This window comes from Mesoplodon densirostris, chromosome 2, assembly GCF_025265405.1.
Source record: "Mesoplodon densirostris isolate mMesDen1 chromosome 2, mMesDen1 primary haplotype, whole genome shotgun sequence".
Classification (NCBI taxonomy): domain Eukaryota; kingdom Metazoa; phylum Chordata; class Mammalia; order Artiodactyla; family Ziphiidae; genus Mesoplodon; species Mesoplodon densirostris.
Window position 1 is genome coordinate 182,704,610 of NC_082662.1, and position 72,089 is coordinate 182,776,698.

Consider the following 72,089-nt stretch of genomic DNA (forward strand, 5'->3'; position numbering starts at 1 on the left):
TAATTAATTAGTGATGCTGAACATCTTTTCATGTGCCTCTTGGCCATCTGTATGTCTTCCTTGGAGAAATGTCTATTTAGGGCTTCTGCCCAGTTTTGGATTGGGTTGTTTGTTTCTTTGATATTAAGCATCATGAGCTGTTTGTATATTTTAGAGATTAATCCTTTGTCTGTTGTTTTATTTGCAAATATTTTCTCCCATTCTGAGGGTTGTCTTTTCATCTTGTTTACGGTTGCCTTTGCTGTGCAAAAGCTTTTAAGTTTCATTAGGTCCCATTTGTTTATTTTTGTTTTTATTCTCATTACTCTAGGAGGTGGGTCGAAAAAGATCTTGTTGCAATTTATATCAAAGAGTGTTCTACCATATGACCCAGCAATCCCACAGCTGGGCATATACTCGGAGAAAACCATAATTCTAAAAGATACATGCACCCCAGTGTTCATTGCAGCACTATTTACAATAGCCAGGACATGGAAGCAACCTAAATGTCTGTCAACAGAGGAGTGGATAAAGAAGGTGTGGTACATATATACAATGGAATATTAATCAGCCATAAAAAGAAACGAAACTGGTTCATTTGTAGAGACGTGGATGGACCCAGAGACTGTCATACAGAGTGAAGTAAGTCAGAAAGAGATGAACAAATATCGTATATTAATGCATATATGTGGAATCTAGAAAAATGGTATAGATGAACTTATTTGCAAAGCAGAAATAAGAGACACAGACGTAGAGAACAAATGTACAGATACCAAGGGGGAAGGGGTGGTGGGATGGACTGGGAGATTGGGATTGACATATGTACACCACTATATATAAAAGAGATAACTAATGAGAACCTACTGTTAGCACAGGGAACTCTACTGAATGCTCTGTGGGGACCTAAATGGGAAGGAAATCCAAAAAATAGGGGATATATGTATACATATAGTTGATTCAATTTGCTGTACTGTAGAAAGTAAAACAACACTGTAAAGCAACTATACTCCAATAAAAATTTAAAAAATAAATAAAATAAATAAATAAAAAGAATTGAGTTTTCTCATCTATCAATTCCCAGTAAAAAGTAAAACTGACTCAGAATTAATGATTGCACTATGAATGTATATCATCATTTCAGGAATTGCAGTTAAATTTACTGGTGGGGAATAGTCACCAATTAGCTCCAGAGGGAGTGTAGGCCAAATGACAGAGATTCAGTAAAACTCTGGTTAAGAACTTCATTGTGCTGAAGTTTAGGGCAGGAAAGATATGCAGTGTGAAAATAAGTGAGAAGATTATTTTCTGTCATCTATTTTCATTTAAGACTCCTGTATTAAACATGGTAGTCCATGACACTGGAAAGCCCAGTGAGCAATATACATCCAGGAGTGCAGTTTTCAAGAATAACAGGAGAGAAAAATGGTCTAACTTCCTTGCATGCTTTTGTTTTTCCTTTGTTTTAATCAAGAGAAGCTGACCAATGAGAATTCTTTAGGCAAATTTAAAGTTCTTAGGCCAATACTAATAAGAGATTAGGGCACAATGGATTCTAATATGACTCTTTTATGATCGCCAGTTCCTGAAATCTCTGGTTTGCAAAGATTTACGTGATGGGGTCTGACTAATCTGCATGAAAAATTCAGAGTATTTTGAGTGGAAAGAAAATTCTTTACAAAAACCTGTGTCCTGGGACTAAATATTGGCTCCACTCAGGCACAGTGTCAAAGGTGGGCAATAAATCTCTTAAAAATAAAATTGCCAAAAGAAAAGTAATAATGTAAACAGACGATTATAGGTTAAGAAAAGGCGTTAAGGATCTGAGAAGAATGACAAATTTGGACAGAGAAAGTAGTTGTTACAGGAAACTTATTCTAACCTTGTCACATAACAAAATCCCTGTGCTTAGAGGAGCAATGGTTGAACATGGAAGAGTACCAAAGCAGGGAATATTCTGGTCTGAACTTGGTGCTGAGAGCTGGGATTATTCTCCCTCAAATAACTAGAGCCACCTGTGCAGGGGACATGCAATTGTGAGGAACAACTGCAGAGCAGCCTAGCAGGCTGTAGATCATGACATCCCAACAGTGAAGAGCAGAACTAATAAACTGGAGAATAGAAAACAGTAGAGAAAATCAGTTATACCAAGCACAGATCAAAAATGTTCCAAACCTCTTGCTAGACTGATCAGAAAAAAAAAAGAGAAAATATTTTTAAAAATTCAGATATGAAAGATAGGCCATCATTACCTTACAAAAGTGAAAGAAAAAAGATTAAAATGAACAGTATTAACAACTGTATTTCAACAAATTCAGTAACCTTGTGAAACGGACCAATTCTATAAAGACAGAAACTTCCAAAATTGACCCCAAAGCAAATAGAAAATCTGAAGGGAACTACAAGAAATTGAATCCAAAGCAAAAAATTTTCTATGAAGAATAGCCTAGGTCCTAATGACTTCGCTTGTGAATTCTGCCAATCATTTAAAGACAAATTAACTCTTTACAAACTCTACCAAACAAACAGAAGAAGGGGGGACACTTCCCAACACATTAGATCAGGCCAGCATTACCCTAATATCAAACCAGAGGCATCACAAGAAATAAAAGTACAAACTAATACATCTTATGAATATACATGTAAAAATCCTCAAAAAAATTCCAGCAAGCCAAATTCAGGAACATCAAAATAAAAAAGGATTACACACAATAACCAGGTCGGATTTATCCAAGGTATGCACATTAGATTAATACCTAAAAGTAATTAATGTGATATATCAGTGGTAAAATAAAATGTAGAAACGTGTGATTATCTTAACAAAAACACAGAAAAGGCATCTGACAAACTCTACTGCCCTCTCCTAATAAAATCATTCAACAAAATAGAACTAAGCTTTCTTAACCTGATGAAAAGGCATCTACAAAAACTCATAGCTAACATCATAGTTAATGGTGAAATACTGAAAGCTTCCCACCTAAAATCAGGAATGAGACAAAGATACAGCTCTCACCACTTCTATTCAATATGTACTAAATGTCTAGCCAGGGTACACAAGTAAAAGGAAAGAAGAAAAAATATTTCAGTGTGGTAAAAAGTAAAATTGTATTTATTTGCAGATGACACAATATTGTATGTATAAAAGTCTAGAGAATCCCCCCAAATCCATGAGAAATAAAAAATCAAGTGGAGCAAAGTTGCAGGATACAAGTTCAATATTAAAGGATATGTATTTCTACATGCTAAGAATGAACAATCTAAAAGGGTGTAAATAAGAAAATAATTTTATTTATAAAAGCATAAAAAATAAGATAATTAGAAATAATTTAAATAATTATAAGGTGCTTTTGCTTTTGGCCGCACCACACGGCATGTGGGATCTTAGTTCCCCAACCAGGGATCGAACCCAGGATCCCTGCATTGGAAAGGCAGAGTCTCAACCACTGGACCTCCAGGGAAGTCCCAAGACTTTTATGTTTAACACTACAAATCATTATTCAAAGAAACTTTTACCTTGTTCCTTCATTTGCAACATATTTCTCTGACAGGCACTATAGAGAACAGTATGGAAGTTCCTTAAAAAACAAAAAATAGAGCTACCATATGATCAAGTAATCCTACTCCTGGGAGTATATCAGAGAAAACCATAATTCAAAAAGATACATGCACCCCAATGTTCATTGCAACATTATTTACAATACCCAGGACATGGAAGCAAGCTAAATGTCCATTGGAGGAGGAATGGATAAAGATGTGGTACATATACACGATGGAATACTACTCAGCCATAAAAAAGAATGAAATACTGCCATTTGCAGCAACATGGGTGGACCTAGAGATTGTCATACTGAGTGAAGTAAGTCAGACAGAGAAAGACAAATATCATATGATATCGCTTATATGCGGAATCTAAAAAATTGGTACAAATGAACCTATTTACAAAACAGAAATAGAGTCACAGATGTTGAAAACAAACTTATGGTTACCAAGGGGCAGAGCACAGGAGGGATAAATGGGAAGATTGGGATTGACATCTACACACTACTATATATAAAATAGATAACTAATAAGAACCTACTGTATAGCACACGGAACTCCACTCAATACTCTATAATGACCTATATGGGAATAGAATCTAAAAAAGAGTAGATATATGTATATGTATAACTGATTCACTTTGCTGTATGGCAGAAAATAACACAACATTGTAAATCAACTATACTACAATAAAAATTAATTTAAAATAAAGAAACTTTTAAAAATCTAAAAAACGGAAAGACATCCTGTGTTCACGGATCCTATACCCTTCACGAAAGTTAACTCAAAATCATTCACAGACCTAAATGTAAAATGTGAAACTATAAAATTTATAAAGATAACATAGGAGAAAACCTAAATAATCTTAGTTTTTGATAAGAACTTTTTAGATACAGCACCAAAGGCATGATCCATGAAAGAAAGAATTAGTAAGCTGGCTCTCATTAAAATTAAAAGCTATTCTGTGAAACACACTGACAAGAAAATGAGACGATAAACCACAGACTGGGAGAAAATATTTACAAAAGACATCTAATAACGACTGTTATACAATATATACAAAGAACTCCAAAAATTCAACAGTAAGAAAAAGGAAACAAGCCAATTATAATGTGGGCACAAGATCTGAATAGACACCTTACCAAAGAAGATACAAATATGGCAAATAAGCATATAGAAAGATGTTCCAATCATATGTCATGAGATAAATTAAAACAATGAGATACTACCACACACCTATTAGAATGGCCAAAATCCAGAACACTGGCAACACCAAATGCTGGCAAGAATGCGGATCAGCAGAAACTCTTAATCATTGCTGACGGGAATGTAAAATGGTACAGCCACTTTGGAAGACAGTTTGGAGGTTTCTTTGAAAAATGAACATAGTCTCACCACACCAACCAGAGATCACACACCTTGGTATTTACCCACAGGGCTTGAAAACTTATGTCCACACAAAAACCTGCATGTGGTATTTACAGCGGCTTTATTTGTTACTGAGAAAACTTGGAAGAAATAATGTGACTTCAGTAGGTGAATTCATGTGAAAAGTGGTACATCCAGACAATAGAATATTATTCAGAGCTAAAAGAGAAATGAGCTCTCGAGCCACGAAAAAATCATGCAGGAAACTTAAATGTATTTTAGTAAGTGAAAGAAGGCACTCTCAAAAGGCTATATCTTATATGATTCCCAATACATGACATTCTGAAAAAAGACAAAACTATGGTGATAGTAAAAAAAAATCAGTGGTTGCCAGGGAGTAGGGGGTGGAAGGGATCAATAGGCAGAGAAGAGAGGAAAGGACAGTGAAAATACTCTGTAGGATACTATAACGATGGATAAACGTCATTACACATTTGTCCAGACCTACAGAATGTACAGCACCTAGAGTGAACTGTGAAGTAAACTATGGACTTTCTATGATGTGTGATGTATCAATGATGTATCAATGTAGGTTCACCAACTGTAACAGATGTACCACTGTGGTGGGAGACGGTGCTGATGAGTGAGTTTTTACATGAGTAGGGTCAGGAAGTAGATGCGGAATCTCTGTACGTTTTGCTCAGTTTTGCTGTGAATCTAAAATTGCTCTAAAAGATAAAACCTATTTTCAAAATTACACTATAAACAGAGTAAAAAAGGTAGCCCATAGAATGAGAGACAATATTTGTAAATCATGTATCTGGTAAAGGGTTAATATCCAAAATATATAGAGAACTCCTAAAACTCAACACCAAGTAAGCAAACAACCCAATTCAAAAATAGGCAAAGGACTTGATAGTTCTCCAAAGACAATATATAAACAGCCAATAAGCACAAGAAAAGGTGCTCAACATCAATAATCATTAGGGAAATACAAATCAAAACTAACATCTCACGTCCAATACACTGGTTACTAAAAGAAAAATACAAATAAACACGCAAAAAACCAAAACAGAAAATAATGTGTTATTGAGGATGTGGAGAAATTGGACCTCTCACGCACAGCTGGTAGGAAAGTCAAATAATACAGCCATTGTGGGAAACAGAATGGTGATTTATCAAAATTAAAAATATAATTACCATAAGATTCAGTAATTCCACTTCTAGTATATACTCAAAAGAATTGAAAGCAGGTTCTCCAAGAAATATTTGTACACTAATGTCCACAACAGTATTAATGGTGGTTGCCAGGGGCTGCGGGAAACTGGAGAAGGGGGGTTATTTTTTAATGGGTATAGAGTTGCAGTTTTACAAAATGAAAAGAACTATGGCAATGGATGGTGGTGATAAGAGAACATTACAAATGTATTTAATACCAGTAAATGGTACACTTAAACGTGGTTTAGATGGTAAATTTTATGTTATGCATAGTTTACCACAATAAAAAAAATTGGAAAAAATAGTTGACAATATTCCATTAATAAAAACTAGAAAAATATAAATATTTAAAAATTATACTTCATAATATTTAAGATAATTTTAAGATAAAATTTTAGTAAAATAGAAATAGAAGGGAATATCTTAAACTAAAAGACTTGGTACAAAAAACTTAGAAAAAACATTAAACTTACTAAATATTGAAAGTGCTCCCATTGAGATACGGATGAGAAGACACGAATGTCTTTTATCCCCACTTCTGTTCAAGTCAAAGTATAAGGCAGTGTAAAGCCAAAACATGATAAAAACGTAGACATTCATTTTCACTGAAATAACTATGTTGTAAGAAATGTCAAAGGACTCTGTGAAAATCTATTAGAATTAATAAATCGAGCAGGATACATGGATAAAGATCAATGTGCAATAAGTGATTGCAGTACTATATTCCAGCAACAAACAATTAGAATATGAATGACATTATTTACCTTTTAACTATGAAAAAAGGTAAAACCTAGGAATAAACATTAAAATATGTGCAAGATCTCTATGTAGAGTTACAAGATACTATTATGAGAAACTAAAAATAAAGAAAAATAAAAAGAGCCATTCCGTGTTCAATGTTTGGAAGACTGAACATTTTAAAATTGGCAAATATCCTTAAATTGATACAGACTCCTATAGATTCAAAGCAATCCCAGTCATATCTCATCAGGTCTTTTGTGGTTGTGTGTGTGTGTGTGTGTGTTGCAAAGTGGCAAACAAAGAAAACTGAAGATACAACTGAAGATGAGAACAATGTTAGAGATTTATATTAGCCATTTCCAAGACTTATATTGTTACCGTAGTTAGAATGGTATAATATTGGTAGGATAGCTAAATAGACTTATGGAAAATAATTTAGTATAGAAACAGATCCACCTATATGTATTGTCACCCAGTTTGTGAAAAAAGAACCACTTTAACACAGGGGAAAATAATAATCTTTCCAGTAAAAGTTATTGGACAGTATGGCTATTCATGTGCAAAGATGAAAAAATGCATCTCATTATCTAGATTCCCACCTTACACCATATACGAAAATCAACTCCAGGAATTGGAGACTAGATGTGAAAGGTAAATTAACAAATCTTCTAGAAGATAATGTAGGAAAATACCTTCATGAGCTCTGCACAGGCAAGGATTTCTTAAACAGGACACACCAAATACTAACCCTAAACTATAAATTGATAAATTTTCCTTCATTAAAATCACCAGAAGATTTATTAAGAGGAGAACAGGGAAAGCCAGAGAATGGGAGATGATAGTTCCATTGCATAAAACGACAAAGACTTGTATCCAGAATATATAGTGAAAGAGTGAAAACCTGTCTGTGACTAAAAGAGTGGAAACTAACTTGGACTGAAAAAGAGAAAAAGCAGCTCTGTCATTAATCACACTGGGAGGACAGACACAGATAAAGCCAGTTGCAAAATTAACTGGAAGTGTTTTTCTCAAGGTCATGCAGCAACTGTGAAATCCCATAGTAATTTCTTCTTTTAATGACTACTGCTTTTCTATAGAGCCACTTTGCCAGTCCCATCTATTACTGGTGATACCTAATTCCTAAACTGCCCTGGCCCTGAGACACGACTCCTGCTTCCCTTAGACTCTCCTAAGACTCATTTGGTGAGAAGCCAAAACTTAGACAAGATGTTTCCCTAATCTCTCTTGTGAAGTGGCATTGTATGGTTCTCGTGGAGTTCCCCGCCTTGCTTTATCAGGTCAGTAAATCTGACTGTGTCAGGCTTCAGGCTTTTTTTTTTCCTGGTGGTCTTAGAATTTTCAGGCTTTAGAAAATAATAGTCTCTAAGAATCATAATCATGAGGAGGAGGGGTAGGAGAAAGATGAAGGAAAGAAGAAAGAGAAAGAGAAGTAGTAAGGTGCAGGCAACAAACAAAATTTTTAAATGGCCAGAAAGCAAATGGACTTAGGAAAATATAAATTAATTCCACAATAAGATACTGCTATATGCTCCCCAGAACGGCTGTTTTAAAAGCTGAAAGTAACAAGAGTTAAAGAATATGTGGAACAACTAGATCTTCCACACTCTGTTGATGGGAATGTGAATTGTCACAACTGTTTTGGAAAATTGATTAGCAGTGTCTATCAAAGCGGAACATAGGTCACCCTATGACCAAACAATTCTAGTCCATGGTATACACCTAAAAGAACTCTATATGTAGGTATAAAACACATACATGTACAATATTTTTCTGACAACATTATTCATAAAAGCCTCAAACTGGAACAACCAAAATATCCTTCAACAGAATTGATAATTACACTTTAGAATATTCATGTAATGGGAAACTATAGAGCAAAAGTTAAATGAACTCCTGCGACTTGCAACGCTATTGATGGATCTCCCCAATATTTTACTGGGTAACAGAGAACAGAGAAAAGGATATCCAATGTATATTTTCATTTATATAAAGATTGATGACAGATAAAGCATATTTATGGTGATAAGAGTTTGATTCAATGATTGTGAGTGGAAATCATGACATGTAGGTTTCTGACAACAGTCTATAACTTGATCTAGGGTGTTATAATAGTGCTGCGTTTATTTACATAGTGACAACTCTTAAGCTATATATTTAATATTTGTGCATTTTAAAAGTTTTCTTATATTTATAACTGAATAAAACAAAACTCGAGAAAGATTTAAAAATTGTTAAATGGCAACCATATATTTGGATAAATAAACAAAATGTTTTAAAGTTTCATAAATTTTGGCAATTTTATTGTTTTCTTCTTATTCAAAAGTTTCACTCTAATATTCATTGTATTATGGCAGCTATTTAACATTAGTAATTATAATGCAGAAAAAATAGAGGTCAGCATGAAATTTTCAACTTTCATCCACAAAGCAAGTGAATAGTTGTTATTTTTTAAAGCTCTTATATTCAACTACCAGACAGTGTAAAGAAGATTAAATTTATGGTAAATTTTCTATAATCCACTGCATCTGGAAATTACCACCAGAATTTTAAAAACCAAACTCCAATCCTTATCACTATAGCCATTAAATGTTTGTGAATCTGAAATTCAAATTTAAAAAGAATGTGTGTATATATTTAGTTTTACTTAAGTGACAGTAATTAATAGAATGAGAAAAAGTGAGTTCTAGTTTATAAAATGAAGCTATTGAAAATACTGCAATGTTTTATCAAACTTTTTGGTGGTAATATGAAAAGGAATTTAATTATATATTTTACAATACTGAAAAATAATCTAGATGTCTTTCTCTTTTTATTATTAAAAAAAAGCTTCTATTCCAGCCAACATTTTCTGAGGTAACATATTCAATATCAAACTTTTTCTTTAAGGACTTTTATGTTGATCACTTTTTTCAAATAAACCATTAATCATAGAAGTGTATATTCTTATTATTCCAGTTTAATTTTTAAATTTTATTTATTTTTGTATATAGCAGGTTCTTATTAGTTATCTATTTTATACATATTAGTGTATATATGTCAATCAGTCTCCCAATTCATCCCACCACCCACCACCCCTCCACTTTTCCCCCTTGGTGTCCATACGCTTGTTCTCTACATCTGTGTCTCTTATTATTCCAATTTTACAGACGAAAAACAAGCTTGTAAAATAATGACAACATTTTACCAGATCCTACTCTTATAATGTTGGAGTCTGGATTTCTACCTGAGCAGTGTAATTTCAGAATCTGTACATTTAATTTCCATATGTTGCTGCCTTTTTTTCCTGAAATTTGTAATATTCCAAATTTACAGTAATTAAATCAGAGGAAAAATAATAACTGCTATTTAAAAAATTCCATCTAAGAAATACCATCTACTACAATATCCTTTTCTACATAATAAGAAGTAATGATTTATTGTTCCCATGACATTTAGCTCATTATCAAATAAAACTGAACAATACTAAGCATTGCTTTAGGCAGGTGATGTTCTTTTTCTCTATGCTGATAATAATATTAAACATGATATTTTCAGCATCATTGCTCAAGATTCTTTTTGAAGAATCCACTTATAAATTTGAGTATAATCCAATTGTGAGGAAAACTTTTACATATTGTATAAAATATTTTTATATTATAAAAGCATGTTATGTTGGAGAAAAGTAATGGTTATCAATTAAGTAAAATTTCTATATGTTCACTTTATACTGAACATTTCTACTTTTCATACATATAGTCCAAACTATATATGCATGTAGTTTAAAAGAAAAACTTTTTTAGATTTAGAAAATTATAGTTAGTGCTTATGTCATCACTAACTTTTGTGTGACCTTGGACAATTCACTTATACTTTTTGAGCCTCAGTTTCTTCATTTGTTTATTTAAGATAATCTTTGAGTATACATTATTTATACATATTCTAATAATCATCATATTATATTTAAACACTAATAAGTAACATAATTTAGAGCATATAATTAAAATTTTACGTGTATTAATATGTGTGTATTACTATATTTAATCATCGTAAGTAGCTGAGTGGATCAGTCTTACAAGATCATAAATAGCCTTTCTAATGAAAAGTAAATCTTGAATTGCTCAAGATCGAGAAATGCTTATCATCCTAGAAAAGGAACTGGCATTCTCTAAAGCTCAATGGAAATCAGCTATAGTTCAATGCTTAAAGTGATTATTTCTGGTCAAAGTGTCAGGATTGGACAGGTTCAAGGCTTAGAGCTCATCATTTCTCTTAACTTTTGTATCTAAGAATTCCAGCGTGGCCAATTCTGCCTAAAAATTTCTGAGTGAATAAAGCTGCATTTGCAAGGCTTGTACCCCGAACCCATGGTTATGCCTGGGAAGGGGCTGCTTAGTCAGCTACCATAATAGGATAAGCTGGCACCCAGGGGTAAGAGCTAGTGCTTCCCTAATCATACAGCTCATGTTCCAACAATCCAAGAGTTAATGCTCTACCTAGTTCCAGAACAGGAGAACAAAGAATGAGATTTTTGGGTTTTATTAACAATTTGGAAAGAGTAACTGAGAGACACCATGGAAAGAGGGGAGTTATGAATCTATTTCTTGATATAATTTCGAGACAAAAGAACAGCAACATGGGGTCCCCTCCCTCATCATAACTGAAGGATTTGCCCCATCATTCTGATGTCTTAATTATAAAAAATAGAATGAATAATAGGACAGGGCACAGATCAACCACAAGAGAATAAGAAGAACCCCAACATTTTACTTCTTGAAGTGGTTAGAATAATGGAAACGTTATCAGTGCAACACTTGGCCTCTGAATACTTCCCTGAAATCACAGAGTAAACTGATGATTCAGATAAGATATTAATAATTCCTGGAATACTCTGGAATACTCTTCACAGTTCAGGAACCAACATCAGGCTGTTCTGCACATGATATGATGGGAATCCAAAGTTTTGTCTATTTCTAGGAATGTATTTTCCTAATAACCTCATTTTGTTTACTTACTCCACTGAATATTACAAACTCTTACTAAGTAGTCCCAAAGAAAGCTTGTTTGATATATATAAATCACATAGTTCATATTCATCAGTGTACATAATATTAGAGTGGGAAGAAAAAATAATTTAGGGTTATATTACTCTAGCTTTCTGCCTCATTAGAGTCTTTACCCTGACATAAAAATCACCAGTTTCTTAGTTACAAAATAAAAATAAGCTTTACCAAGTAAGGTGAAAAGTAGACACAATATATATAATTTAGCCACCTACATCATTTGGTAAACATTTGGTAAGTGGATTCTATCAGTGATTATTACTGCATACATGGTAGTATTGGATGAATATATATGAAATGAATGAATGAAATTATGAATACCTCAAGTAATACTATTTCAAATAAAAATATCACATGAAAGAGATGAGGAAATTTGAAGTTTCTGACTCAATCACACTGTTTTATCATGAAAACATTCCTTCTCAAATATTTCAGTATATTTCAGTTAACAGATTAAAAGTGATTATAGCATCTAATTTTAAATCTAATTTTAAATATGAGTTTTAAAGTACAATTAATGTCATAGAATATATAATGTGATTGATTTGGAGCAATATCTCAACTCAATAATTTTTACACTACATCAGGGGTTTAAAAGAAACAATCTCACCTTAAATATTTGATTTGTAATTAAAAATAATTATTTTCACACACACACCCCTCCCCACTTCCCATAACATGAAGTTCATACCTGGTAACTACACTTTCTCATTATCATAGTTGTTTACACACTTATTATACATATATTAATCCTCAATGGCAGAAAACATTTATTGCTCTATTACTGCTGACTAGCAAAATATCTCAAATACAGTCAAATTTTAATAAATCTTTCTTTCTTTTTTTTTTTTTTGCATTTTAGGAAACACTGGTAAGGAGTTAATACTCCCATCTGGTTAGAGTTTTATAGTTAACAACACTAACTTATGTCCTTCTGTGCTTTTGTTTCCAGGATAGTGAAAAGTTGGCAAAGGCTAGCATCGTTATTGGTGAAAAAAATGATTACAAACATCTTGAAATCATATAATTATTTAATTATTACAGTAATACTTAATGGAATAAGTAGGTTGATATATGGTTTTTATTATTTTATTTTTTGAACTATATAACTGACATTTCGAACAATTTGTAATCTATATTCTCAATATATTTTAAAAATTAAATAGTGGGCTTCCCTGGTGGCGCAGTGGTTGAAAGTCCGCCTGCCGATGCAGGGGATGCGGGTTCATGCCCGGGTCCGGGAAGATCCCACATGTTGCGGAGCGGCTGGGCCCGTGAGCCATGGCCACTGAGCCTGCGCGTCCGGAGCCTGTGCTCCGCAACGGGAGAGGCCACAACAGTGAGAGGCCCGCGTACCGCAAAAAAACAAAACAAAACAAAAAACATAAGATTAAAACAGGTCTTCCTAGTTCAGATGCATGTGTGCTTTTGGGTTAAAAGCACATATCACATCCAAATTCTTTGCTATACACATTAAGGAACACATCACTAGAGAGGAATGGAGGTTCTCCTTAAATTCTTTTTTTTTTTTTTTTTTTGCATTACACGGGCCTCTCACTGTGGTGGCCTCTCCCGTTGCGGAGCACAGGCTCCGGACGCGCAGGCTCAGTGGCCATAGCTCACGGGGCCAGCTGCTCCGCGGCATGTGGGATCTTCCCGGACCGGGGCACGAACCCGCGTCCCCTGCATCGGCAGGCGGACTCTCAACCACTGAGCCACCAGGGAAGCCCCCTCTCCTTAACTTCTTTAATCACCAATAGAATTACCTATTTTAATTAAAAAAAAATTTTTTTTGGATGTGCCGCATGGGATCTTAGTTCCCCAAGAAGGGATCAAACCCGTGCCCCCTGCACTGGAGTCTTAAAAACTGGACCCCCAGGGAAGTCCAGAATTACCTTTTTTTAAATTAAACTTTTTATTCTGTTATAATTATAAATTCACTTGTAAGAAATAATAGTGAGATCCCATGTGTCCTTTAACATCTTACAGAACTAGAGGACAGTATCAATATCACAACAAGGTTATTGACATTGAAGATACAGAACATTTCCATCATAACAAGGATCCTTCCCACTGCTCTGTTAGACCCACAGCCACTTCCTTTCCATCCCATTATCACATTATCCTCTGGCAACCACTAATCTGTTCGCTGCATGTGTAATTTTGTCATTTCGAGGTTATATAAATTGAATCATGCAATATGTAATCTTTTAGGATTGACCTTTTTCACTGAGCATAATTCTCTGGAGATTCATCTATGTTGCTGTATGTGTCAGTAACCTGTTCCTTTTTATTGCTGAGTAGTATTTCATCCTAGTGATGGACTATGGTCTGCTTAATCATTAACCCACTGAAGAGCATCTCAATATTCCCAGGTTTTGGCTTACAAATTAAGTTGCTTTAAACATCTGTGTGCAGGTTTTTGTGTGAACACAATTCTTAATTTCTCTGGGACAAATGTTCATGAGTGTAATTGCTAATTTTATAAAGAAGAAAATACTTGGGCTTCCCTGGTGGCGCAGTGGTTGAGAGTCCGCCTGCCGATGCAGGGGACATGGGTTCGTGCCCCGGTCCGGGAGGATCCCACATGCTGCGGAGCGGCTGGGCCCGTGGGCCATGGCCGCTGGGCCTGGGTGTCCGGAGCCTGTGCTCCGCAACGGGAGAGGCCACAAGAGTGAGAGGCCCGCGTACCGCAAAAAAAAAAAAAAAAAAAAAAAAGAAGAAAATACTTTAAAATTCTACTAGGTAGTCTTTTACATTATTATTCTGAGGAAAAGGAAGCCAACTTCTTTTCTTGTCACTGGTATTATCCTTCCTTTTACCTATACTTCACATATTTCAAGTATGTGTCACTCATGTTCGAACAGAATAAAACATGATTTGTTATGCAAAAGAGAATTTAATTCATTATTATATCTGAATTTAAGTGAGAGAATTTTCTTTTTGATTAAATAATACTGTACTTGACACCAGAAACTTGTTTCAATGACATATAATTTCTTAATATAGCTAGCAACTGATAGCTTTTAACTCTAAGGACTATTAGTTAACTGTCATTTTGACACAACTTTAATATTTTATAATCTACTTTTATCCTAGTTAAAAATTTATACCTAATCCACAGTTTCAAGTTAAAATGTTAGCACTTTTTATCTTTAAAGCAGTAAAACTTTACATATATGGCCTTCTTTGCTTTTATATAGACAATTTATTTGGAAAAGTTGGTACATCTTTCAAAATAAATAAACATATCTCAAAGTCAGACATTATGGTTGAGAAAGACCTAGGGATGTTATGAACATTTTGTGGTAACAATGAAGTGAGGGAATAGGATGAGGAGAAAACAGGAATAAGGTGGAAGTTCCTTTCAAACTAATTGTGGAACCATGACAACTGACATTGCTTCAGCTGATTCTGTATATATGTTACATGGGCATTTCCAAGTGAGCTTGTCATATGACATGGAACAGGCAAAGCAAAAGAAAACAGATATAAATATGCTCTATATAATGTAGGAGACACGCCCAGTACACTGTGACACTGTGGAAGAGGCACTTATTACTGGCTGGGAAGTCTAAGATAGGTCAGAGTTGCCAAAGACATCTCATTGCAATTGCAAACAACTTAGCTGAGTGTTAAAGAATAAGGATGGGAAAACCTAGTGTTCTGATTAAAAGTTGTCCAGAAAGAGGGAACAAAGAGAACAAATTGAGAAAAGGAAATGGATGTGTGCATTGAAAACTTTAGGAGTTTGGTAATATCAAAGCAAAAATGTGACACAGAGGTGAGAGCTAATGGTGGAGAGAGTGTTTAGGGCTTGATAAATCCTGCAAATGGGCTCATGCCATGTCCTAAGAGAATTTTAAGAAAAATGACAAATGCAGATTTACTTTGTACATAAATCATTGAGTCAAAGGGTGGAAGTCAGATATGAGGTAAATACAACTAAAGATCAGGAATTCCATTGTGTATTGATCATAATAATCAAATTAGAAACCTACAAAAATAATATAAGACAAGGTATAAAATATGAGAGAGTGATATTTAGGGTTAAAAAGTGGTAGATAGAAGAAATGTTTAAAAGATGGAATCAGCCAGACTTGATGCTGAGAAGAAGGAAGAAAAATTTTAGGTCTCTCTTTTTTTTTTTGCGGTACGCGTGCCTCTCACTGCTGTGGCCTCTCCCGTTGCGGAGCACAGGCTCCGGACGCGCAGGCTCAGCGGCCATGGCTCACGGGCCCAGCCGCTCTGAGGCATGTGGGATCTTCCTGGACCAGGGCACGAACCCATGTCCCCTGCATCGGCAGGCAGACTCTCAACCACTGCGCCACCAGGGAAGCCCAGAGTACCCTCTCTTAACTATTTTGTTTGAGTAAATAAGGTACTAGGGAAACTATTTCACTCAGGTTGACTTTTTGTTGAAGTAACATTTTCCATTCTGCTAAAGTTCAACGGACATTGACTTCACTGAACGGCTGTTGGGAAATTGCCCTCAGAGCTTTATTTGGAGCTGCTACCATCTTTGTAAGGAAATGTTGTGACAGTCACACTCAGAGTGTTGATTCTGCTCCTAAGTGACACTGTTGGAGCATAACACACATTTAGTTACCTACCTGACATGCTGTCTATTTAACAGAGAAAAAATGATCTGACTGTGATTGATGGAATAGCTGCCCCTTTTCAGTGATGGGAAAATAAGCTGAGTCAAACCAGACATGGCTACACTGGGCATGTCTGTCTGCAGTGCTGTTCCTTCATTTCTCTTCATTTAGATAAGAAGGCTTTTCCTTTGAGTGCATATTCCCACAATCTCCAATCTACCAGCCGCTGTGCTTATTGCTTTATTATTTTCACTTTGAAATTACCTTAGAGGTAGCATTCTGCTCTGGTCCACATTAGAGCAAAGCTTTTCATACATTTTTAGCTATGTGCTCTCTATGTCAAGGACAATGGTGTTGAAAATTAGTGTCCTTGGTCAAAAGTATTTGGTAAATTATTTACTTTTTGGCCATAAGTTTCCTCTGCTCTCTGACACTCTGACTTGGTTTTTTCTGTGTCACTGGAGAAAGTTCCTTTAGATACTGGCTTTATAATTGTCCTGACATACAGTAAAATTGAAATCAAGATCCAAAGACTAATTTGTTCCACTCTGTGGCCCTCTTTTGCCTCCAATTTTTTTTTTTTTCCATTTAGGGTTGATAGGTCATTATGTCCTTCAGTGGCAGAGACTAAAATGAAAAAAAATATTGTAAAAACGAAAGCCAGTCAGTGTAGTTTACACTCATTTCTCACAAGGACAACGTTCAGGGGATAAGTGTCACTATGGCAATGCAGACAACTGATTTGTGGGTATTAGAAAAATATAATCCAAACAGCCACACTGGGTATAAATACCAGATATTAAAAGAGGCATTTATTGGTAAAAAAAGAAAATTTATACTGAAAAGTCATATATATCATAGCTCTGTTTCTTTTTGGCATCAGTTCATTGAAATTCAAGTGCAACAATCAGAAGACTTGGGATTTATATGAGACTTCAGGAAAGTGTACACTGTATTCAAGCACACACACATAAAACTAGACTGTGAGAAGTCTGGAAAGTAAAATGCAAGTTATAACAACATGCATAGAATTTAGAAACAATTTTGGAAATGATATATAGTCATACCAAAGAAAAAAGCAAGAAATAAAGAAAGATAAACTAAGACAGTGTAATACTCTGTTTCTCACATGGAACCCACAGGTTAGCTACACCAAAGGAGCATCCATTAAAGAATATTTGCAAAAACATCCATATTTGCAAAAATCAGAAGCAAAATCAACGTGAATGTCTTTTTGTGAATCTTACTAAATTAGAATCTTTAAACATATTTCTAAATTGTGAGTTAACTGGATTATTTATTTATAAATGACAGACAACTAGAATAAAATTCCTTATGTTTTCTTGCGTAGCTGATGCAGAAAACCTGGCCAGAAGTAGTAGTCTCTGTAAACCAGAAAAGAAGGTTACTAAGTGGAGAAAGTGGAGTATGCTCCTGATTTGTGAAAATGTCCCAAACAATATTGCCAGAGAGGTAAATTTATTTTTTCTTTCCAAATGGAAAATGGAAACTTTTTCTTTTTTTGTGTATCCTAGAATAAATAAACATGCAGTTTGTCAGATGACAATAAGCACTATATTGAAAAATATGATAATGGGGAAAACACTATTATAGTGTATTAATGATTTTGTATAAGTATGATACTATTTTACAAAGTGATTGATAATGTCCTTTTTAATAATTTGGTATTTAAATAGAAAGTGGAGTGAAGAACCATGTTTATAGGGAATGTCATACTAGGTAGAGGAAACAGAAAGTTTAAAGAACTAGACATGGGAGAATTTTTGTCAGGATTGAAAATCACTGAAGAAGCATGGCAAAAGAATTCCAGAATCTAATTAGGACTCAAGAACACGTTTGCTTTCTAACTGCATATGGTGTTGTTTGGAAGACACAGGATATTAGCTGGATACACTAAGTGAAAGTTTTAACTTTTTGCCATATTCTAACACAAAGAAGGAATTTCTCATATATGGGTCAAGGGTCTAAAGGGAAAACAAAGGACACATAATTAAATAATGGTTCTGGAAGTATGAGTTTCTACATAAATAAAACTCTTCTATGTGCAGCCTCAATTTTGCATCATTTCTCTTTTCTTTCTTGTAGGTATTTGTTTTAGAGGATGGGCTGCCACACTGTTTGGAAGGACTTGACTCACCTGAGAAATATGAAAAGCCCTGGAATAAACTGGGACAACCATAGTGTGTGCAGCTTAAATAAATTCTGAATTAAGACTTTTGTTAAAAAAAAGTCTTTAACTTGGCCATTTCTACTATACTTTCTGTTATAAGTTGGATTGGTAAAATGCAATGTACTGAATTCATAATATGGGCAGAGAGATAGAGGCCTTATCTGAACTTGGACATTGAGCAAGTGACACCCAACACTCCCTAGATTAATATTTTAAGTCTTTCTTTTCTTACTGTAAAATAATTTTTATTTTCAAATTTGTCACTTAATCATTGTCATTCACTCAATCAAATTTCCAAGCAACATTTTTGAATACTCATTATATGCCAGTTCAGAGTGGGGATGAGAGTGGAGGGTTGAAGACAAAATAATCTCGTAGTTTTATAAAAGGGTTAACTCCGAGATGATGATATTTATCTATTTATTCTACAGAGGTGGAGGATTAAACTTTCAGCTGCAAAATGTAAAAACTTTGAAAGCAATCACTCACACCCTTACAACAAAAAAGATGGACAAATTTAAAAGATCAGCGACTTTCCTTGTGCCAATTAGAAGACAGAGGCAGCTGGGAAAACTGCCAATCAAATCTGGAGACTTAGGTGCATACGGAAAATCACAACCAAGATATTATTAACCAGAGCAAGAGCCATAAATTTGTAGGAAGACCAAAACACTAATGTAGACAAACTTCTAGAGGCTGAGTGTGTACTAGCAAGAGAATAAGAAACTCCTAAGTGGCACAGTCTTAGGCAAAGGCAACACACTAATAGACATGATCTCTTGGACCTCCACCGTGTTCCCATGGGGAAGATTTGGAGATGATCCCCTCATATCTCTGATAGGAGCAGGGGAGTTGTAATCATTTTGAAACATGCTACGTGACTTCTTCACAGCAAAAGCTTGCTCTCCTAGAAAAGTCTTTGGCGAGCCTTATTCCAGCTGGAGGAAGGACCTCCCTCCCAGTAAAACACTTCTAGCCTTCCTGTATCATCTAAGAAGGGGAGAATAATGAACAAGGACTAGGGCTTCAAGGAAGTACATCAAAATGTGGAAGCTATGAGAGGGTGAAAGGGTTGGCAGAAAAAAAAGTCCATACCATGGGAGAAACACTCGAAGATCACAGTACCAAGGCATGGGGCCCCTAAAAGATGGAGTTTTAATCTGAAGATTACAGAATGTTCTCATTCCTCCACCTCTAACCATCACATGAACAGGGCTCCAATATAATAACAGTGGATCAATGCTGAAAGACCTGCCATATACTACCCTCCCTGAGGAGGAGAACTTAGGAAAACTCAAAATCAACAGGGGAAACAAAAACAATGATAGTAGAAGAATTTGAAGCCTCTGATACTTATGGTTGTAAGAAACATTAAACACAGACCAACTCATAAGCAAACAGTATAAATCTTCACACAAAAGGCCTATTTATTTCAATTCCTGTTAATAGATATATGTGCAGTTTCAATAACAACTTACAAGGCATGCCAAAAGGCAAGAAAAAAGAGTGTATAGACACATTTTGGAAATATCATATAGGAAATTTAAAATTACTCTGATTAATATAAGAGCTCTAGTGGAAAAAGTAGACAGCATACAAGAATAGATGGGTAATGTAAGCAGAGAGATGGAAACCTTAAGAAGAACTCAAAAGGAAATACTTGAAATTAAAAAACTAAGAGAAATAAAAATACACTTGAAGGCCCACCAGTAGACTCAGCACAAATGTGGAAAGATCAGTGTGCTTGAAGATAGACACTTTTCAAAATAAAACGTGTTCTGCAAACAATAACAAAAACAGAACATCCAAGAATCATGGGCCAATTCTAAAATGTGTAATTAAGGTACATTTAATTGGAATGGCAGAAAGAAAAAAGAGGACAAAGCAGAACTAATATTTGAAGTAAAAATAGCTAAAAACTTTCCAAAATAACAACAGACACAGGAAGCTCAGAGAACAACAAGCATAATAAATAGCAAAAACAAACAAATAAGCAAATTAAGCAAATCCCAAACACTTAAGCTAAGCATATGTATTAGTTTGATAAGGCCACCACAACAAAGTACTAAACCTGTATGGCTTAAATAACAGAGATTTATTTTCTCACAGTTCTGGAGGCTCAAGGTGTCGCAGGGTTGATTCCTTCTGAGAGGCATGAGGTGAGGAGGTGGTGCAGATAGACCTACAGAAGGCTGTCTCCTCATTGTGTCTTCACATCACCTTCCCCTTATGTCTGTGATCAAATCCCCCCTTCTTATTAGGATATCCTTCTTATTGAATTTGGGTCCACCCTAATGACCTCAGTTGAGCCCAATTAGCTGTATAAAAATTCTTTCTCCAAATAAGGTCTCCAAATAAGGTCATACCAGGGGTTAGGACTTCAACATGTGAATTGTGTGTGTGTGTGGGATGCAACATGTGAATTGTATGTGTGTGTGTAGATTCAACTTAACCCATTGGAATATACCATATTCAAACTGCAGAAAATCAAAGGCAAAGAGAAAATTCTGGAATGAGCCACATGGGGATGGGGGAATAGCTTACTAAAGGAGAACAAGAATTACAGTTGAAGTCTTGTAAGAGACTATGCAGATATGAAGAGAATGGAATAAAATCTTTAATAGTTTGAAAAAATATAAAACCGACCTAGAATTCTCTCTTCAGCAACATTATTCTTCAAAAGTGAAGTGGGAATAAAAACTTTCTTAGACAAACAAAAAGTGAGTGCAATCACCAGCAGCAGACTTGCCACACAAGAAATGTTTTTAAAGTTCTTTAGCCAAAAGAAAATAAGATGAATCATAAAGTAGAAACTACATACAGAAAGACGGAGTTTAAGAGAAGGAAAATTTAGAAGGAACAAGAAATACTTTTCTTGTTCTTACTTCATTTAATGATTACTGTTTGTTAAAACAATAATAGCAACAATATACTGGTGATTCCAGCAAATGGATACATGAAATTAATGACAGCAAGTTTATAAGGGACAGGAAGGAATAATTTGGGAACACTTTGTCATAAGATATTTGCATTACATGTGATGTACTATAGTATTATTTAAAGGTGGACTTAAATAACTTAAAACCTATTTATTATAAACTCTAGGTCAAACAATAAAATGTTTTTAAAAAGGAGTATGATTTCTAAGCTAGGAGAAGAGAAAAACAAGAATTATATAAAATAATTAAAAGCCACAGAAGTAAAAAAAGAAAAATAATAGAGAGAAAATAAGAAACAAAGAAAAAACAATTAATAGTAAAAAGTTACAAACATTGCAATTATTAATCCAACTATATCAACTATCACTTTAAGTGTGAATAGTCTAGCCATTAAAAGGTTGCCATTGTGGATTTTTTTAAAAGGTTCAATTATATGTTGCCTAAAATAAACCAGTGTTAAATATAAACATTCAGAGAGGTTAAAGTAAAGAGATGGAGAAAGATATACCATGCTAACATTAATGAAAATAATGCTAGAAGGGGCATATTCATTTCAAAAATCAAGAGGGATATTCATAATGATAAAAGGTTCAATTATCCAATAAGAGGTAACAATTGTAAAAGTATATACATATAACAATAGAACATAAAAATACACAAGGCAAAAACTACCAGACTTGAAAGAGACATATCCACTATTAACAGTTAAGAGACATCAATGTTTCTTTGTCAGTAATTGATAGATCAAACAGGCAGAAATTTATAAAGATATTCTTTCTACATAAATGCAAGTTTGGAAAACAAAACATCCTTCAAAGAAGTATAATTCAAGCATCCTAAACCAAGATGTTTTTCTCATTAAAATCCAAACAAATATATAATTATACAGCAATATTTACTACAGACCTGCACTATGCATCTTCTTTCATCTATTTTAAATCACTCTTATAACACTGACTTATATACTTAGGTACTAAAAGTATTAGAAAGAAAGAACAAAATAAGATGCCATTAATCAATATTGTTGGGAAGTTCTAACAAATTAAAAAGTAAAGAAAATAATCTGTATTATATTGGAGGAAAAAAGCATTTTTATGAAATGAATTTATATGTATTAAACCAAGAGACTTTATTATGGAAAAAATTTCTAGACGTTAAAAGGAAATATGATAGTTAGAAAAATAGACAAAAATACTTTTCCTGCATGCTATAACAAGCATCTGAAAATAGAAGTGAAGAAATATAGCACATTGACATTGATAATGGATGTACCACCTATCCAAGAATAAATTTAACAAGGAATTTGCAGAGATCATATAATAATGATAAATTTTTTAGACTTAATATATTTACATATAGGAAGATATACTATGTTTTGGTTATTTTTCAAAAGGAAAGCTTATTACCATAAAATAACTATTTTTCCAAAATTAATTTTTAAGTTTAATTAATTATAATTAGAAGCTAATTTTCTTGATTTAGAAAAAAGTTCACTTTAAACCAAAAATGAGAATCAATGAGACTAGAAAAAAAGTATTTTCCTTTACATAATAAAATATTCTATGAAATCATTTTCTTTGTCATTGAAATATGCACATTAACCAGTAAAACATAATAAAAGAACAAAAATTAATGATGTTATACATTAAAATTTTGTATATAGTAAAATAGTTACTTAAATTTAGTGCAATCATCTATATAAATGATGCATGCAAAAGCTAATAGCAATCTTCAGGAATTAAAAACTGGATTCCTACTTCATACCATATGCAAATAGTTAAAAATATTTTTAGAATAAAAATAAGAATATACAGGTTTGGAGTTGATTATTTTCATGATGACATTATTCCCAAAAGCTAAAGGGAATAAAAGCATATAGTTAATATGTAAAAATTTAAAACTTTTCAAACAAGTATATGTGTAATGTAAATGAAAAAGGTCTGGGATAGGGAAATACTTGTCTCATTTATGAAAATCATAGGATTAATGAAAAAAGAATCTAAACTTTCTAAAACTTTAATAAAATAGATTATAGGAAAAAATAAGCCAAAGAATATTAGACTGTGTAGAGAAAAAAAAAATGTCCTGTGGAAACATGGTTTTAACATGAAAAAGAAATCAACAGTCTCAAAATCTAGTGAAAGGCAAATTAAAGTATCAATGGTAAATTAATGTAAACTAATAAAATTAAAAAATATAAAAAGAAATAATATGCATTGCTAGAAATATTGTGGAGAAAAGGAGATTCTCATAAACTGTTGATAGACATATGAATTGTCAAGGCCTCTTTAGAAAGCAGTCTGGTAATATTTAACTAAACACACCTACATTTTTTATTCTATCTAACAATTTCATTCCTCAAAATCTATTCCACTAAGTCAAAGCAACTACTTAAATGTAACTGTATAAAGATAATAATTGAACCGATATATATAGTGGCAAAACGGTGGATACTAAATGAATGTCCATCCATAGGCGAATGATTGAATAAATTGTGGTTATTGTGTACTATTTCATACAGCCATTGGATGAGTAATGGCTTTGAGATGTACTGTCACTGTTTTGAAAAAAGTAAGATTCAGAGAAGTATATATTAAGAAACAAGGCAGACTATATATATCAAACTAGAATTTATTTTTAAACATACAGTTTTATGAAAATTTAATATGTCCAGATTTTGTAAACTTATATATCTTTTTTTTTTTTTTTTTTTTCTTCTTTTTGCGGTATGCGGGCCTCTCACTGTTGTGGCCCCCCCCGTTGCGGAACACAGGCTCCAGACGCGCAGGCCCAGCGGCCATGGCTCACGGGCCCAGCCGCTCCGCGGCATATGGGATCCTCCCAGACCGGGGCACGAACCCGTATCCCCTGCATTGGCAGGCGGACTCCCAACCACTGCGCCACCAGGGAGGCCCTAAACTTATATATCTTAACTGAGTATTGATATCAAATTTTTACTTTCAATCTAATATGCACATTTCAATGATTTTAACTGTGTTTAACTTACAAAATTTATCTGTTTCATTTGTTAGACCATTTTTGCATCTATGTGTTATTCAATGGCTGAATCAGAAATGGTTTAGTAATTAAAATTATTTTCCCCAAAGAGTTTAATTAATAAATGGTGGTATATTATGAATGAGCATTGAAAGTGAAAGCTGAGAAAATATTAAACTCAGGTATCGGTACTCTATGTCAAAGAGCTTATTTTTCTTACACGGTTTCAAAAGTCTTTCATCCTCATGCTTCACTGACAGTTAAAATGGTGTCATGGTGGGAGGGGAAATATAAGTGACAGGTCTAATAAGTTAGCAATATCCTTCTTACTACACTCCCCATCATTTTTGGCTTGAAATTTCACTTCTTATTAAAATTTGTATTCTTCAAAGTTGAATGGGAATAGCAGATTTTCTCTGAGTTTTACCTGCTTTATAGATGAACTAGGCTCAAAATCCTACAGCTGAAAAATGTCACTGGCCTTTCTCTTGGAGTAAGCATAGAGCTTTTCAATATTTCCAGGAGGCTGGGTCAAATCTCTAATGGTTAAATAAATTGCCTTTCAAATGCCACAGTCACAATAGTCAGGACTACCGTATGAATGGCAGCCTTTGCCACAGATAGTAAGCTATTTGTACCTATCCTCTTCTTAAAATATGAACTACACAAATTAGAAGATAAATTTTAAAAATAATAATAATTGACACTAGAGGCAGTGGTGGCAGTGATGTTTCAATATCTAGGCCTCTAGATCAATGGTTCTAGATTATAGTGTTTTTCAAACTGGGTCATGGGAATCTATTCAGTGGGCCTCAACCAGCATTAGAAAATGAAAAATAAAAAATGATAGAAAAGAACTGTATGTAATAGAATAAAATTTAAATTACAGTATTCACATGTAGCAGTAGCTCTTTTAAAACACCGTTTTCTTAGTTTATACATGCACACATATCTATACTCTGTGTAAATACTCTGTGTATGCTCTGTGTCCTAATGTAAAACTATGTTCCCACCATGAATTGTATGAGTTGTACAAGGCAAAAATATTTGTCATTGCTTTATATATTGTTATATTTATAGCCTTTGCCCATTAGGCTTAAAATAAATCAGAAAGGGCATTCTGCATCTGACAAGATATATTAAAACAATATACACAGCTTCCAATTTCTTCATCAAGTTTGTATTTTCTGAGAACTACTTTTGTTTAATATAGTAAGTGAAACAGAGATAATTTTACAAATAATACCCATAGTTAAAAAGCACTTGCATGAACAACATGAAGTATTACAAATAAAGTTTTTATTTACATAATGTTCCATGAAAGTAATTTTATGTCTGAATTAGAAAATGTAAAACGGCCTAGGGAACTATTTCTCTTCTTGCTTGCTGCATAAGAAACTCTTCAGATATTTAAAATTACAATATTGAATCCCACTACATAAAAAGTTAATATATACATTTTCTTATGTGTGTATATGTATGTATACACAATTTATTAAGAGTAAGCATTATTATGGTTAAGTTGTAAACATCTTGTGATATACATCTTCTTAACAGTTAATTATGCTATCTGGAAAGGCAGCTGATTCCTTCACAAAACTCATACCTCTTTCTTTCAAAATAAGCCAAAGTCCAAACTGTCCCTGGGATGAAGTTTGCTAAGGGAAGTGTTAAACCCATGGGAGTGAAATTGAGAGAACTGCATGCAATTCTAGAATTGAAACAAGTCATTCTAGTGTAAATATGAGTAAGAGCTGAGTTTGATTTTAAAAGTGGAAAAAAAAAACTATTTGGAATCGTAACAAAATCAAGGTTAAAGATATATAATTTGCAAACTAGATACCTAATTTAAAATTTTATACTTTTTATTAATATGTAATGCTATGTTTCCAGACTTTCAAAAAAAGAATAATTTTAGGAAGAAGTTTGGCTACTGTTATCAATATTGGATATCAATTTTAATATTATTCAGAAATTTGCAATGTTGCCCATTCATTCTGAATTAAATCAGACTGAGGAAAAAAAATGTCAAACTAAAATCATTAGTCTTCTATTCACAGATCCAATAATAATTTATACTATTGCATGTGGAATTTAAAGTCTGGCCTCTAGTCAATTTTACTAGAAATTCTCTATTTTGAGAAAATGCATATTATAATAATTATCACATAAATATTTTAGAAAACAAGGTTTATCAGAAGTAATTAACTTCAAATATGTATTTGATGAATTTTAATTCCTTCAAGTTTTCATCCCATGAAGCAGATTAGTAGAGATAAAAGCAGGCTATTGGATTTGATACATTACCATGTAAGGTTGTATGACCTTGGTCAAGTTATTTATCTTAACCAAGCCTGAGAATCTTTCTGTGTAAAACGGTGGTCACAATATTATTACCCTACAAGATTAGAGGATTAGATAAGATATTACAAGAGAAATATTTGGTACAATGTAAGAGACTAATAAGCATTATACACTATTACTATTCCTGCCATGAGTGTTTTTTGTAGTTTTTTATTTATTTACTGTTTTCAATGCGTGCTTCTGCTTTGATCAAATGTACTTCAATTATTCATAACTTTACTTGATTTCAGACTGAGGAAAAGAAAAAGGGCTCAAGGCATCTCAAAATAATTTGGTATCTTTATCCCCTCTATTAATTTTACATATATGTTGTTTCATATATTATTTCATTAATATATATATTAATATACTTACATTAATATATTGGAATGCCCCCTTCTATATGGATAGTGATGTGCCATGGGGGAAAGTTAAGGCCAGCGATGTTTCTACAATATGACTACCTTCCTTAAGCATGGCTTACAGGAAGAAACTTGACTAAATTTGGTCCAATCAGTATTGTTCTCAGGATTTAGAATTGGGACAAAGAATCAATCTACAGTTGGGTTGCTTGACCAGTAATACACAAGGTTTTAGGAACTTGATATAAGGAGTATAGATATGTGAGGTGTGGAATATGTATAAGTGTCTATACATGTAAGAAACATCTGTGTTGACTAAAGAAGCAGAAGAATCTTTTCTAAATTGAGAAAAAGAAATGGAAGAGATGAACAGGGAGTTAGAAAGATAAACCATTAAGATGGCCATTTAAACTAAGACCCCAGTGCCTTTTTGAACCATTCTTTTACTTTTTACTTTTACTTTTTATTTTTATTTTTTATTTTATGAACCATTCCTGTAACCTTGAAATAAATTCTCACTGTAGCTTGGTCAAGTTGGATTCTGTTTATTTTTTTCAAACCAAAGGGAAGGCGCAAGAGGAAACAGTCCTCTTTGTACCCCAAAATATGACTCAACACACTTTTCATATAAATGGAGAAATAAACAATTAGACTTTGCAGGCCATAGATTCTCCATCACAACTACACAGCTTTGCCATTGGGGCTCAAGCATAGCCATAGGTGATACTGAAAGAAATAAGAATGGCTGTGTTCCAATAAAACTTAATTTATGGATATTGACATATGAATTAAAACTTTTACATGTCATAAAATGTTATTCTTTCAATGTGTTCTAATCATTAAAAATGTAAACAAACAAACAAAAAAACATTGTGATATGTGGACCATACAAAAACAGGTGGCAGGCTGAGTAGCAGATCTAGTAAGCAGGGGAATCACTCTGAAACTTATACCAAACAAAGCTTAAAAGCTTCCCAATCACTTTCTTCTGCAAAGCACTTCCCGAATTCTTTCTTTGCTTTAGGTATCACACTAATGGTTACCTTCTCTACTATATTCTTCTCCTCTACATTCCTCCTCTACTATAAATAAATATTCCTGGTTGTGGCAAGATAATTTATGTTTTTTAATTTCTTTGAATAACCCTTCTTATTAAAAGAATTTTAGTTTATAAATGAGACCATAAATTTTCTTTCCTTCTATAATTTAAAATTGTATTATTTGTATTTCATGAAAGTTATTACAAATGGTGGGCATAATAAAAACATAAAATCAATAATTGGCCACATTAAAAGTATTTGAAAACAAAAGGTAACTCTTAAAACCAGCAAAGCTGCTCATTGGTAAATAGCAATTAAATGTACAAAGTTGGAAAATAAAAATTTAATGTGGATTTCTTTCATTATCAATCCAATCAATAATTATCCTAGAATGAGAATATAAATGCTATTAGAGTATTAATATAAGGGATAAAAATTATAGCACACATATCAATATATTTATTATTATTTCTACTTAGAAGGAGATAAACATTTTCAGTATAGTTCTGTGGTATCACAAACATAAAATTGTTGAATATATTTGATAAAATAGCTTATCAAAAATATTATGGCAGGCAGTAATGGTGTCAAGGTAAACTTGTTAGGAAGTACAGCAGCATTTGAAGTCAATGTACTTTAAATTCAGTTTAAATTTAACATCCAGCAGGACATTTAGGAGGTGTAGAAAGAGATTTGGCCAATTATGCATGCCAAGTACATAAATGTCAACAGCAATTTAGAACAAGAGTGGATTGTGAGAATACTTCCAGTTCAATATTTTACTCTGAAGGCAAATAATCAGTATGAGATTTTTGCAATAGGGATCTAACAGAAAATACACTGAGGAGAAGAACAAATAAACCTACTTAACAGAGATGTTTTAGAATAATGAGATTCCACTGGTTATTTGATTCACAGACAATACCCACAGGGCTTTTTATGAATTTTAAGTTTTCCTAGAAGGTCACAAATTTGAGACTTTTTTTCCATGTCCTAGTAATGTAGGCTCCTTTTAGGTGTTCTGTCACTCTCATAACACTTTATGGTTTTTATTTTGAAACTTAAGCAGAACCTTTATTGGGTGGTGCCTCTATAATTGACCACTATTTCCTGGGTATGGAATTTCCAATTCAGTTCCACACACACAAGTTAGAAGGTAAGATTTCTGATGGAAGGTACCATCATTAATGTATTTTCAAAACCTACCAGAAGGCTTGACAAACACATAATTAGTATCCAGTTAAAATCTATTGAATGAATACTGCTGTACCTAACATTATATATTTGTGTTGCAAACATATTTGAAAATCCAGTTCAAAGAGTTATGGTAAATAAAGTCTGAGAATTGCTCCTCTGTGAAACTGTCATTATACCAGAATGCGTAATGTAGGTAGCTAAAAATGTTTTACAAATAAGACTTACTTTCCCACTCACCACTCTATCTATCATAGGCAGGCTGGCAGGCAGGCAGGCAGGCAGGCAGGTAGGTAGGTTGATAGGTAGATAGATGGATGGATCTATCATTTATCCTATCTGTCATCTATCAGTCTATCATCATCTGTTGCTTAAATCCCATTATGTTATATTAGAATTGAGGGAAATTTAATGTCACCCACCTAGTATCCGTGTAGCCCTGCCGTCCAATTTTACTTCAATGGTGATAGAAGAAGAAAGATTCACAAGAACTAATTCCACAGGTGATATGATAGAGTTACACTGCAATAGTCATTTTGGGATTCTTAATTATCACAGATTATTTGGTTCCATTCCCTTCAGTGGGTGTTTACAAGTGATAATAAAGTATATTTCAATAACCACATCTTAGGGTAGTATGCATTTAACTAAAATGATATAGAAATTATGTTCTTCCTAAAAATTATGAATCATTTTATTTATAGTTATTCTTGTAACTCTATAAGACTATATTTAGTATATATCAGGCAAATTAAATGTATTTTTGTTTCTTTGCAAGACTCTATATTTAGGCTTTTTTGGGAGAAAATTTCAAAACAAATACAGTGGCGATCAACACAAGGAAGTCAGACATTGGGCAACAGGTAGAGTGGTCGTTGTTGCTTAGTGAAGAGCAATGCCCAGACATCGTTTTCTGGGTTTTTTATTTTGTTTCTGTTTTTTACTGAGGACTCTGATGTTTCCCTTGGAAGCCTTAACATATTTTATAAACCAAGAAATGCTTCGTTCTGATTGGAACTGTATTAGTTTACTATTACTGCTGTAACAAATGTCTACAAACTTAGTGGTTTAAAACAATTCAAAGTTATTATTTTATAGTTATAGTGTTAAAGTGTCTCACTGCGCTGAAAACAAGTTGTTAGTGTGGCTATACGCACTCTGGAGGGTTGAAGGGAGCATAGTTTCCCTAGCCTTTTCCAGCTTCCAGAGGCTGCCCATGTTCCTTTGCTCAATCTGATTTCTTCTTCCATCATCATATCTATTCTATGATTCTGACCCTACTGTCTTCCCCCTTTTGCTTGTAAGTACACTTGTGATTACATGGGGACCACCTGGATAATCCAGTGTATACTCTCCCCACATCAAAAATCATTAATTTAATCACATTTTTCAATGTAAGGCTATATACATACAAGTCTCAAGAATTTAGAACATGAACATCTTAGAAGAGCCATTATTCTGACTACTACAGGGACCTAATAAGGAAATTCTCAAATAGAATTTAGTCTTATCTCATTGAGGTATAGACTAATTTGCTAAGGTTTACTATTCAGAGAGAACTCAGGAAAACAGTTCTACAATTAGACATATTTTTCAATCTGTCTATTAAGATATAGCTCCATGAAGGTAGGGAGTATATTTTAGTAATGTCTTTTATACTAAAAATAAATAATAAGATTATGCTTGACTCATAGAATGAGTTGGAATGTGTTCCATCTTCTTTTATTTCCTGAGAGTGCATGTAAAACCTTGAGAAATGTTTGATAGAATTTGCCAGTGAAACCATATGTTCCTGAAGCCTTTTTAATGGGAAAGTTTTTCTTTTTTATTACGAATTAAACTTTGTACTACACATGACTATTTCAGATTTTGCATTTATTTCTTCTTGAGTCAGTTGGTTAGTTGTGGTACAAGAAATATGTCTACTTCATCTAAGTTGACAAATGCATTTGTATAAAATTGTTCATACTATGTCATTCTTTTTATGTATTTAAGATCTATAGTGTTACCCCTCTTTCTTTCCAGTATTAATAATTGTTGTTATCTATATTTTTGTTGAATAATTTACACAGAAGTTGATCATATTTATTTATCTTTTTGGAAAAATGTGGTTTTTTTGTTTCATGGATTTTTTTCTATTCTTTGTCCAATTTATATTCCATTTATTTCTGATATCTTTATTATGTCTTTCATTCTACTTATTTTGGGTTTAATTTGTTTTCCTTTTCTGACTTGTTAAAGAGGAGTCTGTAAACCTTGTTCCTGTAAATGAATCTCATTTATTGGGTGTACCCAAATTTAGGATTGTGAAATCATCTCAGAAAATTCATCACTCTAACATTATAATATGTCTTTCTTTATTCATGGTAATATTTCTTGTTCTAAGTTCTACTTTATATTCATCTAGCTACCCCAGCTTTCTTTTGATGTTTGCATTGTATATTATCTTTCATTTATTAACTTATCACCTATTGGGTCTTTATTTTAAAGTCAGTTTCTTGTAGACAGCATAGCATTTCTTTCTCTCATATCAATCTTTACTTTTTAATTGGAGGGTTCACATAATTTACATTTAATATAATTACCTATATAATTGAGTTTAAATCTTTTGTTCTGCTATTTGTTTTCTATTTGTTCCATCTGTTCTTTGTTTTCTTTCCTCTTTTTTTGATGTTTTCTGAGTTATTTTAAATGATTTTATTTTATCTTCATTATTGACTTATTACCTATTTTTCATATTCTCTTGGAATTGGGTATTTTTAATGATTCTATATTAACTCTATTTTTGGTTTATTATCTTTTTTTAAGTGGCTGCTCTTCAATTTATGATATGTATAAAGGTATGTTTAAGAACTTATTACTGTCCATCTTGAAATACTATTATTACAAGATCCCATCTGATAGTATTTTCCCCGACTAAAAAAATATATTTTAGCATTTCTTATAATGTATGTATTCTGGCAACAAATTTGCTCAGCTTTTGTTTTTCTCAAAATATCTCTGTTTCACTTCATGCAGGTTAGCAGCTTATTTTTCCTTTCAGTGTTTTAAAAATGCCATTCCATTGTATTCTAGCTTGCAAAAGTTCTGATGAAAAATCTGGCATCATATTAATATTTAATTCTCTTTACATGACTTAAAATAACTTTTTATATGGCTGCTTTTAAGATTTCTTCTTAAAAGCCAAATTATAACCGATTTGGGGGAATTTATAATGTTTCTGCTTTTTGTGTGTGTGTTTATTCTGCTTGGGGCACATTTAACTTCTTCGCTCTCTTTATAGTTTTCATTGATGCTGAAAAATTTTTAGTCATCATTTCCTGTTTTTTGCCCCTCCCCTCCTGAGATTACAGGCACACCTGTATTAGGCATTGCTATTGTTCTGTTATTCATTAAACTCTGCTAATTATTTGTTTTTTCCTAATTATTCTTTTTTCTAAAATGTTAGTTTGAATTTAAATTGGAACCACAATTTCAGCTGGGAGTTAGCTCCAAAATGATCATAGCTATGAATTAATGTGGGAGAATTGCTCTTCTTTTTCCTTGTTCTTTTCCTTTTTCTTTTTTCCCCCTTCTCTTTCCTTCCCTTTCTCTTTTCCTTCTTTCTTTCCTGGGCTCTGCTTCTGCGTAGAACCCTACTTCTTCCTTCTTTCCTTCTTTCCTTCCTTCCTCTCTCCCTCCCTCCCTTCCTTCCTTCTTTGTTTCTTGTTATTTTTTCCCATTTATTTTCTAGGCAGGGAAATCAAAGGTTTTTGTGTTCTTTCTTTTTCACTGACTGGAATTATTGTATAGCTATCTTTCTAGAGCAGCATATCCCATCAAGGATTACAGATGATTGTGAGAATCTCAGCAACAACTCTGACCTCATTCAGGGCAAATTCTAGATTCTTGTCTCTGTATATGTTAAATCTCATTTTTTTCCACTTCTTCCTTCATCAGTGTACCTGTAAATTTCAATTACTTTATTGTGAGCTCAGCATTTAATGAAAAAGTAACATTTGCTACTACAGCTGGAGGTTTCCACAAGTTAAGGTAAGAGCTCAATAACACCCTAAATATGTAAATAAAATTTTACTGTAATGTTAATAAAATATATATTTTAATAAAAAGTTTAAACCTACTAAATATTAATAAACTTTATCTGGTACAGTCAGGGACATCAAATATAATTAGAGATGTATTTTATAGAAACACTTTACCTTCTGTTTCTATGAACCTTAGAACTTTTTTATTTCTTCCTTAAGGTTATACCTAAAATGTTTTTTTCCCTGGTTTTGGGGTGAGATTCAAAGTGTATGTTTTAATGTGAGAATGCCTAGATTTGAAACATAATTTTGATATTCCCAATTATCTGTCTTTAGGAAATTTACTTAATTTTTTGAATCTTAGTTTCTCATATATAAAATATACACTATATCTTCTCTTTTTTGGTGTTGTTATGAAAAAAAATGAGGACATGCATATAAAGTAACTAGTATTTAGAGAATGTGTAATTATTGAATCTACATAACATCCCTCTCGGAGGTGAGAGGAGGAGTATTTGAACAATGACAAGTGATATGAAGCTAACTCCTTGCACTTCAGAGAGGGAACCTGGGGTTCAGTTTATGAGTCTGAGTGAAAATAACTGACTGGAAAGTAGCTATATTTCTCATTGCATAGGCATGATTAAATACCAGTTCACTCCATCAATACTCCTCACTCACATTAATTCTCAATATTTAGTTCAATATTTTAAGTATAGATACTTGCTAAGTAGTCAATTTGAGTTTTGTTTCTTTTGGATAATAAAAATAACCTCGTAAGTCAGTGTTAGGCTTCTACACAAAAATGACTAGAGGAACCAATCTCCCTGACTTCAGACTATACAACAAAGCTACAGTAATCACAACAGTATCGTACTGGCACAAAAAATGACACACAGATCAATGGAACAGGATAGAGAGCCCAGAAATAAACCCACATCCTTATTGTTAATTAATCTACAGCAAAGGAGGCAAGAATATACAACAGAGAAAAGACAGTCATTTCAATAAATGGTGCTGGAAAAAAATTAGAACATTCTCTAACACCATACACAAAAATAAACTCAAGATGGATTAAAGACCTAAATGTAAGACTGGATACTATAAAACTCCTAGAGGAAAACATAGGCAGACCACACTTTGACATAAACTGCAGCAATGTATTTTTGGATCCATCTCCTAAATTAAGGAAATAAAAGCAAAAATAAATAAATGGGACCTAATTAAACTTAAAAGTTTTGGCACAGCAAAGGAAAACATTAATGGAATGAAAAGACAACCTACTGAGTAGGAGAAAATATTTGCAAATGATGTGATTGATAAGAGATTAATATCTAACATATATAAATAGCTCATATAACTCAATATCAGGAAAACAAACAACCTGATTTAAAAATGGGCAGAAGAACTGAATAGACATGTTTCCAAAGAGGAAATGCAGATGGCCAACAGGCACATGAAAAGATGCTCAATAATAAATACAGTTATTTAAGATCATTGTGAATATGTACATAATAAAGTGGGAACTAGACACTAGTGAGAACAAGTAGGAAGCAAGAACCGTTGTTCCTACACATGAGGTGACAAAGACCATTCTTTTCAGGAATATTCAGTGTCTGATATCAACTGAAATTATTTACCTTGCTAAATTGTATATAGCTTTATAATTTCTTCAAAATATACTTTTAATAACAGAACAATTAATGGCATATTGATATATGTTTTATTCTAGTCTTTTAATTCAACTAGTTCCTGAATTTTTATACTCACTTGGCAGGGACAATCATCTTAATTTTGTACAACAATGTTCAAAAGAAAAATTTCAAAACCCAGTTACATTTGTCTTTGTAGTTTGTCCATACTGTTCTGTGGTAATTCTGTGAAGGAAGATAAACTCAGCTTATGAAAAAGAAAGAAAGGAACTGAGCCATTTAATCTTCTTATATTGTTAACTGCAGGCTATGACAATTATTTACACTGTGTGTACCTCATACTTTCACAGGGCTAGGCTTAGACATCCTTAAGTATTTTGGTAAAGATGAAGTTTCTACTGTTATGTGTCTGTTTTGTGGCCAAAGTTGCACTTTTATTTTACCTTTCGGTGTGTCTTACATATCTTCTATATTTAGATTATCAAATGGTTACTTTAGCACAGTACACACTTGGAATATTCATATATCCATTTTTTCATGTCTCGGGCCTAGATTATGTTCACAGTCCAATGCTTTAATAGTGGAAGCTGGAAAAGATTTTCCATTCATGGATTTTAATGAGTAAGGATGAAAAATCAAAGTTCTTTTAAGGATTAGGCAAAGGATTCAGTATATTTTGTATTAGAAAAATCTCCCTGATTTGCATATAAAGTATAGGGCTTAGTTTGGTATTAAAATACACATTTTATAAAGAATAATAGAAAATGTTTTCATACTTATAAATGCAAAAATGGAGAGAGAACATCTGGTAGGGAGAGTAATTATATCTATACTCATTCACATTATAATGTCTATATTAAAGTAAAATGTGTGTTCTAAAATTGTAATTTTTTTCTCAAAAGTAACATTTGTTAGCGACAGGTATAATGAAATGAGCAAATGAGCACATTTTAGAAAGTGAATTTTATCTCTGACTTTGAGGACTTGAAGGACACCTTTTGTGATTTACCACAGACCTTTTGCAGGAACAGGGATCAGAAGTTTATGCCTCTCCAAGTCTCCTTTTCATCTAGGATAGAACAGCTGTCTACCTAATATCCCAGCCTCAAATTCAATAACTTTTTCAATGGAAACTTGCATAATTCTTGTACTATTTCACTTTCATATATGTGGAAACCATGAAAGCAGAGTCAACATCCCTGTCCTTTGTGACAGGATTATGTTGACTTAAAAATACTGTTGCTGTCTTTTCTTCAATAAGATGTCAACAACTGAATAAAACGAGTATTCAATGCTCCTTATCAAGACTTCCAATGGCTCAGTGATAAGTAGACCAGAACACAATTCCACATCTGCCAAGTCCAGGCCCAGTTTATTATTAAGATGATTGTCCCTGCCAAGTAGAATATAAAAAATTCAGGAACCAGTTGAATTAGAAGACTAGAATAAAACATATATCAATATGCCATTAATCATTCTGTTATTAAAAGTATATTTTGAAGAAATTATAAAGCTATTTATAATTTAGCAAGGTAAATAATTTCAGTTGATATCAGACACTGAATATTCCTGAAAAGAACGGTCTTTGTCACCTCATGTGTAGGAACAACGGTTCTTGCTTCCTACTTGTTCTCACTAGTGTCTAGTTCCCACTTTATTATGTACATATTCACAATGATCTTAAATAACTGTATTTATTACTTCATCTCTCTGGTCAAAATGATTTCCTTAAATAACTGTAGGGTAATATTCTTAAATAACTGCATTGATTATGTCATTTTTCTGGTCAAATACTTTACGGGGTTCCCAAGAGCCTATAAGAGCGAGCTTAAATTTACTTGCGTGACATTAAATGCTTTCTCCAGAGTGGTCTCAACCTTCTAGCCTTAGCACTTACTCTGTGTCTAAATTGGCCCTTTTCTTCAGGGAAGCTGACATATTCATTGTTTCCTAAACTTCCTTCCACACTCCTTCAATACCACCTATTTCCTTGTGCAATTCCATTCACTGGGACTGACATCACTTTTGCCTTGAGTTTAAAATTCTATTAACTTACAAGAGCAATTTATATTCATTCAAACTAGAATAATAATGCAAATATATATTCTATAAAGATTGATAATTTCACTTTCTTTTCCTAAATCAGTTGTAATCCACTGAAGAGTCTGGTCTGAATCCCTCACTACATTAGTCCTCTAATATTTCTCCAAAGGCAAATGTATTCACACAAATAATTGCTTCTCCAACTACCACTGATTACTGATTACTACTTTTACTACTTTTATTTTGTTACACGAATTAGATCATATTACCCCTGCTGTTTTATAATTTATTTTTCATGTTTTTTAAAAATTAGGAGAACTTTGGGCTTGCCTGGTGGCGCAGTGGTTAAGAATCCGTCTGCCAATGCAGGGGACATGGGTTCGAGCCCTGGTCCGGGAAGATCCCACATACTGTGGAGCAACTAAGCCCGTGCACAACTACTGAGCCTGCGCTCTAGAGCGCTCGAGCCACAACCACTGAGCCCATGTGCCACATTACTGAAGCCCGCACACTCTAGAGCCCATGCTCCGCAACAAGAGAAGCAACCGCAATGAAAAGCCCACACACCACGATGAAGAGGAGCCCCCGCTCACCGCAACTAGAGGAAGCCTGCATGCAGCAGTGAAGACCTAACACAGCCAAAAATAATAAATAAATAAATAAAAATAAATTTTTTAAAAAATTAGGAGAATTTTTTAAGATTAATAGTAAAATTAACATTTAATGGCTTCTAAATATTTTATATTCTTGAATTTTCACAGTTAATTCAATTAGTTCCCCAATGACATATATACAGGTCACTTTCAAATTAAGCTATATTAACAATACTGCATATATCATTCCTGTGTATATATTCATCTCCACTACTTTTTACCTCAATATTTATTAGTACTTCAAAAGTATTACTGTTGGATCAAATATCTATCCATATTTTTATTTTAAAAACTATTGCCTAACTGCTTTTTAAATAAAGTCATAATGCTTTACTTTCCCACTAACCATGTGTGTCCATTTCTTCCTATATTTATCAGCACCAAATATTATCTCCTTTGTTCTTCTAGGTCTGATAGTCAAAAATATCATTTTAGTCCTTTGTATTTCTTAAGAACTAATAGGATTAAGTATTTGTTCATAGATTACTATTTAAATTTTTTCTGTGTTTCATTTATATATCCTTTACACATTTGTTTATTTTTCTAAACCACTGTCTTCTCAATTTCAAGAGACATGAGGGACACAGAATACTAAAATGAACAACCAGTACACGGCAGTGTGCTCGAGTATATTTCAGAGCTCAACTCTGAGCTCCACCTCTTACTAACTGCGATCTTGGACATGGTTTCTCTATTATACAATTACAGTAAAAATAGTACCTACCCCAGGTGTTTCTCATCAACATTGAATAGAGGATAAATTTTAAAATGCTTAGAACTGTCCTGGACATAAAGTATTATTAACAATTATTACTTTTTATTGTTACTGGATTTTCTGTCATATGTCTTGCAAATATGTTTTCCCAATCACTCTTATTAAATATGTGCACATTTGTGTGTATGTGTGTGTGTCTCTAAACACATGAAAACACAAACGTGCAAACACACATTATTTTTTACAATACTTTTATCACCCAGTTTTCATGTTAATTTTCTTTATATAAATTTGTATCTCTTTTCTCTTATGAGCTCTTCATTCTCCAAATCTATACATTTATTCTCAGCAATGTACTTATTATTGCATTTTGAATGCAAAGCTTTATTAATCTGGTAGGTTTATGAATATGTGCATAGTCTTGAAAATAAAAAGATTGATGTCTTAGTTAGTTAGCTGTCTGCTACTTCTTGCCAGCGCCCTTATAAAACTTTGGACAGTTTTCTTCTCTAATCCTCAGAACAACTTTTTCCAAATCATCACTTTTTATGAACTCTCCATAATCTAGCCCCTTGTCTTTCACAGAAAATACTGAGACCATCAATCACTTCTTTGCAAAAATCTCTTAGCATATGACTACCCACTTTTTGTCTGTACTATTGATAGACCTTTTTTTTCATTTTTAAAATTATTTTTATTTATTTATCTTTCATGAGATAAACTTTTTTTTTTTTTTTTTTTTTTGCAGTACACGGGCCTCTCACTGCTGTGGCCCCTCCCGTTGCGGAGCACAGGCTCCGGACGTGCAGGCTCAGTGGCCATGGCTCACAGGCCCAGCTGCTCCGCGGCATGTGGGATCTTCCCGGACCGGGATACGAACCCGTGCCCCCTGCATCGGCAGGCGGACTCTCAACCACTGCGCCACCAGGGAAGCCCTGAGATAATCTTTTTACTTTATTTTTTATTGAAGGAAGCATAATTGATTTAAAATGTTTCAGGTGTACAACAAAGTGATTCAGCTTATATATAAACTTATATATGTATATGAACTTTTCCAGATTCTTTTCCATTATAGGTTATTACAAGTTGACACACCTTTCGTCTCTCTCCAAGAAAGAGCTCTTTTCCAAAGAAGGCTAATACCTTTTTGCATATACTATCTCGCACTCTATCTTAGGACTTTCTTCATCAATGAACCACATTTCACTTTTATCCTTAACCTCCTCCCTTCTCTCACTTTATATTTATGTTCAAGTTTTTCCAATATTAAAAGTAATAGAAAGAAAGTTCCATTTAAAATTTTAATTACCTTCTAACTCTCATTTTATTTTATTAAATCTCCTGATTAAACAAACACCATGAATGAGGAGTCTATATTTACTGTCTTTACGAAGTCATTTTATTTTGCACCTATTCATATGTCACGTTTTCTCCTTCACTCAAGTGACATATTTTTTGTTGAGGTTAAAAATATCCTTTTAAATTAGTTCATAAACCCCTTGAGATCAAGAATTTTATCTTAGCATCTTCTTACTCCAAACAACTAGAACAGTGACTTCTACAGAGTGGTCAATAAATGTACACTGAATGAATAAATTAATTGCCACATTTAATTGCCACTTTTATAATCCTTATTTTTCCTTTTTAATTTTTCATAACATCGTATATTTGTTTCCTGACAACTTTGCTTTCCTGATCCCTGGTCTTAACTCTTTATTTTCTGGATATTCTTCTGGCCATTTTTTATTTTGAACAACACAGGTTTGAACTATGCAGGTCCACTTACATGTGGATTTTTTCACTATATACATGCTGTAGTACTCCATGATCTGCAGTCGCTTGAACCTGCAGGTGCAGAACCACGGGTACAGAGGGACGACTGTAAAGTTATATGTGTATTTTCAATTGCATGGAGGGTCGGCACCCCTAACCCCTGTGTTGTTCAAGGTTCAACTATATTTTGCATTTATATAACACTTATGCCACTATAGAGGTTTGTTTTGGGACAAAAATAATCTTATTTTTCTTTTATTAATATATAGATTTTGCTTATTCAAATTAATTCAACTATTTTTACAATTCAACCTATTTCAAAAGACAGTTTTTTCAGGCTGGTTACTAGTTTTTTTTTTTTAATTATAGAGGAAATATTAAAACTACTGACATCTTAAGTGATCAAGTTAGTAAAATATGTACAGTATTTTCTCAATGAAACTCCCTCCAACTGTTTCAACTGTGTCTTCTCTATCAGTTCCACATCTGGGCCTGACTTGGGAACCGTCTGAGATGGAAACCTGAAAGCAGGGAATTCAGACAGAAATTTGTGATTTCCATCTGTTTTTCTTACTGTGTTTTAGGATTTTTCTCAACTGGATTTTCTAGCCAGCCATAATGGATTGAACAAAAGCTATCTATACAAATTATTTTCCATTCTGATTCTATGTTGATTTTTTAAACACATAAATGGGGTTAAGTGAGGGGGGAAAACACTGTGACAAATGAGAGAGCAGATTTCAAGCACAAACTACAGTTGAAATGGTGGATGTGGAGGAAATGTGAGTGATGTCCTGACAAGAGCCACACAAGACAGTTTTGCCCATCTGGTGAAAAGTAACCCTCTCTGAAAATAATATTTTGTTATTTGTATTTTAATTTTTTTCCTGGATTTCCTACTCTGTTTTCTTTTTTAAAATGATGTCCACATATATACACTACCAAATATAAAACCGATAGCTAGTGGGAAGCAGCCGCATAGCACAGGAGATCAGCTCGGTGCTTTGTGACCACCTAGAGGGGTGGGATAGGGAGGGTGGGAGGGAGATGCAAAAGGGAGGAGATATGGGGATGTATGTATATGTATAGGTGATTCACTTTGTTATACAGCAGACTAACACAACATTGTAAAGCAATTATACTCCAATAAAGATGTTTAAAAAAAAAAACAATGTTTTTTAAAAAACAGTTTTTTTAAAAAAAAAGTCCTCTATTCCAAACTCTCACAGTACTTAAATGATACCAGATAAATTATTGCATTGTTACTATGTAATTTATGTTTATAATTTTAAAAAAATTACTCATTTTGATATAATCATTTGTTGAATAGTATCTATGTACAAGGCCTCAACATTAGACCATTCTCAATTCATATAACTCAACAGCATTCATTTGACTAATTTCTTCTAGATATGGTAACTCACTATTTATAACTTTGCTTTTTTTTTTTTTTTTTTTTTTTTCGGTATGTGGGCCTCTCACTGTTGTGGCCTCTCCTGTTGCGGAGCACAGGCTCCGGACGCGCAGGCTCAGCAGCCATGGCTCACGGGCCCAGCCGCTCTGTGGCATGTGGGATCTTCCCGGACCGGGGCACGAACCCGTGTCCCCTGCATCGGCAGGCGGACTCTCAACCACTGCGCCACCAGGGAAGCCCAACTTTGCTGATTTTTGAGCTTTGCTTCAACTTCTCATTGAATCTTGTGCCCAGTTTATAAAACTAGTCTACTTTCAAATTCTTTGGTCCTAAATTCTCCTCTGATAAAGTGAAGATTGTGCCATATACTGAAAAAGGATATGAATTTGTCATGATCTTGTGTTCTTTTTGGGCACTGATAAATCTCTCAGAAAGTAGATTCTTCTGTTCATTATTATTATTTTTTCTTATTCCAACTGTTTGATCCAGATATCAAGACAAGTATTTCTGTCTTGTCTCTGCAGTCTCCATTTGTGTGACACCTGGCACATTTTCTAGTAATTTTTCTATTATTGAAACCTCCAAGTGCCCTAACCCCAGAACATATAAGATACATTCGGGAAGAGCATACACATAACTACATATTTTAATATATCAAAACAGAAAAAGATTGCAAAATCGTAAGTGTATACTGCTTTATCTTCAAAATATATAAGCACAATGGTGGTTGCATTATCTCTATGTATTATTAACAAAAATATAATTTTTCAAAACTTTGAATATATATGTAGAGATAGTCTTAGAGTTATAAATTCTTAATTTTTAAAATTCTGAGGGAATACCTTTATAGTATAGAAGAGCTAACTGCAAAAATGCTTTACATGTTCAATATGGTTATTTTTTTCTATATAATCAAGCTATATATGTGCATATTCTTTATCACCATGCCCTATCTCTGCATGTGCAGTTTCTTTTTCATAATACAAAAGGAATTTTATAATGAAATTAAGGTGTGTTTTCCATTACATGCTTTTAATCAAGTTGAGACTCTATAGATACAACTTTTGAAGCAAATATAGGTGTACATTCTTAAACTAAGCAATTAAATGATGACATTGATGTCTCTTCTACTTTTCTGTCTTAGAAGTGTACTCTTGTTTCCCTTCCCTTGATCCTTTAACTCATAGATTATAAACACCTTGAGAAGAAGGAGTATCCCTGATCTACTTTAGACTTCTTTTCATTGATTTACATGCCCAAAATGAATACAGATTTTGCAGTATTTATTAGTCAATCTTTCTCACATCTGGCTTATTGATCTCTTATCCATGAAATTTATATGCTATTTGACCTTTTTTTCACAATTACTTCCTTTGCTCTCAAAACCCATTTTATTTTTGCTTCTTTTGCCATGGACATCAATTCCTTGAAAATAATATATTTTTCAGTACAATAGCCATCTCTCTACACAACCTCCACTCTGGGTAATTCTGCATTTGACTAGATAACTAATAAAACCCCTAACAATGCTTTGACTTTTTTAATTTCACTGACCCTTTGGACCATTCCACCTCAAGCACTTATTCTCAAGATCCTACTCTACATCTTTCCAATATAATATATACACTATTTTGACCAGCTATATTTTATGAATCTAGAACTGTGACCACCACCTTCTAATTTTTCAGCTTACTTTCTTTAGAACCCCACACCAATAATGCTTTGTTCATGAAGGAACCTAGCTGTATTTCTCACCATCCCATGTGCCATTCATATTCTCTCTTCCATCTTTATGTAAATCATAGATCATGGCTATACTTATTTTTTGAAAAATAATTTGTCATCTCTTCCTTGTGCAAACCTCATCCTGGTACATTGTCAACAAAATGGAAAAATGTATAATAAATAACGAACCACTATTCATTTAAGAGACAAGTGACAGTTGACACCATTCTAGGTTTAAATATCATTAACATTTTATAAAATTTTGTCAAAAATCATTCAAGTTTCTTTTTTTTTTTACAAAGTTATACAATTTCATTTATCCTATTTAAGATTGTATACATTGTAAAGAATAGGCAGAAGAATTAAACTTGCTAAGATTCACTGTGGTGTTTAAGTGGAAACAAACAACATGTTCTTTAGTGACTGTTGTAGTAAATAAGTTTGAGTGCCTTCCAAGTCTCAGAACTCCTTTCTCCAAGTATCAGACCCCACACCCACAGAGTATATACTATATATATATTCATGATTATACTGTTTTATATCCATTCTTCTGTTCTTAATAGCCACTTAGATCAAAGTAAGTGTATTTTGTATTTTAGTATTCAGTTTTCTATTTTTTAAAGTAAATAAATTCCCAAGATGTTAATGAAGAGTTCATGTTAAAAACCTAGTCTTTATTAAAAAATAGGTAATTCTTCATTACTATCAAAACTTCACATTCCTTAGACCAAAATCACTGAGATGAAAACAAGTAAGGGGAGGTCCCCCTGAGAAATTTAGGGATGCACACATTTTTTTTTCCTGAAGAAGAGGGTCTGTAGTTTTCTTCGAAGTTTGAAATGAGCCTACTTCCAAAAAAAAAAAAAAAAAAAAAATCCCCCCCAGAGAGGCAGTTCAAAATGGCAGCATAGGAAGACCCTGAACTCACCTCTTCCCACAGACACAACCAGCCTACAGCTATACATGGAATAATTTCCTTTGAAAAAGATTTGAAAAGTACCTGAGAAGCACCACAACAACAGAAGATTAAAGGGCCATACTGAGATAGGTAGGAGAGACAGAGATACACAGTCTTACCAAGAAACACATGCCAGGAATGGAAACTCACTACTGAGAGGGATCTCAAAAATATGGAACTTTTCCCTGAGGAGCTGAGGAATTTGTGCCCATATCAAGCAACCCAATCCTTGGGTCCAGCATTGGAGAGACCAGCCCCCAAAATGTCTGGCTTTAAAAACCAATGGGAGGGCTTCCCTGGTGGCACAGTGGTTGAGAGTCCACCTGCTGATGCAGGGGACATGGGTTCGTGACCCGGTCTGGGAAGATCCCACATGCCGTGGAGCAGCTAGGCCTGTGAGCCATGGCCGCTGAGCCTGCATGTCCGGAGCCTGTGCTCCGCAATGGGAGAGGCCACAACAGTGAGAGGCCCACATACTGCCAAAAAAAAAAAACCCAAAAAACAAAAACCCAAAAGAAACCCAAAAAAACAAAACAAAAAAAAACAATGGGGATTTTGTCCCGGAGACCCACAGAACTATAGGGAATAGAGAACCCACACTTAAAGGGGTCACACACAGACTCACTTGCCCTGGGACCCAGCATAAAGGTAACAGGTTGAAAACTGCCTGGACCATAAGTGAAGGAGACCTACTTACTAATCTTAAATGTCTGCCAGAGAGACAGGTACCTGCTGAGACTCTCTTTTGGGCACAGAGGCACTGGTGGATGCTATTTTTGCTGTCACACTCTACCTTGTTTGTGCCAGCACTGAACAGGTGCCATTTTGGCTCTCTCCCACACTCTGCCCCCCATGCTACAGCCATGCCACAGTCAGTCACGGTGAGCACCCTGTTCACTCTATGCTGCAACCATGCCACAGTTGGCTGGGTGAGTGCTGCCCACAGAGGGGACGCCCCTTCAATGCCTGGCTCTGGTGCTAGGGAGGATTATGCTTCTGGACTCAATGGGCCATTTCCTATACAAGGTGATTCGTCCAAGACTGGGAAAGGTAGCTGTTTTGCCTAATACAACTTAAAATAGACGGTTATATACATAGGATATTATATGTGAACCTCACAGTAACCACAAAGCTAAAACTTACAGTAAAAACACACACAAAAAAATAAGAAAGGAATCTAAACAAAACAGTAAAGAAAGTCATCAAATAAGAAGTGAAGAGAGAAATAGAAGAAGAAAGGTATAGTGAAAAACTACAAAAACAGCCAGAAACCAATTAACAAAATGACAATAAATACATATCTATCAATAATTACTTTAAATGTAAATGGATTAAATTCTCCAATCAAAAGATATAGAGTGACTCAATGGGGAAAAAAAGAGACTCATTTATATGCTGCCTATAAGAGACTCACTTTAGAAATAAGAGCACACACAGACAGAAAGTGAAGGAGTAGAGTAAGATATTCCATGAAAACAGAAACAAAAAGAAAGCAGGCACAGCTATACTCACATTAGACTAAACAGACTTTAAAACAAAGACTGTAATAGAAGACAAAAAGGGCATTATATAATGATAAAAAGCTAAACCCAGCAAGAAGATATCATGTTTATAAATATACATGCATCCAACATAGGAGCATCAAAATATATAAAGCAAATATTAACTGATCTAAAGGGAGAAATTGACAGCAATAAAATAATAGTAGGCGACTTTAACACCCCACTTACATCAAGGCAGAAAATCAATAAGGAAACATTGGCTTTAAAAGACACATTAGAGCATATAGAGTTAATAAATATATACAGAACATGCCCCACAAAGCAGCAGAATACACATTCTTTTCAAGTGCACATGAAACATTCTGCAGGACAAATCACATGTTAGCCCACAAAACAAGTCTCAATAAATTAAAGAAGACTGAAATCATATTAAGAATCTTTTCTGATCAGAATGGTGTAAAACTAGAAATCAATTACAAGAAGACAACTGGAAAAAACACAAAATGTGAAGACTAAATAACATGCTACTAAACAACCAATGGTCATGGAAGAAATCAAAAACTTCCCAGAGACAAATGAAAAGAAATACAATATGCCAAAATATATGGGATGCAGCAAAACCAGTTGTAAGAGGGAAGTTTACTTTTATTCAACATAGTATTGGATGTTCTAGCCACACAAACTAGGCAAGAAAAAAAAAAAAAGAAATAAAAGATATCCAAATTGGAAAGAAGTAAAACTATCACTATTTGCTGATAACATGATACTATATATAAAAATCCTAAAGAATCCAGCAAAAAATCATTAGAACTAATAAATTCAGTGAAGTTACAGGATAAAAAATTAATATACAAAAATCTGTTGAGGGCCTCCCTGGTGGCGCAAGTGGTTGAGAGTCCGCCTGCCGATGCAGGGGATACGGGTTCGTGCCCCGGTCTGGGAGGATCCCATATGCCGCGGAGCGGCTGGGCCCGTGAGCCATGGCCGCTGAGCCTGCGCGTCCGGAGCCTGCGCGTCCGGAGCCTGTGCTCCGCAACGGGGGAGGCCACAACAGTGAGAGGTCCGCATACCGCAAAAAAAAAAAAAAAAAAAAAAAAAATCTGTTGAATTTCTATACACTAATAACTATAAGAAAGAGAAATCAGGAAAACAATACCATTTACTATTACATCAAAATGAATAAAATGGCTAGGAATAAATTTAACCAAAGAGGTGAAAACTATAAGACATTGATGAAACAAATTAAAGAAAATTTTAAAAATAGAAGTGGATGGGAAGAATAAATATTGTTAAAGTGTCCATCCTAACCAAAGCAATCTACACATACAATGAAATCCCTATCAAAATTCCAATGGCATTTTTCACAGAACCAGACAAATAATTGCAAAGTTTGTATGTAGTCAAAAAAGACCCTGAATAGCTAAAGCGATCTTGAGAAAGAAGAACGAAGCTAGAGGTATCACACTCCCTGATTTCAAACTATACTACAAAGTTATAGTAATCAAAACAGTATGGTATTGACATAAAAACAGACACATAGATCAATGGAACAGAATAGAGAGCCCAGAAATAACCCCACACACATATGTTCAATAAATCTATGACAAAGGAGGCAAAAATATACAGTGGGGAAAGACAGACTCTTCAATAAATGGTGTTGGAAAAACTGAACAGTTACATACAAAAGTATAAAACTGGGCCACTACCTTATACCACATACAAAAATTAACTCAAAGTGGATTAAACACTTAAATATAAGACCTGAAACCAGGGGCTTCCCTGGTGGCGCAGTGGTTGAGAGTCCACGTGCTGATGCAGGCGACATGGGTTCGTGCCCTGGTCCGGGAAGATCCCACAGGCCGCGGAGCAGCTAGGCCCGTGAGCCATGGCCGCTGAGCCTGCGCTTCTAGAGCCTGTGCTCCGCAACGGGAGAGGCCACAACAGTGAGAGGCCCGCGTACCGCAAAAAAAAAAAAAAAAAAAAAGACCTGAAACCATAAAAATCATAGAAGAAAGCGCAGGCAGTAAGCTCCTTGACAGTGGTTGTAGTGATGCTTTTTGGATCTGACTCCAAAGACAAGGGCAACAAAAGAAAAATAAACAAATTGGAGTATAACAAACTAAAAAGCTTCTGCAGAGCAAGAAATTAAAAATAAAAGTAAAATTAAAAGATAAAAATAAAAGGCAACCTACTGAGTGGAAGAAGATATTTGCAAAGCATATATCCAATAAAGGGTTAGTATCTAAAATATATAAGGAAGGCATACAACTTAATGACAAAAAAACCAAACCAATTAAACAATGGGCATAGGATCTGAATAGACATATTTCCAAAGAAAATATACACATGACCATCAGACCTATGAAAATATGCTCAACGTCACTAATCATCAGGGAAATGCAAACTAAAGCCACAATGACATATTATCTCATAACTGTCAGACTGGCTATCAGCAAAAAGACATTAACTAGCAAATGTTGTCTGGAATCAGAGAAAAGGGAACACTCATGCTCTGTTGGTGGGAATGTAAATTGGTACAACCACTATGGAGAACAGAATGGAGGTTCATTAAAAAATCAAAAATAGAACTACCATATGATCCAGCAATTCCACCTGTAGGTAGCTATGTGAAGAAAACAAAAATACAGACTGAAAAAGATATTATGTACCCCTGTGCTCACTGCAGTATTATTTACAATGGCCAAGATATGGGAAAAATCTAAGTGCCTATTGATGGAGGAACAGATAAAGAAGATGTGGTATATTTATATACAATGGAATACTACTCAGCCCATTAAAAAGAAATAAATCTTGCCATTTGCAGCAACATGGATGGACCTTGAGAGTATTATGCTAAGTGAAATAAGTCAGAGAGAGAAAGACAAACACTGCAGGATTTTACTTATATGTAGAATCTAAAAAATAAAATATACAAACAAACAAAACAAAACAAAACCCAGACTCATGGATACAGAGTACAAATTGGTGGTTGGGACAGGGGGCAAAATGCATGAATGAGATCAAGAGATACAAATTTCCAGTTATAAATTAAATAAGCTGTAATGTGCAGTGTGGGGAAATAGTCAATAGCATTACATTAACTTTGTATGGTGACAGGCGGTAACTAAACTTATTGTAGTGATCATTTCACAGTGTATACAAATGTGGAATCACTATGTTGTACACATAAAACTAATATAAACTGTATGTTAAATATACTTCAATTTCTCAAAAATGTAGTAAAGGAATTCCCTCCACTATTTTAGATATCTTGCCTTATATTGATACTTTATTGACTTAATCTCTAACACTTTGAAAAAAGAAAAACTTGCCAACCATGATCAATTTCCACTAAAGATTTACTAAAACTCCCATCCATGCCCAATTATTCCTTTTTTACAGATTCTTTTTGTGTAATACTCATTTTAAAATACTCTCTATTTTGTCACAGGTCATCATTTTTTTTTCAAGTTAATCACGCTTATGTAGAGCATGTTTCAATAGATCTATTTTTTCCCCCAAATAGATTTGAATTGGTGTTTTAGTAAGAAAAACTTTTAAGATTGTTCATTTGGAATGAAATCACATAAAGAACGGAATTCTTCCTGTGTCTGTAATAGTATTCAGGGCTTTAAGGGAGCAAAGGTCCGCTTTTCCTCTCTTGAATAAGACCAACTATACCTATACTTTGAGGTTAATTACTTACTGACAAAAGTACTGTACACCTTATGAGATAAAAGCCATAAAATTGAAAAATAAGTCAGAGAATCTCTCAGTTCATGAGTCTGATAAGGCCGAAGTCTTTCGTATATGTCATCTATTATTGACTTCGCTAATACATTTGATTTAGAGCTTCCAAAAGTAATAATCAAATCATTGAAAGGATTAATCTGTAAGCCTCTTTGCCTTATATGTACTGTGTTAAAAATCACAAATCTCTGACTTTTCTCTCACTTGACCCATTTTTCTAATAGAGTACACACTGTATGTTAAACTTTCTATTTAATGAAATACAGTACAAATCTGTATTAAGGCATTTTGCTGTTAATGGAAAAATAAGAAAATGTATACACAAAAAGGCATGGTTAGTATTTTTGAGTGTGTTTTGCTATTCAGAGTTTAGACAAATATACATAATAATATCTTGCTACGTTTGAAGACTTCATGTTTTCTTATAAAATAAAGGACAAAAAATATTTGATTGTTAATCCTCCAAATAACTAAAATTTCCCCTTAATTCCTTGTGTATATTTAGCTAAGAAACAAAGATTCAAACATGATTTAAATGTGCAAACACAAATTCGATTCACTCAATCTCAAGTAATTATTTCAGTGAATAAAACCTTTTACTAATCATGTAAGTTTCTCAGTTCAGTTAAAAAGAAAGCTATAGACCATGTGGTGAAAATATGCATTCAGCATTATTGGAATTTCCTCCTTTAAATAAACAGCAGACTATTAAAACAAATTTGTTACTCTCTGCATGATTATCTATATGACATACAACAAAAGTTTTCTGCACAATTCCCACTACAGAAGAAGGGAGAAAATTTAATATAATGCAACCTAAATATATTTCATGTGAACACTGCCAAATAATAATGTTTTAACATGTAGTAGGTTAATTGGTGACATTTATAAATATACAAATTTGCTTTAAAATGCTCTATTTCTCTAAAATAATTTCTACTGAAATGTAATCGGAATTTAGCACACCACTTTCACTCTGTTTACAGATTCTAAACTATAAATATAGATTTCCACATACAGATGCTTTCATTTAGATAAATTTTTAAACTATTAAGAACATGAAATCAACTGAGTCTTCTTCTAGTGGTCAATTATAAAATTATTATTTATTTATTTTATTTTTTTTTTATTGAAGTATAATTGCTTTACAATGTTGTGTTAGTTTCTGCTGTACAATGAAGTGAATCAGCTATATGTATACATATATACCCTCCCTCTTGCACCTCCCTCCCACCCCACCCCCATCCCACCCATCTAGGTCGAAAATTATTCTAATGCACAACCAGGATTTGTCCTACTTTTCAGTAGAAAGTTTCTATCAATATGTTGGAAGAAAGGTAAAGACTTTTCAAAGGCAATTGTGTTGAGACAAAACCTGGTGTTGTTTCATTATAAATACTGTCTTTTATACTAAAACATTATAATAGAAAATGGAAAAAGTATGTTAATTATGACAAATGTATAAACTTAGATTAGATAAGGCTCATACTCTAAATTGCAGAAAAACAACTAAAATTAAATTAAACAGAAGAAAACAACGAATTGATTGGTTCATAAAACTGTGAAAATCATGGCTGACATTCTTTTCAGAAAAGAGTATATTTGCATAATAAATCTTATTGGTCTGGATTGAATCCGGTAGCTAATATTGAGTCAGTGATTGTGTCTAGGGACATCGAATATTCTGATTGGCCAGAACTAAGTTAGGAACAAGTGACTATGGATAGCACAGGCTGAGAGAGAGGAGTGATTTCCAAAGAAAAAATTGCCAATCATTCTAGAAAAATTGGATGGGAGGAAAAAGAGACCAGATACCCTCTACATGTACTATGATTTAAGGACTGGGGGAAAAAAATTAATGAAGTATAATCCTTGTCCTTCATGATTTTCTACTGGAAAGACAGCAATGCAAATGCACAGCTAAAGCTTAATAAGTAATTTTACATCTTGCAAGACATTATCATAGATTAATTTGAAAATAACAGTATCTAGGACTTTGGATGATAGAACATAAAATATAGCTGAAATAGCATGGCAATATGAAGGAATCTTTTTTAAGGTGATTAATTTATCCTCCAAGAGGGGATTATAATCTGTTTCTACATATACATTAAGCAGTAAACAATGATCAGGATCTAAAGAACACAAATAGGAAAGAAAGAAAACTATAGCATTAAACATGAAGATGAAAGGTTTTTCTTTTAATTGTTACCATGCTAAATAGTAAAACATTTTACAAAATGTGTAGAACAGGATGCCATTTTCCAATGAAGTCACACAAAGTAAAGTTTAAGCAATTTCAAGTATAAAATACAAATGAAAATAAGGTACTGAAACACACATGCCCCAAAATATGGCAAATGGGGGGAAGAACACCAAAGGGCAATGAGAAGGATCAGCAGAATAAAGAACACAGAAGGAAGGGTGGAGAGTGCCTGAATCAGGTCGGAGCCACGCATTCACCAACTGAAGCAGAGGGCATTACACCTCTAGTTTAAGAGTCATAACACTATGTTTTAATTCCTCTTGTTTAAATATCTTGGAATGGAATTGCTGGTCTAGGTTACTGATTCACTACAAAGGATCAAATGATAGTCAAATCAGATTCAAATAAATCAGAATTCATACTTAATATCAAGCATTTCTAATAATTTCAAAGACACAGACAAATCAGTAGGAAGGGGTCTGGAACATCAGTGGCAACGGTCCCAAGCCCTTCCTTTCTGCACAGTCATCTCTCTCTCCCCAAGAAAAATATATGCAGACTCCAAGTGATTTTTTGCAGGTTTTGGAGGAGAGATTTTAATCCTTGAAACATCTCCATTTTATATTTTAGCTCACATATTTTCAAGGAGCCATGTTTCAAGAATACACAGATTCTGGGTATATTTGTGTAAACCTTCTCTAAATGGGAATATCCTTTTAAAAACAATCCACGGATAAAGACCATCCACCTAGCAAAACTTCACTTCAAGTCCTGTGGGTCAGTTATCATGTTGAAAGGAATTTAGACTGGGTCAATTTCCTTCTCTTCTCCCCTTGCAGTCATCATTCTAACCCCTGTTCCTTTATCTCCTTCCTGCATAGGAAGCTGTATGTTTCAATGTATGAGAAACTGCCAAAATGTTTATCAAAGTGGTTGAATAATTACACTTACCCACCCGCAGTGACAGATGGTTCCAATTGTTTCACAACCTCATAAACATAGTACTGTCAGTCTTAAAATTTCAGCTATTTCAGTGGGTGTGACATATATCTTACTGTGATTCTAATTTGCATTTCTTTGCTGACTAGTGATACTGAGCACCTTTCTATATTATTAGTGACCATTCCTAATCTTATGTTAAGAAATATATATCCATGTCGCTTGCTTATTTTATTATTTTTAACTGATTTCTAGAAGTCTTTTACACACTGGATGCTAGTGTTTTCCTAAATACTTACATACTTACAAATATAAATGTATGTATATAATATTGTATACAATTTTATATAATTATATATATAATTTTGTATATATGTATATAATTTTGTTAAAGTCTAGTTTAACTATTTGAAATCTTATAATTAGTGCTTTTTGTGTCCTAAGAATTTTTTGTCTACCTCAAGTTCACAAAGAATCAATAAAAACAAGACATCAACCTCCCCCACCTTGTTACTTGGAGGACTAAATGTAGATGTCTTCAATATACTTTGTATGTTCTTAATATTTGAAGAACATTGAATACTGAATATTCAATATTCAAAAATATTGAATATTTTTGAATCCGTGCATTTTATTTTTTCAATCTTATTTTACAAATTCCCATTCTACAAATAACAGGGCACTGTAGATAAAGAAACTTAAGGCGCTTTGGCATTTGGTGATGAAGGGCAGAAGATTTAGAAAAGTACATGTCCCCAAACCCACAACAAACCCAAATTATAAACTCATGGCTAATGTGTCCAGTGGTCAAAAACTTTGTCCTGCTGCCAGAATTGCCAAATAATTTTAATAAAACTGGATTTGAACATTAAAAAAAAAACCTGTCTATTTCTAGTGGCTTGCTTTCTTAGCTTATATATGTATATCCATGTTTCATCTCAAATTCATCTTCATAGGTAGTATGGGGTTAGCATTATGATTAGTGTTTTATTATATATGTATAACCAGTCTGTCCAATATTATTTGTTGAGAATTCCCTCCTTTACTCTTTAAAATGCCTTGGCACCTTTGCCAAATTTATTCTGAAAATGTCTGTGGGGTTCTGTTGCTGGACCCCCTAATTTGTTTCACTGATCTGTTCGTCCACTTTTTGTGATAGCTCTGACTTTTGGAAATAGATTAGTGTTGTACATATTTAAAACAATAAAATTAAATCAATAAGGATGGGGAGAAATCCATAAAGTGAATATAAATAGAAAGAAAAGTTAAAATAACTATTTTGGATACAATTCAGATTGCATTTCAAATTTGTTAATTTTCCAAGCTATAATGCAACAGTGTATATTAGCTAAAATTGAGTTATGAGAGCCTAACTATTTAACATTTTAAATGTTACAAAGCATTCATTCACTGTTTGCTTTACTATTGCTCTTGGTTTTTCTTTATCTTAAGGGAATATATGTCTCTGTGTTGTGAAGAAAATGTTTGTATATGAGAACAATTATGCATTTTCCTCAGGCGTTTGCACTGTGGCTTGAGCCACGGGAATTACTTTATGCCTGAGAGGTAACCCAGGGTCCTTAGCTTCATGGCTGACACTGGAATAAGTATTATAAGAGTCTACATTCAGAGTAAACATTTAATTCCTATTTGCTCTAGTATTTCAAATGTACATTTTTAGGATCTTTATTCTTCATGAAGCCTTAGTTCTAATTTTCCTATTTATTGTCTTAATGAAGTAAAAAAAAAAAAAAAGACTTAGCAGTTACATTAGTGAAACATTTGAATTACATGGCTTTTATTCAAGAAAATACAGGAAAAGTGCAACACCACCAAAAAATGTTTCTAGGAAAAAAAGAAGTGTCAGATATACTGGCCTGACAAGCCATAAATTGAAGTATATGAGAAATACTATCATTCACAGCAGTCTCTATAGACAAGGGAGAATAATTGCTACTAGAAATGCACTACAATGAGATGCAGCATGTCCTGTTCATAAAATCAGGCAGACTGTCAATCACCTTGGGTATTTGTACAGTATTATTTCTAGAGCAATAATATTTTGAACAGAAAACAAAGGAAGGAGTTCTCTTCTTCTTAATGAAGTTGTAACTATTCTAAACAACATTTGGTCATTTCCTACCACTTAATATCAAATCATATCTTGAAAAATCATAGTGTGTATGTGTGTGTGAAAGCAGAAAATAAAATTTTATTAAATTAATGATTCTAAACAGCTATTTTGTAATGAGTTTTAAGGTCTTGAAATGCTAATTTTGTCTCCCCTCCCCCAATGATTTCCCTCCTTTTCGTCAGTTTGAGGCATCCACAAAGTCTAAATGAGGATTAGATTTGTTAAAATTCAGGCTTTCTGCTTGTTTTCAAATTATGCTGAGAATCAAAACAGCAGGTTTTAAAGAGCAGAATAGGGGTATATGGCTTTAAAAGAAATTGGGAGGATGGTGGGGAGAGAAGACGACGACCCTCTCCTAAAAAGACTGGATAATATTTACTGGATTAGAAGTAAGGGGAAAAAAAGAGTTTGAGGTTTTGAGTTTGAAGAATGTCAGAGGCTAGAGAATAAGAATTCTGATTTGGGGAGATCACCATGAGGGAAAGGAATCAGAGTTTTTATTCATCTGTTAGGGTCGTCACGACAAAGTACCACAGACCAAGTGGCTTAGACAACAGAAATTTATTTTCTCACAATTCTGGAGGCTTGAAGTGTGAGAAGAAGGTGTCAGGAGAGTTGGTTTCTTCTAAGATATCCCTCCTTGGTCTGTAGGTGGCTATCTTTCTCCAGTGTCTTCATGTGGTCTTCCATCTGTGTATGTTTGTATCCTAATATCTCTTTGTATAAGGTCGCAAATCCTGTTAGTCCATCCATATGATCTTATTTTACCTTAATTAACTCTGACACACTCTACCTTTAACTACAGTCACATGCTGAGGTACTGACTTCAGCATATAAATATTGGGAGAACACAGTGCAGCTCATAACCCAGTTCAAAGAGTACACTGTATTTTCTAGAAATAGAGCCAAGAAACCAAATGGAAGCAGAGACTCCAAGTGAGCAAGCCACAAAGTCACCTTCCTTCAGCCATGGTTTTCTTGTTATCGCCTGTGTCCCAAAGTCCTCTGTTCAACCTGTCCTCTCCTTGTTAATAGCCCAAGACTCTAAGAAGCAAACTCTTCCAAACATTGGTATCTCTTTTCCCAAAATGAATAGTGTCATTGTGAAAGGACAAGCCCCAATTCTGGTACTGAGTGTGATCGAACAGTGGAGAAAATGGTCTTTATTAAATTATAAGTAAATAATTTTCATAGTTTGCCTATTGAGGAAATAGAATTTCTGTACACTTGGTATTTCTGGGTCTTAAACTCTAGCTTAAACGGTGAGTAACCACTTCTTTCAAACAATATGTTTGGATTTAATGAGTGTAATACCATTTGGTGATAAGGGGCATATGTTTTTCAGGTCAATTACACTTATATCACTTTATTGGAGAGCTCTCAGTTTAATGCATTCTTTTAGGATGAGATTAAATGTCTCATATCTTGAGACTGGGTGATTGTTATAGTGTCCATCAAAACATTTCTCTCCATAAGACCTAATAAATCAGGTCCTATACCTTAGAACTGTGGCCATTAACCAATTACTGAACCCCAGTCTTCCTCTCTTACCCATTTACTTTAACACCAGTCAGTTTAGTATTATTAATTGCCCACCTTGCAACTAGTGTTTGAGATATGTTCAATTTACAATAAACTGCACTTTATCACTTGTCCTGAGATAGTTAAAGAAGAGCTGCTGAAGAGCAAAATCCCTTTCTACTTAAATCTGCCGGACACCAAAAAAATTTCTAAAAATTGGCTACTTAAATTCTAATTATATTTTTTCACCATATAAAACTACTCCTATTCATTATATTTTCTACTATATTAGAGTTATGTCCACTCCTGTGACGCACAAATGAAGAAGAAGAGAAGAATTTGCTTCATATCAGTAATGCAGAATCACAAACAAGATAGGGATGATGCCTGTCCTAGGGATAGTACTGACATTGATTTCACCTGACACAGAGGGAGACCACATTAACTTCAAAGATTTTTTTATAATAGAATACTGTATGAAGACAAACTCTGTTGGCATGCGAGATTTTGAAATATATTAAGGTGGTCACTGAAATCATCACAACTCCTATTTTTGTGTCCTTTCCCCAACCATAAATATCCTTAATTAAAACCAATCTGAAAAGATTACACACATTTTAAAAGGCTATAAAAATTATACCGTGCCATCAAAAGTATATTTATTTTTTCATGTACATATTCTTTTTAATTTGGTCATTTTCAATTTAGGTTACAGACAATTTATTATAGTGTATGTAATAAAACATTAATGGCCCTTAGTATTTCTGAGTATCAATATCAATGCTAATTATTTATTTGACACATTACATGAAAGTGTTACTATGCTAAGTGTTTTAGATTCATTATACTAGCTAATCTTAATTCTATGAGATGGCTCTCATTATTATCATTTGAGTCATGAGGAAACTGATTCTGGCTTACACAACAAGAACATGGTAAAGTTGATGACCATTCCAAATCCTGTCAGACATAAGAGGCCTTTAACCTAATTATGCCTCCTGGTAGCAAATTTCTGTTAACTCTTTCTTCTATTTTTTTTCTCTTCCAAATCATGTAATATGGCATATATTATTTAGTTGTATAATTCATTAGCATTTTAAAAATGCTATTTATATAGAGATATAATTTAATGATTGATAAACTTCAATTTAAACTGATTCTAAGAATTTATTATATCTATTAAATATAAGGTTAATCAAATATTTGGCAATAGGTTCTATTTACATAATTCATTATTTAAAAACTTTCTGTGAAAAATTTAAACCCTATAGATAAAGCTGCATTCCTCCTATACCTTTGCAATTCCAGTCTTCTCAGATATAACTACTGTTATGAATTCAGTGTAGTTGAGTACATATTTTTGTTCTGTCTATATTCCTAGGCCACTTGCACTGCAATAAAATAGGTGGGTTTGTAATGATGGAAATATTCTATATCCACACTGTCCACTATAGAAGCCACTAGCCACATGAGGCTACTGAGTAGTCGAACATAGCTAGTGTAACCAAGAAACTGAAATTTTAATTGCATTTAATGTTAAATAACCTAAATTTAGATTTAAATGGTCACATGTAGCTACTGGAACTCTGGGTTCAAACTCTGGGTCAAAGTACCAATTTACAATTAATACAAATATAAAAGAATGTATCAAAAGAAACTATGGAAATGTAATCTGCAATATCCAGATTATGAGAAATGATGTAATACAAGTGATCCAGCTTTTTTCAACAAAACTTGTAAGAAAAAATGAGAGATGGAAGTGAAAAGTGTATTGAACGGCATCCGAAGAGGAGCAAGTGATGATATAAGACTTCAAAGTGTATTGAAGTCCATTGGTCCATAGAAAAGCTGTGGTCTGCAGCCCCATCTACGGCAGTACCTCTGGAGACAAGTAATGCCTTAGAGGGAATGGCTGCATTGGATTTCCTAGAAAGACTGAACTTAGGAAGTAGGTTCTCAAATTTTCAAGGATTGTGGATCCATGAAACATGTGTTGGAAGCAAAAGAATTATTGGACTTCGAAGGAATATGCAGTCTTAGACAGTGAGCATCTTGGTAGGAACCAGAGTGGTTAGATTCCTTTCCACGGTAAAAGAAAACTTGAGTGGCTATTCTATTGTTTGGATAGAATAAAAGGAGGAAATCCTAAAAATATTAATATTTAAAAGGTCAATAACAGTAACAATGGCAAAAAGTATATTTGAACAATTAATATATACTAATAACTTCTTTTGAAGCTCATTATATGTATTATAGAAACTTCACAACAACTGTAATTTTATCTAAGTTATAAATGAGAAACTCTAGTACTGAACGATTAATGTCCACAGATTACATAAATAGTACTGTGTAGTCTCCTGATCCTGTGATCATAATTTAAATGACTGAGTTTGTATCCCATCAAGGTGAAACGTAAGTCATAATCATTAGAAGTGGATAACTTCAAAATAAACATAGAGATAGTCTCAATATTCTTATCAGGTAAGGCAAAAATTTATATGAACTGTATATATATATATATATATATATATATATATATATATATACACACCACACATATATGTAGCTATTTTTGTATCTATTCTTTCATAAAGTATAAGATCCTGTGTCTATTGTCCTTCCATATGCATTTTTCATTTCACAATGTATTTTGGAAAACTAGCCTTGTCAGTTCTCACTTTTTTAATGATTGAATATCATTGTATAATATGAATATGTCATAAGTTATTTAAAATTATCTGTATTGATGAACTATTTTATTGTTTCCAACAGTTTTCTTTTACTAGCATTGGAGTGATCAATGAGATTTGCTAGTGGTTATATATAGACATGGGATTGCTGAGTCAGTGAGTACACATATTATTTATTTTAATAGATTTTGAAAACTCTGCTACATTAGTTTATATCCCTAAGAGTTTATATAAAATACCTCTCTCCTTAAAATTTCAGTAAGCTTTGATGTTATTTTTTTTCACATTTGTCAGTCTGATGTGCAAAAACATGTTACTCTGCTGTAACTCCCGTTTCCTTGTTACTAGCGGTGGTGTTTTTTTCTATTAGTATAACCCATATACATTTCTTCTTCTGTGAAGAGTCCGTATACTTCATTTGCTCTTTATTATTTAGTGTGAAGTATAATTTTCTTACAAATTTGAATAAGGTATTTTTATATAATGCATATGTCGGGGAAAAACACTCTCACTAGTGTTTAATGGGTTTATTAACAGTTTCCTGTATGCATTTTGTTTTGATTAAAGCCTTGACTAATTATTTATAAACATATTACTTCATTTTCTTCTAGATTTTTTTTTTAAGTTCAGGTGTTTATTTTAACACTGTCTTGACTTTTTGCTTCATTCTAACTACTTTGAGTGAATCTCTTTGAAGCAAAACTATGAAGTGTACATTTAGTCTTTCATAAATCCAAGTCTAATCTGTACCTGGCAATTTGTGGTGGAACAGAGATTTGTAAGTGTATCTGGTTATTACATCATGCTACTATTTGTATTGTAAAACTTCTAATTTTGGCACTTGGGAAACACAAAACTAAGAGAGAAGAAAAGCTAGAGAGCTAACAGGTATGTTTGTGTTGAAATGAACTAAGATCCCCTTTTAAAAATAGTTCCATGTTAAATAATTCATAGGAAATCTGTGGATGTTACTTTGTGATCATTGTTATAAGACTATGAGGGAAATGCTTAATACTTAATTGAAATCACAGTTAAAATCTATAGTCTGGCTGGTTGCATGAGCCGTTAGATTATAAACTCTACTGACACATATACCATGTCTTTCTACGTTACTAAGGAGTCCCCATCCTGTGAATATTCTGGAACATTTATTCAATAATTGATTTTGAATGTGCTTGTGAATGAGAAGTCTTAAAATGTCGAGGTTTCTAATGATCTAAACTTAAAATAATGAAAAAATATGTATATTACATGGAGTACTAATATCTGTCTACTTTGTATCCAAAGAATCTTATTTTCCTATGTCTAAGCCATTCTTCTGATATATTTTCAAAATTAAACTGAGGTCCAAGATTGGTCTTCAGAGGAATGTGCCAACACCTTGAAATCAAATGCTAAATTCTGTAGGTATGATAAAATATGATTTTATTCATTTATTTATGTAATTATTCATTTTGAGGGAGGGGATGTTAAATGGGGTTCCTTTTTTAACCTAATTAATTTAACCACTTATTAGATTGTCAAAGAGGTCTTCCTAACACAATTACCAACATTAATAATGATAAATATAACATAAATAAGAATTAATAGTATTATAATGGTGGTACTTAAAAATTATGTTTTACATTCCTTGGGTTCCCTAAGTAGACTTGACTCAGTAAATGTACTAAATATCTGTCATCTGTTATTAAAATAATAAACATTCTTATTTATAAATTATTCTATAAAATTTTGGATCAATTATATGTAGAGACTCATTCTTAACCCTGTGAGATCTATCATAGTTGCTGATTTCAGTGATTTCTGATTAAAAAATAAATTTAATAAATAAAGTGGTAAAAACAATTATCAAATATAAGATGTTATTTATAGGCTAAATTAAGTACAGCAAAACTAAACTAGATTCCATCATATAGAGAAATTTAGAATACAATGGAAAAACTTAAAGCAATTCTCACATATTTGAAGGTGCTAATATTCATTTTGAGACCTATTTAAATGAGCATACCTAAAAACAAGCACTAAACCCCAAAATATTTTTTAATTCAATGATTATAAAAGAATGTGTTTGTGAATTAAAACTAAAGCAAGTATTACTTTCAAGAAATTTTAAAAGATTTTGCCTAACATATGCCCAACTTGGACACACTTGTATACACACACGCGTACACACAACACATATACACAAACACATATAATTATTATATTACATTCTTATATTAAATATTATGGAATTTTCTGAGGTAAAAAAACCACTGTAAGTTGATTTAACTTGTTTTTGCCCAAAATCAGAACACTGAATATCCTTTTAAAAGAAAACTTTAGTAGTATTATTACATGAATTAATAGTTTAAGTGCTGATCTAATCACATTGTTTTGTGTGCATAATTAGCTAATTCTTTATGAAAGATTTATGCTTCAGTGTAATCTACTATAGGATAGGAACAAAATATAGGGAACAAGTTGTGAAAAAAAATTAATGTCTTTCTACTTTACAGTATTATTTTCCCTGATTAAATATGTAACTACAATTTCTATGTTTCCAACAGTATTAAAGCATCGACAATTTTCTAATCCATTTTTTAAGTAGGAAAAAACATGAGAATATATTTGGTTAATGATCAGATAAAGAAAGCACAGGAACAAATTCTCTAAGGATTTGACTTAAAGCAAGCATGTACCCATATGACAGGAAGGCCCAAGTGGAAATCTCTTAAATGTCCCCAAATCCTTGATGAAGATAATAAATCCAAAGCAGTAGCATACCCTGGGAAGATCCATAGAGTTTAGACACCACGAAAGATTTAAAGGATGCAGACCTGGACTCTCTATCAAATCCCTTTTCAACTTACCTCTATGGCTCCTGCAAAAGTCAGATGGAACTGTCACATCCAAGAGGAGTCCAGGGAGACACGAAATGTAAATGTAGTTACGGTATCATGGATGACATCCTGGAACAGAAAAAGGACAGTAGGTAAAAGCAATGCTTTGTGAAGCAACCCATTCATTCTTGCAGTTAAGGATAATCTAATAGAGACAATACCAGCCTCTTTCAGGGAAGAATAATTGGAATTTTCTGTGACATTCTGAGGTCTGAGATAATTTAAATTATCTGAGGATAATTTAAACAGCCATGTGTAGCTAGTGGCTACCATACTGGACAATACAATTAAAAATAGTCAGCCGTAGAAGAGGTACAAGGCATCCCACAAGGCTTGAGATGTATGTAGTCAAGGTTTGAGATGATTATAAGATGTGTCTCTTTGGGATCCCATTCTAAAATCTGCTTTGTTTATCAGAGATGCTTCTCCTTTGCAAGCCCTGAACCCCAACTCTTGTCTCCTATAGCTTTATGAGTCTATCAGAATTCCTCTCATTCCTCAGCTTCCCAGCAGCAACTAAGAGATTCAGAGTAATCCTCAACAGGGAAGAGGAGGACCCCAAAATAACCTACATATTTATGCTTTCTGTCTCTTCTAGATGTTGGTCCTACAATTCCTCATTGTTGTGGTAGATCTTTGTATTTAAATAAATTTAAATAAATTTAATACCAGCTAATATTGTTTTATCTTCAACGTTGTGATGAAAAAACACATAGTATCAAATTTAGATTTTGATGATATCTTCTGTTACCCAGAAATAAATGTCCCCAGATGCTAATAATACAAATAATAGATAATTACAGCATTTATTTGATATATTTAGGTCTTTTCCTTAGTCCATTAACAAATATAGTCCAGGTAAATGTTAAAAATGGTTCACTGTTTCGCTAACAGTTTTAAGTTCTCCTTTTATCTTTGTCCTATTAAAAAGTTCTTTAGTCATTTATCATCTGGGCTGTGACTATTCAACTCTGACAAATTCTGAGGATTCAATTCATATTGAACATTTACTATATTTAGCTATATTTTCAAACCTTAGCAATAGCAAATTCATTCCTGTTAAGTGGACATCAGAAAAATCACAATTTGTATTCCTAGTGTACTTGTTTTTGAATAATATATCTTATCCACTGTGCTACAAGCCCCATTACCCCATTATTAAAAAAAAAAAAAAGGATTGGAAGAAAGTCTTTTCAATGAGCTTAAATTTTAAGAAACGTATAAGAAAAAATCTGAAAATCCAACATATATATTGGCATAAGGCATGAATTATCAATTAGCATAAAGGCAATTACAAATATATTAAATGTTCCATTTTGTTTTTTAACTTATAAATGCATATCAAATTCATAAGATATATTTACATTTGTTCTATCAGGAATGTCTAAGGAAAGTAACAGTAAATGACTCTATTTGACTAAGTAAAACTAACAATTATTAAAATGGTCAAGAGGCAGGAAAAGTAAGCCTGGAAACAGAATGAGAACAATACCAGCTCAGTTGAGTAGACAGTAGACATATTTTTTGAAATATCATCACTAGAATGCAAGGTTTTCAACATATTTTGGTTTGAGTTTCCTTTATTCATTCTTATGTAGTTCTATTCATAGAAAAGATATTTAGATATCTTTTCAATCACTCCTCTAACCTCTGACAGTACCACTAAGACTTATAAATGGAGGAATAGTCATTTCTACTCAGGAAAATGTGCTGTTTGGAATAAGAAATGGAAAAAAAATGTAAAAAATTGTAAAAAAATTACAAATGTTCATTATAGTAATCTGCTGGATAACATTACATATTATAATATTTGAGTGTCTAATTAAGAGGGTAGACTAGAAACAGGTTTTGTTGTCCCATTTTTTTGTTGACTTGCAACCTCCTTATAATGTTAGGAAAAGCATCAACCTATAAATATAAAAGCAAGAGGCAACAATTTAATATAACAAAGTTGAAAAATTGATATACCTGACTTCAAGACTTAAATCTACATTAATCAAGGTAGTGTGGTATTGGTGAAAGAATAGACAAATAGGTCAATGAAACAGAATAGAAAGCCCAGAAATAGATCCATACAAAATAGTAAATTGATCTTTGAATCATTCCATGAAAGAGAGCTGAATAAGTTAAATTTCCTTAAAATTAAACATTTCTGCTCTGCAAAGATATTATCAGGAAAATAAGACAAACCACAGATTAGAAGAAAATATTTGCAAAATGCATATATGAAAAAGGACTCTCAGCTAAAATACATTTAAAAAAATCTTAAAACTCAACCAGATAAAAACAAATAACCCAACTGGAAAAGCACAAGATCCTAACAGCCATCTCACCAAAGAAGATACACAGATGTAAACGAAGCATATAAAAAATGCTGGGCATCATATATCACTGCAAACTTGAAAATTATAACAATGAGATACTACTATACATCTATTGAAATATCTGAAATTTAGAACATTCAGAACACCAAATGCTGGTGAGGATGTGGAGCAATAGGAAGGTTCATTCATTGCTGGTGGGAATGAAAAATGGTACAGCCACTATGGAAGACAGTTTGGTGGTTTCTTATAAAATGAAGCATATTCTTACCATGTGATCCACTAACTGCAATCTTTGGTATTTACCCAAGTAAGTAAATTCAAAACTTATGTCTACACAAAAATCTGCATACAGATATTTAGAGCAGTCAAAACTTTATTCATAATTGCCAAACTTGGAAGCAACCAAAATGTCCTTCAGTTAGGTGAATGGATAAATAAACTGTAGTATATCCAGATACCCCATTATCTAAATCCAGATAATGGAATATTATTCATTACTAATTAGAGTGGACTATCAAGCCACAAAATACATGAATGAAACTTAACTGTGTATTAGTAAGTGAAAGAAGCCAGTCTAAAAGCCTACATACTATATGATTCCAACTATATGGTATTCTGGGAAAGCTGAAACTATAGAGACAATTAAAAAAAAAAAAGTCAGTGTTTGCCAGGGGTTGGGCGTTGGTGAATAGGTGGAGCACAGAGGACTCTTCAGCAGCGACACTATTCTGCATGATACTATAATAGTGGGTATATGTCATTATACATTTTTCGAAGTGTGCCCTATGGACTTGGGGTGATAATAATGTGGCAATATTTGTTCATTGATATAACATGTTCCACTCTGGTGTGGGATGTGACAGAGAGGTTGTGCGGTGGGGGTAGTGAGGGCTGAATAGGGGGCACATGGGAGCCCTTTATACTTTCCACTCAATTTTGCTGTGGACCTGAAACTGCTCTGAAAAATAGTCTATAAAAATACTTTAAGAACTCAGAAACTGTTTTTTAGTCAGTGTTTTATAATCCATTCTGCTCATGATGATCTTCAACCTGTCACACATTTGGCTAGTGAGCACTCCTCCAGCTGTCTCCTTTGTTTCTATATATTTTTAGCACTTTATCATTTTCAGACTCCAAAATTACCTTGACACTTCTTAGCCCAGTCCAGGAATCATCTATTTTCCAAGGATATATGATTCTTTTTCTATGGAAAAGGGTACATAGACTAAGTGTCCATATTGCTATTGGAAAAACTGGGGTGTCATTGATACTAGAATTTCTCAGGGGATATATCTCAGAAAATACTTTAAATCATGAGCTTCCAAATCCAATTAAGCATCACTGGGTTTCTTTCCATTCTGTATTATCATTCATATTAACTCACAGTTAAAAGATTGATTATCAACAACAATAATATATTGATACTTACTCATATACTGAATCTTACATTGCAGATAAAATGACAACATCACTCCCACAGAAAAAATTATTAATAAAACTCAATACAACTTTTCAGTTATAAGAGTAGTGTGGTCAAAATTTACTTGGAATAATGCTCTTATTATTCATTTGTATGTGGGGTAAAGATATCAACAAGATATTAGGTTTCCTAATTTCTATTTCTATTCATTTGTATTATATTTCTTATCTTGGTTATATTAATTGCATTTAAAATCTATGAATATGGTTTACTGAGAGTATTCCCATTTCTTTCCCATTCTTATACCCAATTCTCACTCAACTCCTATAGGTATTTGCTTTCCTTAATTTCTGTTATATACTTCTGGGTTTCAAAAAAATCTATGTATTCTTATTTCCTCTTCTTTCTTAATCAAATATAGCATATTATAATATATACAAAGCAAAAAAAAGGTGCCGTTTTTTGTTCTCTTAATGATATAGCATGAAAATGTCTACATAACAGTTCATAGAGTTCTTCTTCATTATTTTTTGTAAGAGCTCTATTGAGTTCACATGCCATATAATTCACCCATTTAAAAATGTACAATGCTTCTATTATATGTGAATTTGAGTCATAGAAATATTCTCCCCAGACCCATTACTGAGAAATTCAACTCTGATTATGGGTTTGTGAAAGGCCATTTAAAAATTTTTACCTCGTAGGAGGTGTCTCATTAAGCTGGCTCTGTACCTTAACATTTCCTCCTGCATTGAACATGCTAATAGTACTTGGAAATTTAGCAATCATTTGCTATCATAAAGAGAAGGTGAGAGAATCACAGAAAAGTTGGTTCTCACAATTTTAAGTCACTGGCAAGAACACATATCTTCAGCTTCCTATTACTCAGAAATAAACAAACAACACTCCTGTTTATTTCCATGATGACTAAATGGGCAAGTTAATGATTTTTGCAGATGAAAGAACCTCTAGGTGATACACTAAGTGATATGTGTAAGCTTATATGTGTCCTTTATTCATCTCCTTGTGTGTTACTGACCATTCATCTTTCACTGTCCATACCAGATGGCTTACTGCCTTGAATCATCAGAAACCACTTTTATTCTCTATCTCCTTTAGGTATTTATTTTGAGTCTTAGAATATGCATTTAGTTTTGAGTTCAAATATTAGCATATTTAAAAATTTATGATCTACTTCTATGTAGAATTAACACAGATATATCTGAATTCTAAATCCTAATAATACAGAAGTAAGGCTATGATATAGAATATACCTCCTAGACTCATGAAAACTAGAAAATAAAGGTTATTTTTGGAGAAATTTATAAGCCAAGTAGACAGTGAATTAATTGTGCATGCTGATTTTCATAATGCCACACTTAATTTTCCCTTGGATTTATTTAATTTTAATTAGCTAATTAATTAATTAAGTTTCAGTAAAAGCCAAACATAAATCTGAGATATATGGATAATTTAAACATTTATAAAGCAGAAGTTCTAAATGGTGCAGATTTAGGGACATTCAGGTCAAGTCTCAAACAATAAAGATGAAATAATTTATGTCACGTAAAGAAACAATGGGGTTTGTATAATAAGAATATAAAATACAGCAGCAAAATTTTGCCATCAAATATCATTTACAGTCCACCTTCGTTGGAAATCTCCACACAATTCCCAAAAGAATCTTTAAATCAAAATAAAAATTGCTTAATTTACTATTAGTTCAATAGTTATTACTGATCAATTTTCCTAGCAATCTGTATATGCTATATAATTCCTTTAAATAATAACTAAGTATTTCTTCAATAAGAATCAGTAAAGTCTTTATCCACATCAAATTAAGAAAAAATGTATTGGTTTTGAAATTGTTTGGGTCCTCTCCCTCTTTCTTCCTGTCCCTCTCTCTCTTTCTCTGTCCCCTTCTCTCTCTCTTTCTCTCTTTTCTTATCCTCATATGGGGATTCTCTTGTGTGTTCTGAACTAATGATTTATCTTACCTCTTAATTTTTATACTGGATTTGCTGATCCCTTGAACAATTTTTTTTTTTTGCTTTCAACCACTCTACTTCTATAAATTCCAGCTACTAGTCAGACCCATGTAGGGTGGCATTTGTGAAGCTGCATTTTTCTTCAATGTATTCTGCTAGAGTACTCATGTATTCAATTTATATTTTTGAGAACCTACCATGTGCTCAGGATCAATGATACAGAGACAAATACACAGACCCTTTTAAGAAGTTTACAATAGAGTGGTAAAGACAGAAAAGTGGTGCTGTCAATTATCTGAAATATTAAGCATAGGAAGTAAGTACTAGAAGAAAATATAAGCTTCACATTTGCTTATTCTCCAAGAAAAGCTGCTACACTTCTGTGCTAAAGCATTTTGCTTAGAAAGCTGCCAGTTATTCTGCTCAGAGCTGGAGCTTGGCATGACAGCTCTGAGTCTCTCTAAGCAGTCCTGCTGAGTTCTATGGAAGGTTTATTTCTTGATTCTTTCATTTTAAAACCAAAAAAAAAAGTGACTCAGTATTAATGCAACCAGTAAAAAGTTTAATCACTCAGATTCATGAATCTATAATACCTCATGTTTAATTGTATCAGTTTGATCAGAAAAGTAGAATTACTACATTTGATATGCATTAAGGAATTTGTTGTAGGAATTAAACCTTGCACAACTGTGTGACCTTGTTGCTTCCACATCTAGGACTGTGCATGGAGTCATCAGGGCCTGCACTCGGGAAGGGAAGGTGGGCAAGATATGAGGGAGAGCAAGCCCAAATTGAAACCCACAAGAATAAAGTGAAACCCACAAAGAAAAGCTGAACATCCAACTCTCACGAACACCTTGATGACAGTAACCTGCTGGATAGAGCCTTTTATAAACTCCAGAGCTATGTTTGCATGCGGTCCCACATTTGGACAAAGGTGGAAGACAAGATCAGATGATAGCAGAAAGAATGAAGGGACTGGTTGCTGATGACACCAGCCATGTGAGACAGCTGTTCAGTAAACATATACATGAGAGTCAAAGTGTACATTGTGTACAAACACCTTCACAGTGGGAAAGTGACTCTTAACTCACTTTAAAAAAATTTTTTTTATTGGAGTACAGCTGCTTTACAATGTTGTGTTAATTTCTACTGTACAGCAAAGTGAATCAGCTATACATATACATATATCCCCTCTCCTTTGGATTTCCTTCCCATTTAGGTCACCAGAGAGCACTGAGTAGAGTTCCCTGTGCTATACAGTAGGTTCCCTTTAGTTATCTGTTTTATACATAGTATCGGTAGTATATATATGTCAATCCCTCTTCTGTTTAACAAATGTCATGCAAATTTCTTGTGACCAGTGCTAACTTGGAACCATAAAGGAAATAGAATTCTGGGAAATACAGATCCAGTTTAGCCAAGGTGATGTATTTAAAAAACACCAAAATATTCATTTTTAAACATACAAAGCCATAGCAGTCCAAGGATTTATACTTTACAATCTAATTTTTGAATAGCGTAGCTAATCTATTTTATCTCATTCTAAGACTCAAAACTAAGAAATCTCTGTCTAGTGATCCAATTAAAATTGTAAAGAATTAGCAGCCAGGAATAGGAAACCAACTGAGTGTGTAGCTGTTTAGTGGTTAAGAATAAAATGGAAAGAGTGACATTGAAAGACCTTACTGACAGGAAAAAATGATTAAGCCTCAAAGAATAGAATATGACAAGACCATTTACTCATTCATTCATCCATATTCCTAGACTTCATTATTCCTCAACTCATCTATTCATATGATATTTATTTCCTATAAATTAGGTATTATCCAAGTCTGCAAGACTACAAAGATACATACACAGATTTGCCTGCCATTTAAATACTGATATTTAAGTGAGCAAGATATTTGAATACATCAAAAAGCAATATGAGGAAAACTGTAATAGGACGTGTACCCTAAGTGTAATATCATTACCTGAGAAGGAACAAATATAATGCATTCAGTACAGATAAACAACCTCATGCAGTATTGTGTGCATGTCTGTGTATTTCAGCTCTCATGAAAAAGAGGAAGCAAGCATAGAAAAAGAACTCACACAATATTATATTTGTTTGGCTAGTTGGTTGGGTATTATATATGTTTTGTTTGTTTGTTTTTCATTTGTTTGTGAGTTGTTTTTTTTTGGCTAGCCCAAATATGCAAGTAAATGTAAATTTAAAGCTGAAGTAATAACATACAAGTTTCCATATTAATCATGGGTCTTACACTGTGGCAGCACAGTTAGTTTTGTATCTACCAGACATTTCTTATTCTTACTTTAGGAAATCCCTATTTTGTTTTGATAGCAATACACACTGGGAGGTGAGAAATGATTGTTTTAAATTAGTTTTAAAAGATTCTGTTTTCCTTTGCCAGTGATTATACTGGAGTTGGGCATTTCAACCAGCTCTGGGCAATAATGTGTATGGGAAATTTTGCTAAAGGATTTTAAAGAAAGACTTTACTCTCTTTTTGGAAGAATAAATAGGAATCTCTTTTCTTTCCTTTGCTTTTCTGAACCCTTTTGCTTTAGGCACTGTACTGTGAGGATGTGGAGCCTGTTGGCCCTTCACTGTTTCTCCTGTGACCATGCAGAGGGTGAGAAAAAATAAATAAATAAAATAAAATTCAGAAATTCAAAAAGAATAAATATTACTGATTTTTAAGGTCAGGCTACAAAATTTCATTATTCAATACATGAATAACAAGACGACCATTAATTTCCAAAACAATTCAAGCAAGAATAACTATATCCCATGAGTACTTCCTAATACTGTCAACTTTTTGTGGTGGTTTGAGTATATCTATTCTTGTATACACATAGAGTATTGTGTGAAAGGAATTTAATCAGCTTTTTGAATTAAGTACTCCCTTGGGGAATTAATTTTTCTAATGTATGGATTCTGAAATTAATACTTTTATATTTTCTTCACAAATTTCATGATAGTAGATCAGGATTTTCTCTCCTGCAAAAAAAAAAATGCTTCCTTTCTGGAAGGTCTATAAGTTGTTATCTATGTAAGTTTATAAGCATACACACAGTTTGGGAAAACCAAATGTTAACCACTCATTAAAACATATTGGACTATTTTACTCCTACAGCTTTGGAAATGATATTAAGCAGAGAGCTTGAGAAACAATGATGAGGTCAAATTTTGTTTTGAGTAAGCTATCAGTATAGTAATAGTGATAGGACTTTCATCTACATATCTGTGTAGCAATCACAACTGTCATTAGATGAAGAGACTGCCTATACTCCCCAAGACCTTCAACAGATGACAAAATCACACCGAGACAGTTGGATTTTGAAATAAGGCCCCACAGAAGAAAAAAATTTTTTTTTTTAAAGTTCTGGAAATGGGGCCTCCCTGGTGGCGCAGTGGTTAAGAGTCCGCCTGCCGATGCAGGGGATACGGGTTCGTGCCCTGGTCTGGGAGGATCCCATATGCCGCGGAGCGGCTGGGCCCGTGAGCCATGGCCGCTGGGCCTGCGCATCCGGAGCCTGTGCTCCGCAACGGGAGAGGCCACAACAGTGAGAGGCCCACATACCGCAAAAAGAAAAAAAAATAAAATAAAATAAAAAAATAAAGTTCTGGAAATGTACAGCATACTGACTATAGTTAGTAACACTGTATTGTATATTTGAAAGTTGTTAAGAGAGCAGATATTAAAGGTTCTTATCACAAGAAAAAAAAACTGTAGCTATATGTGGTGGTGCATCTTATCGAGACATTGTTGTGATCATTTTGCAATCTATACAAATACTGAATCATTATGTTGTACACCTGAAACTAATATAATGCTATATATTAATTATATCTCAAAAAAAAAGAAAAGAATAAATAAGCAGATTAACCAAGGGGTGAGAAATAGTTTAATTAAACTCTTTGAATTTTGGATTTTGGGGAGAGATATTTGAAGAAGATAATTAGGGAGTTTTGTTGTGGTTCTGTTGTGTCAAGGCCTTCAATTACTACAAGATTTTTTTTGATTCTGATTTTTCCCCTTTTGTTACAAGAAAAAAAGACATTTTATTGGGTAATAGAAGATGTAAATATATTTATATGGATAAAAATTTTATGGAAAAACAAATGAGAAATAACTTTTATCTGTAATAATGAGAAATAATTTTATAAAGTTGGTTGTATTTGGGATTGGCATGAGAGA